A 72,089-nucleotide genomic window follows, 5' to 3' on the forward strand; every position below is an offset into this window, starting at 1 on the left:
AAACGTGAAAAAAAAGATTATCTACAGGTAGGTGGTTGGGGAATCTTAAGGAAGAGACTCCAAAATGTTAGAAATGGTTGTGTTCAGTTTATGGATTCGGGATGTGTATGTGATTTTTCTCACTTTATTTCCCAAACTGTCAGATTGCTTTGTTATTTTTTAATTTATAATTTAAAATATTATTTGTAATAGTATGTATTTGGTAAATTACTCCAGGAATAAAATGACTTCACCAATCAGTTTATTACTTTTAAGTACTTAAAATAACCTAAAACTGTGTTATCTATACAATATTTATAAATATACAGATAATATCAACTCACAACATTGCTATTTTGTTTTAAAAAATGATATGACTATTCTGCTTGTTCTCACACTTCCCTTTTCTATCCATTCTTCAATTTCCATGTATTTCTTTAAGTCCATCTTCAATTCAATAAAGATATGAATGGGTCAAAATCTGGCAAATGGAAACAATCTGACCTAGCCCTAGATTTTTCTCTCCATGCATGGATATGCTAGTTAAAAAAAAAAAAAATCTTCGGGATGCATTTACATGTGTTTCAGGCATAGCAACAAACATTTAAATTTATTCTTCTCCAAGCAAACCTATGATATGGTTTTTTTGCCCTTATCCATGAGAAAACTGAGACCAAAACAATGAAGAAATAACTATATTTTGACTTGAGTAACTAGAAAAGTATGCTGGAGAGTATCAGACAAGTGGTAAAATCCCTGTGGAGCAAGAACGCCCAGGATAGCACCACAGAGAGAAGAATCAGGCATCCTGCCTCTGTCACAGTCTCCCTTGCCCAGTCAAGAGAGACTTCTTATAAGTAAAAGGTAAACTGGAGACCCCCAGTGATCCTCATTACCACCACAGATGCCAGAAGTCCTCGCTACAGAGAGTCCCCTAGTCCTCGCAGACCACAAATCCAGTTTGCAGAGTTACCAGGAGTTTGCATGGCTAAATGGCATCAGAGCAGAAGCCCAAATTAAACACCCCTATACCCCTGACCTAAGCTGCTATAGCATACTGCCATACTGAAACTGAACCCATTGTAAGAGTGTGTCCTGCATTGGAGGCCAGTAGCCACTGGCTGCATTCATTCCTGAATGCCAGCCATTATTTCATCACTTTCACATGGGTACCTACAGCACCATGAACCCCCCTGCCTGGAGCCTAGGTCCAAATGAATGACCAAGAGCCTGGTATGTGAAACCATGCAGCACCCAGCCCCCTTGGGAAAAAGGTGAACCTGCACAGTGGGGAAGCCACTACACATCTAGCCAGTTCACAATGTCAGCTCATGCCAGCATCTGTGCCTTTCTTGACATCCAGTTCAACAGGCCTGCCTCCCTGTAAAGATCACCATACAGTTGCTCATCTTGCCATGCATGGGCCTATATGTGCCCAGCCTGACAAACACCCCAGCAACCCCACCTTCAGCAAAATCACACCGTCATTGTCACAAATTCTTGCAGTCTAAGCTACTGAGGCAATCACAGACATTGCTGGTGATTATTAATGCTGAAGAAACTGTACAAGGACCATGCTACTGAGTCCATCCAGTACAAGAGTCAATGTACCATACCCAACCAATATTCTCCATTTACATAAAGAAGTCTGTAATTACATACATTATCATCCTTTCTTTACAGTTGTATTACAGCATTAAGCATTTCTTGTAAGGCTGATGTAGTGATGACCAGTTCCCTCTGCTTTTGTTTGTCTGGGAATGTCGTTATGTCTGCATTATTTCTGAAATATTACTTTGCTGGTTAAGGTGTTCTTGGCTGAACTACTCCATTAAATTGGAAAAAGTGACAGTTTCACTAGATGTGCATATATCAATGTAGAGACACAAGAAATATGAAAAAGCAAGAAAATGAACCCTCCAAAGGAACACAATAAGTCTCCAGTAACAGATCCCAAAGAAAAAGTTATTTACAAAGTGACTAAAAAATTCAAAATAATGATCTTAAGGAAACTCAGAGAGATACAAGTATATATAGACAAACAATTCAATAAAAGGAGGAAAACTATCATGAGCTGAATGAGAAATGCAACAAAGAGATAGATATCATAAAAAGAATCTAACAGAAATCTTGGAGCTGAAAAATTTAATGAGAAAAATAAAATAATACAACTGAAATATTCAATAACAGACTAGATCAAAAAGAAGAAAGAATTTCTGAATGTGAGCTAATAAAAGAAAGAAGAATGAAGAAAGCCTACAGGGCTTATGGAATACCATTAAATGAAAAAACATTGACATTAAAGGAGTGGCAAAAAGAGAAAATATGGAGAAATGCATGGAAAACCTATTTAACAAACTAATAACTGAAAACTTTGCAAGTCTGGAAAGATATAGGAACATCTAGATCCAGGAAATTCAAAAGTCTGCAACTGGATTCAACCAAAAAAGATTATCTCCAAGGCACATTATAAGCAAACTGTAAAGACTCAAAGACAGAGACAATTCTAAAAACTACAAGATAGAAGCATCAAGCCATATATAATAAAATCTCCATTAGACTATCAGAAATTTCTCAGCAGAAAATTTGCCGGCCAGAAAAGAATGGGTTGAAATATTCAGTGTGGAAAGAACAAAAAACTGTCAGCCAAGAACACTTTATCCAGCAAAGTAATATTCCAGAAATAATGCAGACATAACGACATTCCCAGACAAACAAAAGCAGAGGGAACTCATCATCACTACACCAGCCTTACAAGGAATGCTTAACGCTGTAATACAACTGTAATGAAAAGATGAGAATTACTATAATGAAAACATGTGAAAGTGTAAAACTTACCAGTATAGGTAAATTCATAATGAATCTCAGAATACCCCAGGGATATAATGGTGCTATGTAAGTGTTTCAATTATTTAGTATGAAGGTTTAAAGTCAAAATGGTTCAAAACAAAAAAAAAGGAAGAAAGAAAAAAGCATAGCACCACAGAAAACCACAAATGTAAAAAACAACAGAGGAAGAAAGGAACGAAGGATCTACCAAACAACTAAAAAATAATTAACAAAATGGTAGAAATGAGTTCTTATCTATCAGTAATACTTTGAAGGTAAATGGATTAAATTCTCCAATTAAAAGATAAATAAAGATGGCTGAATAAGAACAGCTCCAGTCTGCAGCTCCCAGCATGATCAATGGAGAAGATGGGTGATTTCTGCATTTCCAAATTGAGGCACTTGGTTCATCTTACTGGGATAGGTTGGACAGTGGATGCAGCCCATGGAGAGCAAGCTGAAGAAGGGCAGGGCGTCACCTCACGCAGGAAGTGCAAGGGGTCGGGGGATTTCCCTTTCCTAGCCAAGGGAAGCCGTGACAGGCTGTACCTGGAAAAACGGGACACTTCCGCCCAAATACTGTGCTTTTCTTATGGTCTTAGCAACCAACAGACCAAGAGATTCTCTCCCGTGCCTGGCTGCGCAGGTCCTATGCCCACAGAGCCTTGCTCACTGCTAGTGCAGCAGTCTGAGATCAAACTGTGAGGCTGTAGGCGGGCTGGGGGAGGGGCGTCTGACATTGCTGAGGCTTGAGTAGGTAAACAAAGTGACCAGGAAGCTCAAACTGGATGGAGCCCACTGCAGCTCAGCAAGGCTACTGCCTCTATAGACTCCACCTCTGTGGGCAGGGCATAGCTGAACAAAAGGCAGCAGAAATTTCTGCAGACTTAAACGTCCCCGTCTGACAGCTCTGAAGAGAGCAGTGGTTCTAACAGCATGGCATTTGAGCTCTGAGAATGGACGAACTGCCTCCTCAAATGGGTCCCTGACCCCTCTGTAGCCTAACTGGGAGACACCTCCCAGCAGGGGCCAACAGACACCTTATACAGGTGGGTGCCCCCCTGGGACGAAGCTCCCAGAGAAAGGATCAGGCAGCAATATTTTCTGTTCTGCAATATTTGCTGTTCTGTAGCCTCTGCTGGTGATACCAAGGCCAACAGGGTCTGGAGTGGACCTCCAGCAAACTCCAACAGACCTGCAGCTGAGGGACCTGACTGCTAGAAGGAAAACTAACAAACTGAAAGGAATAGCATCAACATCAACAAAAAGGACATCCACACCACAACCCTATCTGTAGGTCACCAACATCAAAGACCAAAGGTAGATAAAAACCACAAAGATGGGGAGAAACCAGAGCAGAAAAGCTGAAAATTCTGAAAATGAGAGTGCCTCTTCTCCTCCAAAGGATTGCAATTCCTCACCAGCAAGGGAACAAAGCTGGATGGAGAATGAGTTTGACGAGTTGACAGAAGTAGGCTTCAGAAAGTTGGTAATAACAAACTTCTCCAAGCTAAAGGAGCACGTTCTAACCCATCACAAGGAAGCTAAAAACCTTGAAAAAAGGTTAGACAAATGGCTAACTAGAATAAACAGTGTAGGGACGACCTTAAATGACCTGATGGAGCTGAAAACCATGGCATGAGAATTTCGTGAAGCATGCACAAGCTTCAATAGCCAATTCGATCAAGTGGAAGAAAGGATATCAGTAATTGAAGATCAAATTCATGAAATAAAACGAGAAGACAAGTTCAGAGAAAAAAGAGTAAAAAGAAACAAAGACTCCAAGAAATATGGGACTATGTGAAAAGACCAAATCTACGTTTGATTGGCATACCTGTAAGTGATGGGGAGAATGGAACCAAGTTGGAAAACACTCTTCAGGGTATTATCCAGGAGAACTTCCCCAACATATCAAGGCAGGCCAACATTCAAATTCAGGAAATATGGAGAACACCGCAAAGATACTCCTCGAGAAGCGCAATCCTAAGACACATAATTGTCAGATTCACCAAGGTTGAAATGAAGAAAAAAATGTTAAGGGCAGCCAGAGAGAAAGGTCAGGTTACCCACAAAGGAAAGCCTATCAGACTAACAGTGGATCTCTTGGCAGAAACCTTACAAGCCAGAAGAGCGTGGGGGCCAATATTCAACATTCTTAAAGAAAAGAATTTTCAACCCAGAATTTCATATCCAGCCAAATTAAGCTTCCTAAGTGAAGGAGAAATAAAATCCTTTACAGACAAGCAAATGCTGAGAGATTTTGTCACCACCAGGCCTGCCTTACAAGAGCTCCTGAAGGAAGCACTAAACATGGAAAGGAACAACTGGTACCAACCACTGCAAAAACATGCCCAATTGTAAAGACCATCAATGCTATGAAGAAACTGCATCAACTAAGGGGCAAAATACCCAGCTAACATCATAATAACGGGATCAAATTCACACATAACAATATTAACCTTAAATGTAAATGGGCTAAATGCCCCAATTAAAAGACACAGACTGGCAAATTGGATAAAGAGCCAAGTCCCATCAGTGTGCTGTATTCAGGAGACCCATCTCACGTGCAGAGACACACATAGGCTCAAAATAAAGGGATGGAGGAAGATGTACCAAGCAAATGGAAAGCAAAAAAAAAAAAAAGCAGGGGTTGCAATCCTAGTCTCCGATAAAACAGACTATAAACCAACAAAGATCAAGAGAAACAAAGAAGGCCATTACATAATGTAAAGGGATCAATTCAACAAGAAAAGCTAACTATCCTAAATATGTTTGCACCCAATACAGGAGCACCCAGATTCATAAAGCAAGTTCTTAGAGACCTACAAAGAGACTTAAACTCCCACACAATAATAATGGGAGACTGTTACCCCACTGTCAATATTAGACAGATCAATGAGACAAAAGGTTAACAAGGATATCCAGGACTTGAACTCAGCTCTGCACCAAGCGGACCTAATAGACATCTACAGAACTCTTCACCCCAAAACAAGAGAATATACATTCTTCTCAGCACCACATCTCACTTATTCTAAAATTGACCATATAATTGGAACTAAAGCACTCCTCAGCAAATGTAAAAGAACAGAAATCACAATAAACTGTCTCTCAGACCACAGTGCAATCAAATTAGAACTCAGGGTTAAGAACCTCACTCAAAACCGCACAAATACATGGAAACTAAAGAACCTGCACCTGAATGACTACTAGGTTAATAATGAAATGAAGGCAGAAATAAAGATGTTCTTTGAAACCAATGAGAACAAAGACACAACGTACAAGAATCTCTGGGACACATTTAAAGCAGCGTGTAGAGGGAAATTTCCAGCACTAAATGCCCACAAGAGAAAGCAGGAAAGATCTAAAAGAGACCTAAAATCACAATTAAAAGACCTAGAGAAGTAAGAGCAAACACATTCAAAAGCTAGCAGAAGGCAAGAAATAACTAAGATCAGAGCAGAACTGAAGGAGATAGAGACACAAAAATCCCTTCAAAAAATCAATGAATCCAGGAGCTGGTTTTCTGAAAAGATCAACAAAATTGATAGACCGCTAGCAAGACTAACAAAGAAGTAAAGAAAGAAGAATCAAATAGACATAATAAAAAATAATAAAGGGGATATCACCACTGAGCTCACAGAAATACAAACTACCATCAGAGAGTACTGTAAACACTTCTACGCAAATAAACTAGAAAATCTAGAAGAAATGGATAAATTCCTGGACACATATACCCTCCCAATACTAAACCAGGAAGAAGTTGAATCTTTGAATAGACCAATAACAGGCTTTGAAATTAAGGCAATAATTAATAGCCTACCAACCAAAAAAAGTCCAGGACCAGACAGATTCAGAGCGGAATTCTACCAGAGGTACAAAGAGGAGCTGGTACCATTCCTTCTGAAACTATTCCAATCAATAGAAAAAGAGGGAATGCTCCCTAACTCATTTTATGAGGCCAGCATTATCCTGATACCAAAGCCCAGAAGAGACACAACAAAGAAAAGAGAATCTTAGACCAATATCCCTGATGAACATCAATGCAAATATCCTCAATAAAACACTGGCAAACCGAATCCAGCAGCACATCAAAAAGCTTATCCACCACCATCAAATCGGCTTCACCCCTGAGATGCAAGGCTGGTTCAACATACGCAAATCAATAAATATAATCCATCGCATAAACGTAACCATTGACAGAAACCACATGATTACCTCAATAGATGCAGAAAAGGCCTTCAAGGAAATTCAATAGTGCTTCATGCTAAAAACTCTCAATAAACTAGGTATTGATGGAACATATCCCAAAATAATAAGAGCTATTTAGGAGAAACCCACAGCCAATATCATACTAAATGGGCAAAAACTGGAAGCATTCCCTTTGAAAACCAGCACAAGACAAGGATGCCCTCTCTCCCTACTCCTATTCAACATAGTGTTGGAAGTTGTGGTCAGAGAAATCAGGCAAGAGAAAGAAATAAAGGTATTCAATTAGGAAAAGAGGAAGTCAAATTGTCCCTGTTTGCAGATGACATGATCGTATATTTAGAAAACCCCATCGTCTCAGCCCCAAATCTCTTTAAGCTGATAAGCAACTTCAGCAAAGTCTCAGGATACAAAATCAATGTGCAAAAATCACAAGCATTCCTATACACCAATAACAGACAGAGAGCCAAATCATGAGTGAACTCCCATTCACAATTGCTACAAAGAGAATAAAATACCTAGGAATACAACTTACAAAGGATGTCAAGCAACTCTTCAAGGAGAACTACAAATCACTGCTCAACGAAATAAAAGAAGACACAAACAAATGAAAGAACATGCATACTCATGGATAGAAAGAATCAATATTGTGAAAATGGCCATACTGCCCAAAGTAATTTATAGATTCAATGCCATCCCCATCAAGCCACCAATGACTTTCTTTACAGAATTGGAAAGAAAACTAAAGTTCATATGGAACCAAAAAGAGCCCACATTGCCAAGACGATCCTAAGAAAAAGAACAAAGCTGGAGGCATCACGCTACCTGACTTCAAGCTATTTTACAAGGCTACAGTAACCAAAACAGCATGATACTGGTACCAAAACAGATATACAGACCAATGGAACAGAACAGAGGCCTCAGAAATAAAACCACACATCTACAACCATCTGATCTTTGACAAACCTGACAAAAACAAGAAATGAGGAAAGGATTCCCTATTTAATAAATAGTGCTCAGAAAACTGGCTAGCCATATGTAGAAAGCTGAAACTGGATCCCTTCCTTACACCTTATACAAAAATTAATTCAAGATGGATTAAAATTTAGATGTTAGACCTAAAACCATAAAAACCCTAAAAGAAAACCTAGGCAATACCATTCAGGACATAGACATGGGCAAGGACTTCGTAACTAAAATATCAAAAGCAATGGCAACAAAAGCCAAAATAGACAAATGAGATCTAATTAAATTAAATATAATAAAAGAGCTTCTGCACAGCAAAAGAAACTACCATCACAGTGAACAGGCAACCTACAGAATGGGAGAAAATTTTTGCAATCTATCCATCTGACAAAGGGCCAATATCCAGAATCTGCAAAGAACTTAAACAAATTTACAAGAAAAAAAAAAACCATCAAAAATTGGGCAAAGGATATGAACAGATACTTCTCAAAAGAACAGATTTATGCAGCTAACAGACACATGAAATAATGCTCATCACCACTGGTCATCAAAGAAATGCAAATCAAAACCACAATGAGATATCATCTCATGCCAGTTAGAATGGTGATCATTAAAAAGTCAGGAAACAATAGATGCTGGAGAGGATGTGGAGAAATAGGAACACTTTTACACTGTTGGTGGGAGTGTAAATTAGTTCAACCACTGTGGAAGACCGTGTGGCAATTCCTCAAGGATCTAGAACTAGAAATACCCTTTGACCCAGTGATCCCATTACTGGGTATTTACCCAAAGGATTATAAATCATTCTACTATAAAGATACATGCACATGTATGTTTATTGCGGCACTATTCACAATAGCAAAGACTTGGAACCAACCCAAATGTCCATCAATGATAGACTGGATGAAGAAAATGTGTCACATATACACCATGGAATACTATGCAGCCATAAAAAAGGATGAGTTAATGTCATTTGCAGGGACATGGATGAAGCTGGAAACCATCATTCTCAGCAAACTATCACAAGGACTGAAAACCAAACACCGCATGTTCTCCCTCATAGGTGGTGATTGAACAATGAGAACACTTGGACACAGGGCGGGGAACATCACACACTGGGGCCTGTCGGGGGCTGTGGGGCTGGGGGAGGGATAGCATTAGGAGAAATACCTAATGTAAATGATGAGTTGATGGGTGCAGCAAACCAACATGGCACATGTATACCTGTGTAACAAACCTGCACGTTGTGCACATGTACCGTAGAACTTAAAGTATAATAATAAAAACAAAAAGATAAAGAATGGCTGGGCCGGGCGCGGTGGCTCACGCTTGTAATCCCAGCACTTTGGGAGGCCGAGGCGGGTGGATCACGAGGTCAGGAGATCGAGACCACGGTGAAACCCCGTCTCTACTAAAAATACAAAAAATTAGCCGGGCGTGGTGGCGGGCGCCTGTAGTCCCAGCTACTCGGAGAGGCTGAGGCAGGAGAATGGCGTGAACTCAGGAGGCGGAGCTTGCAGTGAGCCGAGATCGCGCCACTGCACTCCAGCCTGGGCGACAGAGCGAGACTCCGTCTCAAAAAAAAAAAAAAAAAAAGAATGGCTGAATGGATTAAACACACACACACACACACACACACACCCCTACGCACAACCCAACTATATGTTTCCTATAAGAGAGTCACCTCACCATTAAAGACAAACAGCGTGAAAGTGAAGGAATGGAAAAAGATATTTCATGCAAATGAAAACCAAAAGCAAGCAGGCATAGCCATACTTACATAAGATAAAGTAGACTTTAAGTCAAAAACTGTAAAAATGACAAAGAAGACTATTATATAATTTTAAAAGAATTAATTCAACAACAGTATATTACAATTATAAATATATCTGTACCTTATGCCAGAGCAGACAAATATATAAAGCAAATATTATTAAATCTAAAAGGAGAGATAGATTGCAATACAATAATGGCAATAATAACAACACCCCCACTTTCAACAATGGATAGGCCAACTGGCAGAAAATCAACAAAGAAACATTGAACTTAAAGTTCACCATAGATCAAATGCACCTAACAGACATTTAGAGAACATTCTATTCAATAGCTGAAGAATGTACATTTTTCTCAAAAGCACATGGAATATTCTCCAGGATAGATCATATATTAGGCCATGAAACAACTCTTTAATAATATAGAAATCCTATCCAGTATTTTTTCTCACAACAATGATATAAAACTAGAAATCAAAAACAAGAAAAATCTTGAAACCTTTCTACATACATGGAAATTAACGATATACGTTTAAATTACCACTGGGTCAATAACAAAATTAAAAGAGAAATTTTATAACTTTTTGAGACAAAGAAGAAGAATGGAAACACATCATATGAAAGCCTATTATACATGGCAAAACTGGTTCTAAGAGGGAAGTTTATAGCAATAAATGCTTATGTCACAAAAGAATAAAAAAATTCTTATAAACAACACATTAGTGCACCTCAAGGAATTAGAAAAACAAGAACTAATTAAACACAAAAAAGTTGGATAGCCTAGAAGAAATAGATAAATTCCATATCTTTTAAGTGGAGAACTTAAACCATTTGCATTCAAGGTTGTTATTGATATCTGTGGTTTTGTTCCTGTCATATTAATTATTTTCTGGTTGTTATATATATGTATAGAGAGAGAGATAAAAAGATATAGATATAGATATATATTGATATATAAAAGATATAGAAATATATCTTTTCTTTTTCTCTTATTGATTGTTATTGTGGTTTGGTGGATTGCTGTAGTAGTACCACTTAAGTCTGTTCTTCTCCTCTGTGTGATTGCTTCATCATTGAGTTTTACAGTTTTGTATGTTTTCATGGTGGTAAATATCCTTTGTTTCCAGGTTTAGGACTCCGTTGAGCATTTCCTAAAGGGCCCATCTAGTGATAACAAATTTTCTCAGCATTTGCTTATCTGAGAAAGACTTTATTTCTCCTTCATTTATGAGGATAATTTTGCTGAATGTATTATTCTTGGCTAATAGTATTTTTCTTTCAGCACTTTGACGGTATCACCCCATTCTCTTCTGGTCTGTAAGGCTTCTGCTGAGAAATCTGCTGTTGGTCTGACGGGATTTCCTTTATAGGCGACTAGATGCTTTTCTTTTGCCATTTTTAAGATTTTCTCTTTACTTTGACTTTATACAGATTGACTATAATGTGCCATACAGAAGATCTTTTTGCACTGTATCTTCCTGGGAAATCACTGAGCATTCTATATCTGAGTGTATAAATCTCTTATTAGACTTGTGAAGTTTTCATTTATTATTTCATTAAATGGATTGTCTAATCCTTTCTTTGTCTCTTTGCACCCAGGGATACCAATAATTTGAATATTTGACCACTTTATGTTGTCCCAAATGTGGCAATGGCTTTGCTTGGTCTTTTTTATTCTTTATTTTTCTCTGAATGGATTATTTCAAAAGACTGTCTTCAAGTTCTGAGATTCTTTCTACTACCAGATCTAGATTATTTTTGAATATTTCAAATGTATTTTGTATTTCCCTCAATTAATTTTTTAGCTCCAGAATTTTCATTGGGTTATTTTAAAAAATATATGGCCAGGTGTGGTGGCTCATGCTTGTAATCCAGCACTTTGGGAGGCCAAGGTGGGCGTATCACTTGAGGTCAGGAGCTTGAGACCAGCCTCGCCAGAATGACAAAACCCCATCTCTACTAAAAATACTAATAAATTTGAATATATGACCACTTTCTGTTGTCCCAAATGTGGCAATGGCTTTGCTTGGTCTTTTTTATTCTTTTTTTCTTTATTTTTCTCTGAATGGATTATTTCAGAAAACTTGTCTTCAAGTTCTGAGAGTCTTTCTTCTGCCTGATCTAGATTATTTCTGAAGATTTCAAATGTATTTTGTATTTCCTTCAATGAATTTTTTTAGTTCCAGAATTTTCATTGGGTTATTTTAAAAAATATATGACTGGGTGTGGTGGCTCATGCTTGTAATCCTAACACTTTGGGAGGCCAAGGCAGGTGAATCACTTGAGGTCAGGAGTTTGAGACCAGCCTGGCCAGCATGATGAAACCCTATCTCTACTAAAAATTTAAAAAATTATCCAGGAGTGGTGGCACGTGCCTGTAGTCCCAGCTACTCGGGAGGCTGAAACAGGAGAATCACTTGAATCCTGGAGGCAGAGGTTGCAATAAGCCAAGATTGCACCATTGCACTCCAGCCTGGGCAACAGACAACAGACTGAGACTCTGTCTAAAATATATATATATATCTTTTATACAATTTTTATTCAGTTCCTGAAATATTTTTCTGATGTATTTGGATTGTTTTTCAGAATTCTCTTGTATCTCACTGAGTTTCTTTAAAATCAGTATTTTGAATTCTTTATCTGGGATTTCAAACATTTCTTTTTGATTAAGATGTGTCTATTCCCTAAGGATTATTGTGTTTCTTTAGAGGTGTCATATTTCCTTGCTTTTTTTTTTTTTTTTTTGAGACAGAGTCTCGCTCTGTTGCCTAGGCTGGAGTGCAGTGGCGCAATCTCGGCTCAATGCAAGCTCTGCCTCCTGGGTTCATGCCATTCCCTGCCTCAGCCTCCCGAGTAGCTGGGACTACAGGTGCCCACCACCATGCCCGGCTATTTTTTTGCATTTTTCGTAGAGACAGGGTTTCACCATGTTAGCCAGGATGGTCTCAATCTCCTGACCTTGTGATCCGCCCACCTCGGCCTCCCAAAGTGCTGGGATTACAGGCGTGAGCCACCGTGCCCAGCCTTTCCTTGCTTTTAAAATTTCCTGGGTCATTATGTTGATATCTGTGCATCTGGTGTAACAGTCACTTCTTCCTAATTTTGAGTTAACTCCTGTAAAAGAGGATTTTTCCTGAAGACGTATCTATGGTGTTGGTTGGGTAGGGTACTTTGCCTTTGATTCTGTGTGTGTGTGTGTGTAGAAGTGTAGTCTCTGTATGATTTCTTTGGCTGTAAACAGCATTAATGGCATCTGTGATTTCCTCAGTGTGCTAAAGTACAGTTATTAGAAGATGCTGTGGTGAAGTTGTGCTGGGGGCTGAGATGCCAGGTGGGCCAGTTTTCAGGCCCCAGTGGTGGCATCGGTGGCTGAGCATGCCTATTTTTGTGCCCCAGGGTGGTGTACACTGGTATTTCTGTTGGCAGTTGGCAGTGAGCAAATTCTTGGGACTCCAGGTGGCTTGTTCTGATGCTGGTAGTGGCAGCAGTGGACGAGGTGAATGAGTGAGTGGATTCTTAGGCCCCTGGGCAACTAGTGTGGTTTAGGCAATGACAATAACAGTGGGAGAATAATTCTCTGGGTCAAGCAGTGTGCCTTGATATTGGTAGTGGCTGCGATGGACTAGACAGGCCAATATCCAAGCCTAAAGATGGCACTTGTAGGTAGGTGTCAACTGAAGTGGTAGCAGCTGGGAGTTTAGGTCCAACCACAGGCTCCACAAGGAGTGCTGAGATGACCAAAGTGGTAGCTTGGATTGGGCAATCTCCAGGACCCCAAGCTACGCTCTCTGTCCTGAAGGGAGGGCTGAAACCAGGGTAGATAGGCTTGTGCTCTGGCCACCCAATGGTGACAGCAGGCACTAGCTGTGGTGGGCAGGGGCATAACAATCTTCAGGTCCCAGGTGGAGTGCTAGGATGACAGGCAGTAACAGCTATGCTGAGGAACGCCACTAGAGAGAGTGTGGCTATCGTTGGTGGCCACAGCCTGAACCAGCATGTGGGGAACATACATCACTCTTACACTTGGTGCTTTCCCCCAGCCCTGGTAGCAGTAGTCCATGCCTAGCTCACTCTTCCATCCCAGCTGCAGGAGCCCCCACCCAGCACGTGACAACGTCCCAGCAGCAATTCATGCCCCACTTGTGTCCCAGTCTCAATCCTGGTAGTGCTTATTTCCTGGCATCAGGAGCTGCAGCCCACACTTTTCTTGCTTCTTAGCTCCAGCCCCAGGAGCACACTCAGCTCATTCTCTAGTTTTAGCAGCAGTAGCCTGAGTTTCCATAACATCACAATTCTGGCACCACTGGGCCACAGGGCAGTGTGCAGTCTGCCAAAGGCTAGGTTTGATAACGGCACCTTGCTGTAACCACTTAAGTCTCAGATAGGGTGTGGAACCCAGTGCAAGCTCTCTCCCTAGTACAGTTCCATCCCACAGTCTCCTGGCAGCTACCTATGTTAATTTCAGGGGTTGGGAGGGTCAAAGGGTTCTCCCGTGACCAGTATTACATGATTCCACCGTGGGAACGTTAGCTGCCAGAAGTCTCTCACTCATCCTTTCCTCATGCTGGGAAATCACTTTTAGCACCCAGGCAATCCCTGCCAAGCAGGCTGCCTCTCTGTTTTTTCCTTTCTTGCTTTCAATGTCACCTCTCTGTTGAATTCAAGTTCTCTCTGGGATAACATATTCTGATATAGTTCAGATGCTTGTCCCCTCCAAATCTCATATTGAAATGTGATCCCCAGTGTTGGAGGTGGGATCTGGAGGGAAGTGTTTGGGTCATGGCAGCAGATCCCTCATGAATGGCTTAGTGCCCTCCTTCTGGTAATGAGTGAGTTCTTCCTCTGAGTTCACAAAAGATCTGGTTGTTTAAAAGAGTCTGAGAACTTCTCCTCTCTTTCTTGCGCCCTCTCTTGCCATGTGATATGCTGGCTCCCCTCTGCCTTGTGCCATGATTGTAAGCTTCCTGAGGCCTCACTAGAAGCAGATGCCAGCACCATGCTTCCTGTACAGCCTGCAGAACTGTAAGTCAAAATAAACTTCTTCTCTTTATAAATTATCCAGCCTCAGATATTCCTTTATGGCAGCACAGACTAACGCACTGTCCATGTACTATTTTGGTTCTTCTAAGTGGAGGAGGTGGCATGAAATGCTGCTAGTCAGCCATCTTGAAGCCCCCTCTTTGAAATTTAATTTTAGCCTTTTATTTTTACTTTTTCCTTGGCATTGGGGGAAATATTTTATAACAGACTTGAATTCCTTTTTTACTTACTTAACTCTATGTAATGATATTCACATGCATTATTGAATGCCTGCAAAACATCACTAAACATTATTTGCAATATCCCATTGTTGGGATATGACCTAACTTATAAAACCATTTATCTATTTTTTAAGATATTTATTTCCTTAAGAGAGATTACTAGAATTAGCAATATTGATTTAAGTAATATAAACATTTCTCATGGTCCTGAAGTGTAGCAATAAATAGCCTCCTTGAAATCGCTGGTGCCTTCCAGCTGTGATTTTAAAATAATCCTGGAAAATGACCAAAAATCACCTATTAACTTTGTTACTAGGGAAGCCCTGATGAAATAACTGGGAAAGTTCTTTTCCTTACTGTTTTTATTTAGTCTCTTATTTATAGGCACAGCTGCTTGAAGAAACCACATGGACTGGGATGGCACCAGAGCTGTATGACCTATGACCAGATACCAGAGGGAGATAAGACCCCCAAACTGGTACAAACTGAAACGGATTACCTTTAGCTGGCATAAGTCATTAATATATTATTATAATGCTAACATTACCTCCCCCAAAAAGAAAGTCTCTGCTATTTTGTATTTTGTGTGTATGAGTTTTAGGAAGACATATGTTTGTGAGTTGAGCCTGCACGTCTGGAGTCCCACCCTGCACATACTAACATTTCTCTCCCACCTCTCACACAGTCCTTAAAAACCCCATTCCTTCTATGGTTTGAGAAAAAGGGATCTTTAGAGTGAGAGTGCAGCCCTTCTTGATTTCTCGCCAGTGGCTTGCTGGTCTTTCCAAATGGGTGTTCTTTCTTTGCAACCAACATGAAGTAGAGAAACAACTCAGTTTACCGGTGACACTTTCTGATAATCCAGTTATATTAGCAGCTCTACAACTTCTTTTATTTCTTCCACTTCCCATATAATTTTTCTTTTTCTCTTTTCTTCCTTGCATCTATCCAGCATACTGATGGATGCCAATAACATAACCAGTATGAGAAAAACAAAAAAAATACTCTTTTTTAGATGATCAAGACTTACTCTTAGCTAATGCAATGGAGAAAAAACTGTCAGATTAATGTATGAATGGGCTGGACAATTAATGTTTACTTTAAGCTAATCAAATATTAATATTAGGTAAAAGCACTGAATCTAGAAAAACAGCATTTTCCCAAATTAAACAAATTCTTCCTGTCTTTTAGCAATGCTATTTGTCTTTGCTTTCCTAAATTTCATTTTAACTTAATTTTGACTATATAGCAAATGTTAAAACATATATTCAGAATTAGTTTTAAACAATCTATAGTGTTCAAACTTTCAGACTTGCAATATTATGAAAAGTCTGAAGATGGCTAAGAAACATAGCAAGGCCTGGTGGCAAGAGCTATGATCTCTGAGTCAGAAGCTGAACTTACTACCAAAAGCTGAATGACCTCAAAAAGGTCATTTAAGTCCACAGTGTTATAGTTTTACAAACTATAAAATGGGCATAATATTTATCCTGTATATCTAACATTAATATAATGAATATAATCTTTCAATTAGATTCACAAATATTTATTTTGTTTTTTCTTTTTTTTTTTTTTTGGACAGGGTCTCACTCTGTTGTTCAGGCTGGAGTGCAGTGGTGTGATCTCAGCTCACTGCAATCTCTGCTTCCCAGGCTCAAGTGATCCTCCTACCTTAGCTTCCTGAGTAGCTAGGACTTCAGGTACATGCCACCACATTCGGCTAATTTTTGTATTTTTTTAAAGACGGGGTTTCACCAAGTTGGCCAGGCTCGTCTCGAACTCCTGAGCTCAGGTGATCCACATGTCTCAGCCTCCCAAAGTGCTGGGATTACAGGCATCAGCCACTGTGCCCAGCCTAATACCCTTTTATATCCCAAGCATTCGTCTAGATATAATTTTTAAAAAGATGTGCACAGTCTCTAACTTCACGGAATTTATAAGAGATTAATGACAATGATGACTCACAAAAGTATGATGAATGTTACAAAAGGAAATATAAAGGTAGCTGTGAGAGCTTTATATCAAGGGGATTTAAATCTGTGGGGGAATCTCCTGAGAAGATGAAGGGCTAAGGCCTAGGAAGAGGCGTATAACGGAGAAGATTAATATCTTAAGTTTTCAACTTGGTTGCATATAGGAATAAAAATAGCAGCAGAACATGCTTTACTGACTTTTAGTGTGGTTAAGAAATTAGTTGCCGATATTGAAAAACTTTGAGATTACAGAAAAAAATCAAATTTCTAGTTTTCTTGAAAAATTAGAGGATCTAAGACATGGCAGCAATCAGTTGAACCAAGTAGCAGCTGCTTTTATGAGAGTAGGTGTTCTCCATTTTGCCACAGGTACCAGCGATCCTGACTGTATTACACCTGATCTGCTTCACTTTAATCTGCCTCTGCTACATTTGGATTTTTAATATCTGATCTAAAAGGAAGGTTGTACTATACACTGAAGAAGGGAAGTAAATCCTGTGTGTCTTGAGCAAGAGACAAAGAAGAATCAGAGTGGGAGCTGAAGCTGAAGTGATATGTAGGTATCTGATAGAGACAGGGAAAAAAAACAGTGTTTTTCCTTCTCTAACACTCATTCAATACAGCACAGAATGCTTCTGTGACCAGATGTGAGGGAGGGGTTCCCCACACATCAAGCAAATCTCCAGCAGACACCAGAGGGGTGTCCTGGAATTCTATTCAATTCTCACATTATTTACCTGGAGATAACTTAGGGTAAGGGCTCAGTCCCACAAGACTGACGCTCACTTCAGATGCCAATCACAAGCCACAGATTGTTGCCTTTTCTTCCCACTGACTGGCTATAAAGCAGGGGTTCCCATGACCTCTTCTTTTAATTTGCTAGAGGAGCTCACAGAACTCAGGAAAACACTTCACTTATATTTACCCATGTATTATTAAGAATACTTCAAAGGATACAGATGAACAGCCAGATGGAAAAGATGCACAGAGCAAGAGATGTGAGAGCTTCCCTTCCTTGTTTGGGTGCCACCCTCCAGGAACCTTCACAAGTTTAGCTCCACAGAAGCTCTTCAAATGCAGTCCTTTCAGGTTTTTATGGAAGATTCATTGCATAGGCATGACTGACTAAATCATTAGCCACTTGTGATCGACCCAGCTTTCACTCACCCTGGTTGGAGGGTGAAGCTAAAAGTTCCAAATCTTTAATTGCAGGGTTGGTTCCCTTGGCAACAGTTCTCCATTCTGAGGCTATCTAGTAGCCCCCAGTTTTCCAGGAGTCCCCAGCCATTAGTCATCTTATTAGCTTAAAAAAGACATATCACTTAAGAGGGTCCAAGAGTTTTAAGAGCTGTATGCCAGGAAAAGGGAAGGAAAACCAAATATATTCAATATTTCACAATATCACAGTGCCAGATGTGGCAGGCCTGGTAAGCCTTAGGTCAATGGATGCCACTGAAGAGACTAAAACCGGGAAATTACATGCTCATATTTTAGTTTTAAAAATGCATTTCTAAGTGCAGTGTGGAAAGTGAATTTCAAAAAGCTGAAGATGAAAAAGTATTAATTTGCATTATATTGCAAAGCTTCAGATGAAAACCAAGGATACATTTTAAATTTTGTGTACAGTAGGTTCTATTGTGATAAAAGAAAGGTATTGTGACTCTTAGACTTTCTCTAAAGATGATAAAATAAAAATTAGTCATATCTTGAGAAAACATTGACCAAAATTATTCTAACATGAAGGGGAAAAAATTTGCATAAAAAGTGAAAAACCAGACGATAAAACCTGAGTGATAAAAGTTTCCCGTATGTTGCAGAAGAGTCTTTCCCTTGCTCAATACATTACATCTTACTATTATTCAAATAAACTTAAACTAAAACAGACTCACTAAAAAGGACATAACTCAGAATGACCCATGGGGCTTATTTCCTGTTAGATTCTATCCCTGGTTCTGCTCTATAATTCTATTTGAATACATTTCAGCAATGATTCATCTTGTCAGTCTGCCAACAGTCTTTCCTACTGAGCAAGTGGCATGTACTTCACGTACTTTAGCAGAAACACAATTGAGGACTTCGCTTAGATTGCCCCCAATTATCTTATTTACTTCTCAAAAATAAGTCATATTATTTCTATCAGTAATATGGCTCTCTAAATCTAAATATTATATGACAAACAGTGAAAGTTCATTTAAAACACCAAGGAAATACTATCAAGGGGTGACTGACCTGCATTTTGGGGACCTAGCCTCCTTTAGCAAGGCTCACTGCCTGGGATCTGTGTGGACACTGTGTCTGATGTCCAGGGTAAGTCTCTGCCTTCCAGGCCCAGCCTGGAGCAGTGGGCACCATGGCACATCTGATAGCATTGCACACTTTTTTTTTTTTGATGATTCTTCTGCCCTAATATATTAGCAAGATTTTCGTCAAGAATATTAGTTCATTATTATAGTCTCACTTTATTCCCTACTATCCTCATCTCCACCTCAAGATTGAGATCTGGAGTTCATGAAGAGCTGAGCTAAAGTAATAATACTTTGTCATTTTAAATGGCTAATATTAGATAGTTAATATTTATTGAGTCATTATGTATCAGAGATTATTAAAAGTGCTTTGTATGTATTAGTTCCTTTTATTTTCACAATAACCCTATCAAATAATTAGGGAAGTTATCATTTTTAAAAATAAGAATACCCAGCCATACAGTGATTAAGTTAACAGCCCATGGCCAAATACAGCAGGTGGTGAAGGTGGAATTTAAAACCTTGCTATTAACCGTCACTCTATAGCTCTAGAGCCCACACTTTGAGGCTCTACATGATAAACATTCTGCTGTACTGGGAGTCACATTCTTTTCTGTAATATTTGACTTCATTAAATGTGCTGTTTTCTAGGTGACCTCTGGTCAGCCAAGAAATTAGGCCCCTGGTGGATACATCCTATCAGTCACGAGTATGAGCAGACATAACTGGATATCAGTAACTGACCTAAGTTCAAGCTGGGACCCCTATTTTTCTCAACTCCTGGAAACAGTGACCTCAGAGTTCCCTCTTGTTTTTTTTCCTTCATCTTCATCAAGTCAGACTGAAACCTTGACTTTTTGCTTCTCCTATTTAATGCCTTTATTGTAGACAACATTATTTCCTCAACTGGGAGTGAGTAATAGCAGAGAGCAAATAAGTAATCCTCTCTCTCTTTTTGGGTCAGAAACAAAAAAGGGGGCAGGAAGCCTACTTCAAGCAAATATGTTATGGAGGTTTTGCTGGCAGCAAGGATTTTCTGTGTTCCTAAGATTCCAAATTTCCTAGCTGCAACTCAAGATCTAATTTCCCCCAACAGAGAAGTGATTGAGCCAAATCAGTCATAGAGTCACCTCTTGAACCGTTCTCCTGAACTCTCATTTCCTTACAAGCAATACATCCTACCTTTAAATTGTTGAATCCATCAATTTCCCTCCATTGTTGTCCCCAGTAACCTTGCAAAGATCACCATCATCACTTACCTAAATTACTGAAAACACATCCTACCTCGTTTCCCAGGCTCCTATCCACCCCCATTCTCATTTCATTTTTCACACTGTAGCCAAGAATCTTTGAAAAATGCATATCTAGTCAAATTACCCCATATACAAAATTCCTCAATGACTCTCCATTGTTCTTAGAAAAATCAAAATGTTTCAATATTGCTTTCAATGACCGCACTCTCATTTATATTTCCAGATTCATCATTCATCATCCTTCCCAAAAGTGGCTCTTCAGTCTTTTCCATTCTATCTCCCATAACTCCTCTTTATTTCACTAAGGTAATATATATTTTTTCTTACCTATGGATATTTGCATGTCTTTTCTCCCAACCTCTCATTGTCCCTTCTCCTTTTCCAGGCTAACCCTTTCACATTTTGTATGCATCCATATCACCCTATTTTCCCATTGTTTTCATGGAAGGTTGCATTTTAATTGTTATTATTTGTATAGTTTGTACCTCAAGCTAAACTGTAAGCTACACAGGAACAGGAACTACTTTATTTTGATTACAATTGTATCTCCAGCACCTATTTCAGTGTTTGGCAAATAACAGGCATTCAGTAATAATTTATTGAATGAATACATGAGTAATCTGCCGCATTATGAGTTCAATAAGTTCCCATGGGTCTATTTTAAAGCTAAACTTTCAAATGAACTTCTGGAATAGTCTGTTAATAATTTGGGATTTTGCTCCACTTTGCCCATTTGTTTATTTAGAAATGGAATGTATTTTTACACAATCATCTTTTCCTTTCCTCCTTAAAGGCTGCTTCTAGATTTCTTATATTTGTTATTTAATCAAACAGGAATATAGAATAAAACCATGATCAGAGGTAGAGATGTTAGAAATAGCATTAGGAGAACTAGAAACAATAGAAAATAGAAAAAATAAATGTTATAAAGTGTTGACATATTACCTGGTGTTTATTGAGTGTTTAACAACTAGCACTTGGTAGGTACCCCCCAAAAATGTTAATTTTCTTTGTGAATGCAGCAATTTTTCAGAGTAGTCTTATCTGAATGTCCCCGATAGAAGATGTTGATAGCAGTACAGATGCCTCTCTGTCTATAGAATCAAGTTTAATCATTGACTTTAAAATTTTAGTGTCTAGCACTGTAGTATAATAAGTTTATTGTGAGATCTTCCCCCTATAGAATTACGCATTGTGAATAGAATGGAGTCTTTGAGGCACTGTAAGTCTTACAAAAGGTTTGGAAGTTATTTTAGTATCTTTCTGAGTAGAGGAGTGGTGGTGATAGGTTTAACTGTGACCAGTGCTGGCAGCTGGAAGCAGTAGGCTGCCCAGAGGAGTTGGATTGCCCTGAGGCAGATACTAGTAGTATAACACTATTGGGATTCTGAGCCTTAGACTAGCACTGAGGTGTCAATTTGAGCCTTCACTTTCAGCTGATTTAAGATACTTACAGAGAATTTAAGTGGTCCTTGGCTATTAGAACCCCTTAGATCTCAGCACAAGCAATGCCTCTCTGTTGAAATTATTGCCTAATTTAGACCCACTTGAATGCCACATAGTAAAGTAAGATTAGCTCACAATAAAAGCTTAAAAAGAAAAGGCAAAGTTAACATTAGCTAAAGCTAGCAAAACCAATAAACAACAGATCTAGACGCCCTAGACTTTATGTATGGAGTCATAAGAAAGAATGCTGGAAGATGGCTGATTAGAAGCAGATGCTGTCTGTGGCTCTCATGGAGAGAAATGAAAGGGGCGAGTGAATTCAATACCTTCAACTGAAATATCTGAGTTCTCGCATTGGTAGTGACTAGGCAAACAACTCAACTCATGGAGAACAAAGAAAATAAGGGTGGGGTGATGGTCCATCCTGGAGTGGCATGGAGCCAAAGGAACCCCTACCCCCAGCCAAGGAAAGCAGTGAGTGATGTACGACCCCTCCAAGGAAACCATGCTTTTCCCACAGATCTTTGCAACCCACAAGTCAGGAGCTCCTCTTGTGAGCCCATGCCACCATGGTCTTGGGTCCAATACACAGAGCTGTGTGGAGTCTCAGTAGAGTAGCTGCTCAGCACACACAGAGACCTGGGAGTTTTACATACTTCAGCCCCAAGATCCCTAGCAAGGTGAGAGATCCATCTGCACATATTCCTAGGAAGAGGGCTGAATTCAGGGAGCCAAGCAGCATCATTCTATGGACTCCACTTCCATGGCACCTCACAACCTGAGACCCACTGGCTTGGAATGCCAGCCAGCCAATGACAACAGTCTGGAGTCTGTCTGAGATGGGACCAAGTTCCCAGGGGAAGAGGCAGACACCACCTCTGTGGTTTGGTTGACTCAGCCATTCCAGCCTGCCAGCTTTGGAAAGTCCAAACAGTTTGAATGAGGAAGGAACCCCCACAACACAGCACAGCTGTTTTGCCAGATAGTGGCTAGAATGCTTCTTTACGTGGGACCCCAATACATTCCTCCTCACTGGGCAGGACCTGCCTGTCAGGGCTTCAGCCACTCCAACCAGAGTTATGTGAACAGAGCTCCATCCCAGGGAGAGATCAGTTGACTCAGATGTTCCAGCCTGCCTGCTTAGGAGAATCCAAATGGTCTGGATGAGGAAGTGTTTCCTCCCACAATTCAGCACACCTTCTTTACCAAAAAGCAGACTGACTAATTCCTTAAGCAGTTCCCTGATCCCATTCCTTCTGAATGATTGAGACCTTCCAACAGGGGCCTACAGCCATCTCCTACAGGTGCATTTGGGCTGGCAATAGGTCAGTGCCCCTCTGGGATGGAGCTCCCAGAGGAAGGAGCAGGCTGCCATCTTTCCTGTTTTGCAACCTTCACTGGTGATACCTCCAGGTACAGGAAAAAGTGAGGCAACTAGGGTCTGGAGCAGACCCTGAGCAAACTTCAGCAGCCCTACAGAAGAGTGGCCTGACTGTTAAAAAAATAAAAAGCAAACAAATGGAAAACTACTACAACAACATCAACAAAAAAGACCCCACAAAAACCCCATTCAAAGGTCAGCAACCTCAAACATCAAAGGTAGATAAGCTCACTAAGATGAGAAAAAAATCAATGTAAAAACACTGAAAACTCAAAAAGCCAGAGTGTCTCTTTCCCTCCAAATAACTGCAACATCAGTCCAGCAAGGGCACAGAACTGGGCTGAGGTTGAGATGGCCAAATTGACAGAGGTAGGCTTCAGAAGGTAGATAATAATGAACTTCACTGAGCTAAAGGAGCATGTTGTAACCCAATGCAAAGAAGCTAAAAATCATGATAAAACAATACAGGAACTGAGAGCCAGAATAGCCAGTTTAGAGAGGAACATAACTGACCTGATGGAGTTGAAAAACACAGTATGAGAACTTTACGATGTAATAACGTGTATCAATAGCAGAATAGACCAAGCAGAGGAAAGAATCTCAGAGCTTGAAGACTATCTTTCTGAAATAAGACAGGTGGACAAGAACAGAGAAAAAAGAATGAAAAGGAGCAAACAAAACCTCCAGGAAATATGGGATTATGTAAAGAGACCAAACCTGCGACTGATTGGAGTACCTGAAAGAGATGGGGACAATGGAACCAAGCTAGGAAACATGTCAGGATATCATCCAGGAGAACTTCCCCAACATAGCAAAACAGGTCAACATTCAAATTCAGAAAATGCAGAGAATCCTGGTAAGACACTCTGCAAAGATACCAACCCAAAGACACATAATCCTCAGATTTTCCAAGGTTGAAAGAAAAAAATGTTAAGCGCAGCCAAAGAGAAAGGTCAGGTCACCTACAAAGAGAAGCCCTTCAGACTAATAGCAGAACTCTCAGCAGAAACCCTACAAACCAGGAGAGATTGGGGGCTGTTATTCAACATTTTTAAAGAAAAGAATTTCCAACCCCAAATTTCATATCCGGCCAAACTAAATTTTATGAGCATAGTAAAAATAAGATCCTTTTCACACAAGCAAATGCTTAGGGAATTTGTCACCACCAGGCCTGTCTTGCAAGAGCTCCTGAAGGAAACACTAAATATGGAAAGGAAAACCCATTACTAGCTACTACAAAAACACGCTGAAGTACACAGACCAGTGACACTATGAAGCAATCACATAAATAAGTCTACAAAATAACCAGCTAGCATTATGAAAACAGGATCAAATTCACAATATTAAACTTAAATGTAAACAGGCTAAATGTCCCAATTAAAAGACACAGAATGGCAAACTGGATAAAGAATCAAGACCCATCAGTATGCTGTATTCAAGAGACCCATCTCACCTGCAAAGACACACCTGCAAAAACACTCAAAATAAAGGGATGGAGGAAAAGTGACCAAGCAAATAATAAACTGAAAAAAGCAGGGTTGCAATCCTACTTTCTGACAAAACAAACATTAAACCAATAAAGATTTTTTAAAAAGACAAAGAGGGGCATTACATAATGGTAAAGAGTTCAATTCAACGAGAAGAGCTAACTAACCTAAATATATGTGTGCAGGAGCACCCAGATTCATAAAGGAAGTCCTTGGAGACCTAGAAAGAGACTTAGACTCCCACACAATAATAGTGGAAGACTTTAACACCCCACTGACAATAGTAGACAGATTATTGAGACAGAAAATTAACAAAGATATTCAGGACCTGAACTCAGCTCTGGATCCAGTGGACCTGATAGATATCTACAGAACTCTCCATCCAAAAAAGAAAAAAAAAAAACAGAATACACATTCTTCTCATCACCACATGGCACTTACTCTAAAATGAATCACATAATCAGAAGTAAGACACTCCTCAGCAAACGCAAAGGAGCTGAAATCAGAATGAAAAGTCTGTTAGACCACAGTGCAATCAAATGAGAACTCAAGACTAAGGGATTCACTCAGAACCATACAACTACATGGAAACGAACAACCTGCTCCTGAATGACTCTTGGGTAAACAACTAAATTAAGGCAGAAATCAAGAACTTCTTGGAAACTAATAAGAACAAAGAGGCCATGTACCAGAATCTCTGGAACATAGCTAAAGCAGTGTTAAGTGGGAAATTTATAGCACTAAATGCCCACATCAAAAATCTAGAAAGATCTCAAGTTAACAACCTAATATCACAACTAAAAGAATTACAGTACCAAGAACAAACAAGCCCCAAATCTAGCAGAAGACAAGAAATAACCAAGATCAGAGCTGAACTGAAGGAGATAGAAACATGAAAAACTCTTCAAGAAATCAACAAATCCAGGAGCTGGTTTTTTTAAAATATTAATAAAATAGATAGACTGCTAGCTAGACTAATAAAGAATAAAAGGGAGAAGAATCAAATAAACACAATCAGAAATTATAATGGGGGTATCACCACTGACCCCACAGAAATACAAACAACCATCAGACAATAGTATAAATACCTAAGTGTAAATAAACCGGAAAATCTAGAAGAAATGGATAAATTCCTGGACACATACACTCTCCCTAGATTGAACCAGGAAGAAATTGAATCCCTGAATAGACTGATAACCAGGTCTGAAATTGAGGCAGTATAGCCTATCAACCAAAAAAGCTCAGGACCAGATGGATTCACAGCTGAATTCTACCAGAGATACAAAGAGCTGGTACCATTTCTACTGAAACTATTCCAAACAATTGAAAATGAGGCACTCTTCATTCTATGACACCAGCAATATTCTGATACCAAAACCGGACAGAGATAAAACAAAAAAAGAAAACTTCAGGTCAATATCCTTGATGAACATCAATGCCAAAAATCCTCAATAAAATACCAACAACCCAAATCCAGCAGCACATCAAAAAGCTTATCCATCACAATCAAGCTGGCTTCATCCCTGGGATGCAAGGTTAGTTCAACATATACAAACCAATAAGTGTAATTCATCACAAAAACAGAACTAAAGACAAAAATCACATGATTATCTCAATAGACGCAGAAAAGACCTTTGATAAAATTCAACATTCCTTTATGTTAAAAACTCTCAATAAAGTAGATATTGAAGGAACCAACCTCAAAATAATAAGACATATATTACAAACCCACAGCTAATATACTGAATGGGCAAAAGCTGTAAGCATTCCCCTTGAAAACTGGCACAAGAGAAGGATACCCTCTCTCACCACTCCTATTCAACATAGTATTGGAAGTTCTGGCCAGGGCAATCAGGCAAGAGAAAGAAATAAAGTGTATTAAAGTAAGAAAAGAGGAAGTCAAATTATTTTTGTTTGCAGATGACTTGATCCTATATCTAGAAAACCCCATCATCTCAGCCCAAAAGATTCTTAAGCTAATTAAAAACTTCAGCAAAGTCTTGGGATACCAAATCAATGTGAAAAATCACTAGCATTCCTATACACCATCAACAGGCAAGCAGAGAGCAAAATCATGAATGAACTCCCATTCAAATTGCTACAAAAAGAATAAAATGCCTGGGAATACAGCTGTATTAGTCCATTCCCACACTGCTAATAAAGACATACTTGAGACTGGGTAATTTATACAGAAAAAGAGGTTTAATGAACTCACAGTTCCACCTGGCTGGGGATCACCTGGCTCACAATCATGGCAGAAGGAACATCTTATATAGCAGCAGGCAAGAGAGCATATGCAGGGGAACTTCCCTTTATAAAACCATCAGATATCTTGAAACTTATTCACTATCATGAGAACAGCAAGGGAAAGACCTGCCCCCATGATTCAATTACTTCCCAACAGGTTCCTCCCATGATGCATGGGAATTATGGTAGTTATAATTGAAAATAAGATTTGGGTGGGACACAACCAAACCATATCAACAGCTAACAAGTGAAGGACCTCTTCAAGAAGAACTATAAACCACTGCTCAAAGAAATCAGAGAGGACACAAATGGAAAAACAATTTCATGATCATGGATAGGAAGAATCAATACTGTGAAAATGGCTATACTGCCCAAAGTAATTTACAGATTCAATGCTATTCCCATTAAACTACCATTGACATTCTTCATAAAATTAGAAAAAACTATTTTAAAATTCATATGGAACCAAAAAAGAGCCCAAATAACCAAGACAATCCTAAGTAAAAAGAACAAAGTTGGAGCCATCACATTACCTTACTACAAGGCTATAGTAACCAAAACAGCATGGTACTGGTACAAGAACAGACATACAGACCAACAGAACAGAATTGAGAACTCAGAAATAAGACTGCACACCAGCAACCATCTGATCTTCAACAAACCTGACAAAAACAAGCAATGGGGGAATTATTTTCTGTTTAATAAATGGTGCTGGGAGAACTGGCTAGCCATATACAGAAAATTGAAACTGGGCCCCTTCCTTACATAATATACAAAAATCAACTCAAGATGGATTAATGACTTAAATGTAAAAACCAAAACTATAAAAACCTTAGCAGAAAATCTAGGCAATACCGTTCAAGACATAGGCATTGGTAAATATTTCATGACAAAAATGCCAAAAGCAATGGCAAAAAAGCAAAAATTGACACATGGGATCTAATTAAATTAAAGAGCTTCTGCACAGCAAAAGAAACTACCATCAGAATGAACAGACAATCTACAGAATGGGAGAAAATTTTTGCAATCCATTCATCTGACAAAGGTCTAATATCCAGATCTACATGGAACTTAAACAAATTTACAAGAAAAAAACAAATGACCCCATTGAAAAGTGGGCAAACGACATAAACAGACACTTCTCAAAAGAAGACATACATGCAGCCAACAAACATAGGAAAAAGAGCTCAACATCACTGATCATTAGAGAAATGCAAATCAAAACCACAATGAGATACCATCTCATGCCAGTCAGAATGGCTATTATTAAAAAGTCAAGAAACAACAGATGCTGGTGAGGTTGCAGAGAAAAAGGAATGCTTTCACACTGTTAATGAGGGTGTAAATCAGTTCAACCATTGTGGAAGACAGTGTGGTGATTTCTCACAAAAACCTAGAAGCAGAAATACCATTTGACCAGCCATCTCATTACAGAGTGTATACCCAAATGAATATAAATCATTCTTTAATAAAGATACATGCATGCCTATGTTGATTGCAGCACTATTCAAAATAGTAAAGACATGGAATCAACCCAAATGCCCATCAATGATAGACTGGATAAAGAAAATGAAGTACATATACATCATGGAATACTATGCAGCCATAAAAAGGAATGAGATATGTCCATTGCAGGGACATGGATGGAGCTGGACGCCATTATCCTCAGCAAACTAACACAGGAACAGAAAAACAAACACTGCATGTTCTCATGTATAAGTGGGAGCTGAACAATTAGAACACATGGACACATGTGGGGGAACAACACACACTGGGCCTGTGGGAGGAGCAGGGGAAGGGAGAGCATCAGGAAGAATAGCTAATGGATGCTGGGCTTAATACCTAGGTGATGGGTTGATCTGTGCAGCAAACCAACATGGCACTTATCTACCTACGTATCAAACCTATACATCCTGCACATGTACCCCGAAACTTAAAATAGAAGTTGAAAAAAATAAAAGAAAAAAATAAAAATATGCTGCTTTTTTATTAAAATAAAACTAGGAAAGAAAATAGGTTAAAAAAGAAAAAATCCTGAGCAAATGTTTGAAGAAATAAAGGATTCTATTACAAAGATAGCAATTAAATCTATGAAACCATAGATTTGAGAAGGAAAATGAAACATCTAAAAATGAAAATATAAGAGTTGAAATTAAAAACTCAACCAATAGGCTAACTAATAAATACATCTAAAGGAAGAATTAATGATAATAGGTCTTGAGGAATTACACAGAATGCATTACAAAGAGATAAGAAAATTGAAAATTTTAAAGAGGTATAGAGGACAGAAAGAGGTTAACACAGATTTTGCCAGAGTTCTAGAATAGTAGAATGACAGAAAGGTGAAGAGGCATAATTTAAATACATATGTCACAATTTTTGAGATCCAATAAAAGCAGGAATCTTCACAGACAGAGAAATCAATATATTCCAAGTAGGTTAAATTGAAAAGAAAATCCAATCCTGGAAACATGAAGTTACAAAAAAAAAAAAAAAAAAAAAACAGTTGGAATGACAACAGTAAAAATGAAAGTTATGAGAAAGTGGGAAAATCTCTTCAAATTGTTGAGAGAAAAAAACTGTCCACCTAGAATAATGTATTCAGCCAAGCTGCCTTTCAAGAGTGTGCAAAGTAAAGATGTTTAGACAAACCCAAACTGAGAAGCTGTATCAATATATGCTCAGTATACTGATAGATAGGAAGAAGAGAAATTACACCCAGAAGCATGATCTGAAATACAAGAATAAATGATGAGCTATGAGCAAATAAAGTGATAAATGTTTTTGTGAATAGAAGCAAACATTGACTAAATAATAATTTTTAAATATGAATGCATTAGTCTGTTTGTACACTGCTATAAAAAACTGCCTGAGGCTGGGTAATTTATAAAGGAAAGAGGTTTAATTGACTCACAGTTCAGCATGGCTGTGGAGGCCTCAGGAAACTTACAATCATGGCAGAAGGCAAAGGGGAAGTAAGGCAACTCCTTCACAAGGCAGCAGGAAAGAGAATGCCAAACAAAGGGGAAGAGCCCCTTATAAAATCATCAGATCTAATGAGAACTCACTCAGTATCCTGAGAACAGCATGAGGGAAACTGTCTCCATAATCCAATTACCTCACCTGGTCTCTCACTTGATACATGGGGATTATGGACAGTGTAATTCAAGATGGAGATTTGGGTGGGGACAGAAAGCCTAACCATATTACTCTACCCTTAACCTCTCCAAAATCTCACGTCCCTGTCACATTTTAAAACCAATCATGCATTCCCAACAGCTCCCAAAGTCTGAATTCATTCCAGCATTAACTGCTTTGGGTTAATGGACTTTCAAGTCCAAAGTCTCATTTGAGACAAGGCAAGTCCCTTTTGCCTATGAGCCTGTAAAATCAAAAGCAAGCTAGTTACTTCCTAGATACAATGGGGGTACAGGCATTGGGCAAATACAACCATTCCAAATGGGAGAAACTGGCCAAAATAAAGGAGCTACAGGCCCCATGCAAGTCCGAAATCCAGAAGGGCAGTCAAATGTTAAAGCTCTGAAATGATCTCCTTTGACTCCATGTCTCACATACAGGTTACACTGATGCCAGAGGTGGGTTCCCATAGCCTTGAGCAGCTCTGCCATAATGGCTTTCCAGGGTACAGCTCTCCTCCTGGCTGTCTTCAAAGGCTGACGTTGAGTGTCTGCAGCTTTTCCAGGCACATAGTGCAAGCTATTGGTGGATCTACCATTTTGGGGTCTGGAAAATGGTGGCCCTCTTCTCACAGCTCCACTAGGCAGTGCCCCAGTGGGGACTCTGTGTGGGTGCCCGGACCCCACATTTCCCTTCCACACCACCCTAGCAGAGGTCCTCCATGAGGGCTTCACCCATGCAGCAAACTTCTACCTGGACATATAGGTATTTTTATACATCCTCTGAAATCCAGGTGGAGGTTCCCAAACCTCAATTCTTAACTTCTGTGCACTCATAGGCCCAACACCACGTGTAAGCTGCCAAGGCTTGGGGCTTGCACCCTCTGAAGCAATGGCCTGAGCTGCATGGTGGCCTATTTTAGCCAAGGCTGGGACCCAGGGCACCAAGTCCCAAGACTGCACAAAAGCAGCAAGGCCCTGGGCCTGGTCCATGAAACCATTTTTTTTCCTAGGCCTCTGGGCCTGTAATGGGAAGGGCTGTTTAGAAGACCTCTGACATGTCCTGGAGACATTTTCCCTATCGTGTTGGCAATTAAATTTGGCCCCTCATTAGTTATGCAAATTTCTGCAGCTGGCTTTAATTTCTCCCCACAAAATGGGTTTTTCCTTTCTATTGCATTGTCAGGCTACAAATTTCCAAATTTTCCAAATTTTATGTTGTTCTTCCCTTTTAAACATAAGTTCCAATTTCAAACAATCTCTTTGTGGATGCATAAAACTGAATGCTTTTAAGAGCACCCAAGTCACTTCTTGAATGCTTTGCTGTTTAGAAATTTCTTCCTCCAGATACCCTAAATCATTTCTCTCAAATTCAAAGTTCCACAGATCTCTAGGGCAGGGGCAAAAATGCTGCCAGTCTCTTTGCTAAGGCATAGCAAGGGTCACCTTTATTCCAGTTCCCAGCAAGTTTCGCATCTCCATCTGAGACCACCTCAGCCTGGACTTCATTGTCCATATCACTATCAGCATTTTTGTCAAAGCCAGTCAACAAGTGTCTAGGAAGTTCCAAACTTTCCTGCATTTTCCTGTCTTCTTCTGAGCCCTCCAAACTTTTCCAACCTCTTCCTGTTACCCACTTCCAAAGTCACTTCTACATTTTTGGGCATCTTTATAGCTGTATCCCACTCTCTACAATACCAGTTTACTGTATTAGTCCCTTTTCACACTGCTATAAAGAACTGCCGAGACTGGGTAATTTATAATGGAAGGAGGTTTAATTGGCTCACAGTTCAGCATGGCTGGGGAGGCCTCAGGAAACTTACAATCATGGAGGAAAGTGAAGGGGAAGCAAGGCACTTTTTCCACAAGGCAGCAGGAGGGAAAATGACAAAGGGAGAAGAGCTTCTTATAAGACCATCATATCTCATGAGAACTCACTCACTATCCTGAGAAACCACCACCATGAGCCAATCACCTCCACCTGGTCTCTCCCTTGACATGTGGGGATTATGGGGATTATAATTTAAGATGAGATTTCATTGGAGATATAAAGCCTAACTATACTAAGTAATGTCAAAATTATGGAATTGAATAAAAGGATAGGATTAAAATTCTGGACAAAATTAGCACATGTTTAGAGAGGATTAAAGTATCATGAAGTCTTTGTCTTTTTTTTTAGGAGAGGGCTAAGATAATGATAATTCTTAGAGTTAAAGTATTGCAAAGTCTTTGTATATTTTTTTTTATTATACTTTAGGGTTTTAGGGTACATGTGCACAATGTGCAGGTTTGTTACATATGTATCCATGTGCCATGTTGATTTCCTGCACCCACTTTGTATATTTTTTAGGAGAGGGCTAAAATAATGATAATTCTGACTCCTGGTAATGGTTTGCTAGGTTATTCTGATAATATTTGTTAACCTTAAAAAGGAAGAATGAACAGGTTAGAGGCAAATAAACATTTATTCAGGAACAGGGATTACAACCCAGTTAGCAGCCAGAGACTCCACCACCTGAAAGAGGAAAGAGGGCTTACACTGAGAAAAACTTATTTAGTTTACATATGTTGTTTGTCAGATTATTCCATTAGGTGATTAAACATGAAGAAATTACATGAGTTAGTCAGAAAAGCTATATACATAAAGTTCTTAAAGATAGTGACCAGTTTCTTTGTAGTGTGTACTGTTGAGAGTACAAATATTTGTGAAGGAAGTGTTACTTTGTAGATCTCAAAGTTCATCGGCAGTATTAATGTGAAGTCAGTAGACAAAGATGAAATTACTGATGTCAAGCATGGAACATTGATAAGCTCACATTTCCCTCATTTGATCAAGATACTTCTCCCAGGAGAGAATATCTGTGATCACCATAGGTCCCTAGACACTGACAAAAACAATGCTGTCTGAGTTCCATCTTGTCCTGCAAAAGCCAGGGTGAAGTGAGCCTATCTGTTCTGGATCCCTGGCTCACAGCGAAGTGAATTTATAAGCTATTTCATAGACTCAGTCAAGCTTATAATTCTAGGTGCTGTAAGTTCCTTCTGGATGTTCAGAACAGGCTACAGGAATCTGGGCCAACATCAAATCAGTGGGCAGCATTAGTGCTTGTTCTAAGCATTGAGACAAACACAGATGAACAAAATTATCAGAAACAATAATGTTTTCCAAGAACTTAGTGAACAGTTTTAAGAAAAAAAAAGTAATGTTATAATGATACTAAGTTGTAACAGGGATCTAGTCCAGGAATGTATCCTTTCTGGTAACAACTACATAAGTCAAAGGATGGCTTACCAATAGATGGCACTTGTCTTAGCCAACCTGCCTAAACTTTAATTTTATTGAGCTCCAGTTCAACTACTTCAGAGGCATTTTCCCAAGTATAATATAAGTTGTTAACTATCCCACAAACATTTCCCTGTACTGCCAACAGATAACCTAGAGTAATTCTGTTATTTAATACAGTTGCTGCTAATGAATTTAAAGATGGTTGCTGAGTGGCAATAGCTTTGACAGTTGAATCAGCTAGTGTATTATTACGTTTTCACACTGCTATAAAGAACTTCTGAAGACTGTGTAATTTATAAAGGAAGAAGGTTTAATTGACTCACAGTTCCATATGTCTGGAGAAGCCTCAGGAAACTTCCAATCATGGTGGAAGGTGAAGGGGAAGGAAGGACCTGCTTCACATGGTGGCAGGAGAGAGAAGTGAGAACACAGGAAAAAAATACCATTTATAAAACCATCAGATCTTAAGAGAATTCACTCACTATCACAAGAACAGCATGGGGGAAACAGCCCCCATAATCCAATCACTCCCCTCCCTCAACACGTGGAGAATTTAAGATGAGATTTGGGTGGGGACACAGAGATAAACCATATCAGCTAGGTTGCCTAGGATTTGAGAGAAATTAGTAATCATGATCATATTTCTCCATGTTCTACTCCAGGCAAAAAAAAAAAAAAAAACACTAATTGGGCAGAAGATGACATATTTATGCCTCAGGTCCTCTAGGAGTTTCCCTTTTGAAATAGGGTAAATATAATCCTTTTGGCCAGAATAAGGTGTTATTGGAGGGATAAATGAGATATTTTAGTGACATGAGCACCCAAAGTACACTGACTTGCTAATGACCAAGGGTCAAGGAATTTTCTTCCCCAGCATATGAAAGGATTTGGTCCCCATTCACAGACAAATATACAAACATAAGCACTCAGTCAGTTTTAAGAGTGGGAAAAATTGCATAAAGACCAACTTTGATTAGCATTTGCAAAACCAAAAATGACAAATAAACTGGTTTTCTTTTTGCATTTTCTCCTGAGAAACAAGAGTTTTAGTTGTTGAGTTATAGCAACAAGTATTCTTTTTCCATGCTTAAGAGAACAAGATCAAATTGAAACAGGGTAGGTTTTTGTCCTAGTTTCCCTTTATGTGCACCCTGATAATAAATAATGTTTGCATATACTAGTTCCACTGTGGCATTGGGAATTCCCAAGCAGTTTGTTATTGAAGTTACTCATGAGTCATAGTGTAAGGACAAAGTTTTATAGCAATCATGGCAGATCCACTTAGAAAAAGTAACACATGTGATATTATTGACTAACTACCTTAAGGCATTTTCATTCCAAGCATTTATAACTGATATAACAGTTAAAAAATTAATAACACAATCAGTTTATTATAATTTTGTTGAGCCTTTCCTAACAAATATGCAGCAAAAATCTCACATAAATGTCAACAGTTAACACAACCTCCACAGCAAATTTTCTGCTTGCCATACTATACAACTAGTCAGTTTGAAGATTTGGTAAGTTGAAGGGTCAGCTTTCCTGTTGAAGTTGAGGTCCTTGGGGGTTGGAGTGCTTTCTTAATGTGTGAAATATGGATCAAGGAGTTTATTCTCTGTAATTTGGAAGTACAAAGATTAGTTAACAACACTGGATAAACTTCATCTCATCAAGTTTCCAGAGAAGGTTTGGATATAAAATACTTCTTATAAACAAAGTCTCCTGATTGGATATGATATAGTGTGTCATTATCTCCTAGAAACTCTTTCATAAAGCATCATTTACAAGTTGATAGTTACAATTCACTTGGGTGATTAGTCCTTTGCAGTACTGAAGTATTGGTTCTTTAATAAGGATGGAGTCCGAACGAACTACGGGCGATGGCATAAGTATGCCTATAACTATCTCACAAGAGGCTAGGTGATGTTTTTTTAAGGGGGTAGCTCTCAGATTCATCAATACTAATGGTAAATAGTTTGGCAAGGCAATTTAATCATACATATATTTTCCCAATTGGGTTTTTATTATTCCATTAGTTCTTTAAATGAACCCTGAAGATTGTATGCACAATGAAAGTACTAAAATATAGCTTATGCCTTGCCTATAGTTGGAATTGGAGACTCTGTTTCATGAAATGTGTACGCTGGTTTCTGTGTAACTCTTTAGAAGCACCTCAAAGAGGTGTTATTTTTTCTAGTAACACTTTCACTACTGCCATGGCAGTTGTTTGATGACAAGAGAAGGCTTCTGCCCAATTTGAATACATGCAGACCATAACCAAAACGTATTTGTAATCTCAAAAGGGAGGTAACTGGATAAAACACAATGGAAATACTTCAAAGAGGGCTTCTAGTAGGTCAAATTTTCCCCTTGAAACTTTTATGGGTTTTCCCAGGTTAAACTTTGGACAGGTTGTACATGTGTTATTTACTTGTTCTGCCTCAGAACAGAATTTTACCCACCAATATTGTTTTGTTTATTCAAACATTTTATCATCTGTCCAGTGAGCTAAATCATGGAGTTTTTCTAACAAACACTTTGCTAACGTTTTAGGTAATATAGGTTTTTTCATTGAGACCTTTCCAGAGATCCTTTTGTGTATTTAAATAGTAGTCTTGTTCTTTCATTTATTAATCTAATTGACAAATGCATGTTGTTGTGTATGTCTTGTTATAGTTTCCATGGATTCCTTAGGGGGCATAATGAGAGAGGATGCCAGGGAGGTCATGGGGCATACATTTACACTTAGTTTATAACAAAACCAGGAGTCATAGCTGCTCCTATGATCAGCTAATGCATTTCATTTTGCCTCTTTAGTATCTTTAGTGCAGTAGGCTGGTACCTTATTAATAGCCATTTCCTTAGGTAATTGAATGGCATTTAGTAATTCATTAACTAGAGCACCATTTTTTTTTTTTTTTTTTGAGATGGAGTCTCACACTGTTGCCCAGGCTGGAGTGCAGTGGCGCAATCTCTGCTCACTGCAAGCTCTGCCTCCCGGGTTCACACCATTCTCCTGCCTCAGCCTCCCGAGTAGCTGGGACCACAGGCACCCGCCACCATGCCAGGCTAATTTTTTTTTGTGTGTGTATTTTTAGTAGAGATGGGGTTTCACCGTGTTAGCCAGGATGGTCTCGATCTCCTGACCTCGTGATCCGCCCGCCTTGGCCTCCCAAAGTGCTGGGATTACAGGCGTGAGCCACTGCGCCTGGCTAGAGCACCATTTTTTATGTGATGTCTGGATGAAGTTAAAAACCTCTCTATTCAGACAAGACCATAAGAGACAAAGAGAGTGAGAGAGAGAGAGAGAGACCTCTCTGTTTCCAAAGCATTCCAAAATTATGGTCAACACCAAAAGTCTGTGAACTATCTGTATGTATGTGTATATATATATATCCAGCTTTAGATATATATATATATATATATATATATATATATATATATATATATATATAAAATAGTGCAGGCCCAAATTATTGCATATAATTTAGCTTGCTAAACACTCATATATGAAGGAAGAGTCCCACCCTCAACTTCATGTTCTTTTGAGGCTATAGCATACCACCTGGTTTGTAAATCTCCATCCTTGTTTTTTAAGTCAGAAGCCATTTGTAAACCATCCAAAATCAGCATTTTTTAAATTGTAATTATTTTAAATCAGGTCTTGATATGGTTATGTGATGGTTAATATTGAGTGTCAACTTGATTGGATTGAAGGATGTAAAGTATTCTTCCTGGGTGTGTCTGTGAGGGTGTTGCCAAAGGAGATTAACATTTGAGTCAGTGGACTGGGAGAGGCAAACCCACCCTCAATCTGGGTGGGCACCATCTAATCAGCTGCCAGCATGGTCAGAATAAAAGCAGGCAGAATAATGTGAAAAGACTAGGCTGGCTTAGTCTCCCAGCCTACATCTTTCTCCCATGCTGGATGCTTCCTACCCTCGAACATAGGACTTCAGCTTTGGAATTCAGACTGGCTTCCTTTTCCTCAGCTTGCAGATAGCTTATTATGGGACATTACCTTGTGATCATGTGAGTCAATACTCCTTAATAAACTTCCCATTATATATGAATCTATCCCATTAGTTCTGTCCCTCTAGAGAACCCTAATACAGGTTATGTGATGGGTATAGGCTGCACAATCACGTTCTAAGAGGCCTTGTAATCCCAATGGTTAAACATCAGCAGTATTAAGATTGGTGGTTTTAAAGAATTTTATATTATGTGATGAGAGAAAAGTGAACTCATTGTGTGAGGGGGCTTGTAGATAGATTATGAGTATGTTGGGAATTTAAGAGAGTCTCAACAGCATGTGGAACATAAAGGTTTAAGACTTATCCAAAATGCTCTCTGATACTGCCTTGACCATAAGATAAGTGGCAGAGATAGTATCAGAGAGAGGATAGAAAGGACTGAGCAACTGAATCAAGTTTCTAATAGAAATAGTCAAGAGGTCTCTGGCTATTGCCATGTTTCTAGGTGTGAATACCCAAAGCATGCCCCTACTTTTTATACACATATTAATTAAATTCTAAACCATAGTCAGGATATCCCAAAGTATGGGGAAAGTAGAGTGATGTTTTTAAAATTTTTTTAAAAACTTCCTCTATCTCTGTTATTCATTTTATTTATCAGGACTTCCCTTTAATGTAGGGATTTAGCTAAAACAGAAAACTCGGGTATCCATTACCAGTAATATCCAACCAATCCCAATAAATCTTGTAACAATTGAGGAGTTTTAGGTTTGGGGAATTGCTGGACCCCTTTTATTCTTTCTGGGTCTAATCACTTTCCTTTAGCAGATATTAAATCTCCTAGAAACTTAAATGATGGTGGTGTTATTTCTAGTATTTTCTTACTCACTTTATGTCCATGTTCAGCTAAAAAGATTGCTAATATAAAGGAGAACACACTAAAAGGTCATCTACATATTTTAGCAAGGAAAACCCATGTTTAAAAGATAGATCTCTAAGATCTTTGCTAAGGGGGTCTGAGAAAAGTATGTAGGACTGTCAGTATATCCCTGAGGCATTACAGTCCAGGTATATTGTTGATTTTTCCATGTAAAGACAAACAAAAATTCTCTGTCTTTATATACTGGCATGCTAAACAACGCACTACACAGATTCACAACACAAAAGAAAATACTATCCTGAGGAATGAAAGAGAAAAGGGTATGGGGATTTGGCACAAGAGGGTGATGGGGAATTGCCCTATTATTGATGCTCTAAGATCTTGGACAAAATACCAAAATACCACCTTCTATTTCCAGGCTTCTTTTTCTTTTTTGAGACATTGTCTCACTCTGCTGCCCAGGCTGGAGTGCAGTGGCACAATCTCAGCTCACTACAACATCTGCCTCCTAGGTTCAAGTGATTCTCCTGCCTCAGCCTCCCATGTAGTTGGGATTATAGGTGTGCATCACCATGCCCGGCTAATTTTTGTATTTTTAATAGAGATGGAGTTTCACTATGTTGGCCAGGCTGGTCTCAAACTCCTGACCTCAAGTGATCCACCCACCTCAGCCTCCCAAAGTGCTGGGATTACAGGCATCCAGGCTTTTGGAGTAGAATAATTGGGGTATTACAGGGATTAGTACAGGGTCTAATCAATCCTCATTTTAAATGCCCTTTGATGATAAAGGTTATACCCTCTATGGCATGCTGTAGAAGAGGATGTTGAGAAAGCCATTTGTAAACCAACCAAAATCAGCATTTTTTAAACTGTAATTAAATGCCCAGGCTCCAGGCTTTTTGAGTAGAATAACTGGGGTATTACAGGGATTAGTACAGGGTCTAATCAATCCTCATTTTAAATGCCCTTTGATGATAAAGGTTATACCTTCTATGGCATGTTGTGGAAGAGGATGTTGGGAAAGAGAGGGAAAAGGCTTGTTAAGATCTAACTGGACACCTATGGGCTCATCTGATTTAGTCAATATAATGTCTGCATTATCTGTTGCCCAGGGGACATCTGGGACTGAAAATAAGTACAGGGTCCAGTAGCTAACTTAGAAAGTTATGTAGTAATCATTTTATAGAAAGCTTCTGGTTCTTCCGGTAAGATTGAGAATTCTGAGTAAGACAGACTAAGTTCCTCCTCTTGAGAAGAGGATAGCAGCTTTTATTTTAATTAGAAGTTCCCTACTCATCAGGTATGCTGGTGCATGGCGTACTAGTAAAAATGAATAATCAAGACATAAATTTTGTAGTTTCATGGGCCAAGGAATAGATAATGGTGTTTAACTCGTAGTATATGAGACTTCTGCCATGGGAAGTTATTGCAGTCCAAGACAACAGACAATTAATTGTGGTGGGATTTAAGACTGATACGGTTGCTCTAGTGTCAATAAGCATGAAAACTTTTTTATTATTTGCTAGTGGTGACACTTAGACTTCGGAGCTCAAAGGTATTACAGGGAAAGACTTTTTTTTTTTTTCTTTGGATCCCTGTCATTCCTAATCTTCTTCATTCCTAATTCCCCTAATGGGGAATCTAAGGATTTGGAAGTAATTTTAGATGTCAGTTTGGCTTTTAATATTTTGCAATCTTTAACCTAATGTCCAGGCTTTTTGCAATAGCTTTAGACTCCTTTAGAAGAATTCTGAGAGCCTGTATTACTGGTTAATTATTGCAGCTATAAATTCATTATCCATTTAGCTTTTGATTGATGGGCCCTATTTAAGGTTTGAGATAATTGATTAGCCAAACTTACCAAGTATTTATGGTTTCTCAATTTAGCTATGCTCTTTTAGCCAATATGGCTAAATCTTCATCAACACTATTGACAAACATGGAGCTTACTTTAGTGGCATCACTCTTTTTTGTGAGACAAGAATTTTCTTTGAATATACTTCTAGTCTATTATAATAATCATGAGCTCATTCGCCTTCTCTCTGAGTGCCACCCTGAATTATATTCTAAACCACTGGCTTTAGTAAAGCTGTGGGAATAGCTTTAATTATTTTGTCAGCAAATTTTTAAGTTTTTTTTGTATCTTGGGGAAGATTTAAATTTAAATCATCAGAAGGATTTTTTCATCTTGCCATTTTTGCCTAATAGCTTGCTCATTGTAGCCCTACAAGCAAAGCTATTAGCCAGTATAAATCAGAAAATCCAGCGACGTAAGTTGTGCGCACCATTGTGAATTCCTCAGCAAATCTTAGGGTTTCCTCAATTACCCTGGGAAATTATTTGGCTATCACGCCTAACTCGAAATAAAACTAGAAGGTGTAAGATGCCACCAGTAAATTCCCTTTGTTCTTTGAGCAGTATTTGAAAAGATATGTGAGAATTAGAGCAGGAGTAGGAAAGGCCACTGTGGGGGATTGTCAATTTAGGGGTTTGTAGAACAAGTTTAGGTTCAGCTGCTTAGGTAGCTGCAGAGGAGAGGGGAGAAATTTTTGAGTCTGCAAACAGGAGTCCTGCCAAAGAGGGCCATAAGAAGGATGTTGAAGGTGGACTTTCTTCTGAAGATTTTAATTTTAAATCTTTGTTTTCCTTTACCAATTTAAACAGTGTCTTGGAGAGAATGTGTTCATGATTTTTTCTTTGGTAGGTTCTGAATACCAATTAAAGTATATCTCACTTACTCTGGGAGGTGAGACCTTTTTTATTTTCAAGATGCTGTCTTTTAAAAAAATGTTTGAATAGCGACCAGCCTGGCCAACATGGTGAAACCCCATTTATACTAAAAATACAAAAATTAGCTGGGCATGGTGGCAGGCACCTGTAATCTCAGCTACTCGGGAGGCTGAGGTAGGAGAATTTCTTGAACCTGGGAGGCGGAGGTTTCAGTGAGCCAAGATCACACCACTGAACTCCAGCCTGGGTGCCAGAGTGGGACGCTGTCTGAAAAAAAAAAAAAAAAAAAAAAAAGTTTGAATAGCAAGACAGCAAAATAGAAGGTAATCCACTTACATCCCCCAACAACAACAAGAATTCTGCACCAATCTATGGTCAAAAATGTCTCTGCAGGAATCTTAGGCTTCGAGTAGGAGTCTATGAAACCCTGGTGGAGCCCAAAACTTAGGAGAGTGGTTTAGAGAATGCACACCAACACCCAGGTAGCTAATCTGGCAATCTTGCTCCAAAGTTCAAGCCTGGAATTGGTCCAGTCCTTTAAGGAGCTTAGCTATAGCCCCATTTGGCCTTAAGCCTGGAACCAAAACCAATCTGTTAAGGAGTCCAGAACAAATCTTGCACATTGGTGCCTTGACGTCTTGTCTGTCCTCTGACAGAGGTCTCAGCAGTGAACCTGAAAGTTAGCTCATGGCTCTGCTCTAGCCCCACTAAGGTGAGATCCCAGCTCAGAGCTGCTCACACAAGGACCCAGAGGGAGCCTGACAATGTCACCAACCTCCAACCCACAGCTGATCCTGAAGTGGCCCTGTCCTGCTGCAGTTGAGGAACTATCTGGCCTCGTCAGTGTCCTCCTGGGAGATGTGTGTGCCCCTCTGAGCCAAGGAGACTGAGCTCTCCAGCCTCCATCTCACAACAAATCTGAAGAAGGCCCAGCCTCAGTTACAGCCCGTCTTACTGCAGTCTGGCAACTCTCCTGTCTGTGCAGGGACCTGCTGAGAGGCACAGACTTGTCTAAGACAATGTGATAGCCAAGGCAGCCTCCATTCCACAATAGATCCCAAAGGGCCCAGTCTCAGCTCCAGCCCTTCCTATTGCAGTCAAGAAACCACCCTGCTTGTGGAGGTATCTGCTGGGTGATGCACACTCATCTAAGCCAGTAAGACAGGCCAACTAGGCTCCTCCCCACAGCAGATTCTGAAGGGACCAATCTCAACTCCAGCCCCTCTAGCTACAGCCTGAGACCCATCCTGCCAGTGCAGACACCTGCTGAGAGGCATGCCTGCTGGGCCATTGGTATAGTTTTTGAGACTCAGGTCCCTGAACGGTATTCCCTTACAGGCCCAGTACATTCCTTGAGTCTTCCCCGGTCCATCTGTGCTGGAAAGCCATATCAACCACAGAGTCCTTGTGAGACTTGTGGCAAGCTAAGAGTGTTTCCTTTTGCTGAGACAGCTGCATTGGTCACAGGCTCAGGGAACACAACCATCAGTCTGCTTAGAACCATGGAAGGCCCTCTGAAAAAAAAGCAGACTCAAAGCTGGATGGTGAAGACTAAAATAAATACCTAATCCCTCAATGTACAGACATTGTCACACATCCATAAGCATCAAAAACATTGAGGGAAAACACCCTCCCCTAGCCAATGGAAGCCGTGAAGGACTGTGCCACGAGGAACAGTGCACCCAGGCCCAAATACTATGCTTTTCCCATGGTCTTTGCAAACTGCAGACCAGAAGATTCCCTCAGGTGCCTATGCCAACAGGTCCCTGGGTTTCAAGCACAAAACCGGGCAGCCATTTGGGCAGACACAGAGCTAGTTTCAGGAGTTATTTTCATACCCCAGTGGTGCTGGAACACCAGCGAGACAGAAGCGACACTCCCCTGGAAAGGAGGCTGAAGCCAAGGAGCCCAGTGGCCTAGCTCAGCGGATCACACCCCCACAGAGCCCAGCAAGAAACGATCTACTAGCTTGAAATTCTCGCTGCCAGCACCGGAATCTGAAGTCTACATGGGACGCTAGAGCTTGGTGGGGGAAGGGTGTCGCCATTACTGAGGCTTGAGTAAGTAGTTTTCCCCTCACAATGTAAACAAACCCATGGGGAAGTTAAAACTGGCTGGAGCCCTCTGCAGCTAAGCAAAGCCGCTATAGCCAGACTGCCTCTCTAGATTCCTCCTCTCTAGACAGGGCGTCTTTGAAAAAAAGGCAGCAGCCCCAGTCAGGGGCTTGCAGATAAAATTCCCATCTCCCTGGGACAGAGCACCCTGGGGGAAAGGGTGGCTGTGGGCAGAGCTTCAGCAGACTTAAGCATTCCTGCCTGCTGGCTCTGTGCAGTGGATCTCCCAGCACAGCGTTTGAGCTCTGCTAAGGGTCAGACTGCCTCCTCAAGTGGGTCCATGACCACCTTATCTCTTGACTGGGAGACATCTCCCAGCAGGGGTCAACAGACACCTCATATAGGAGAGCTCTGGCTGGCATCTGGTGGGTGCCCCTCTGGGATAAAGCTTCCAGAGGAAGGAACAGGCAGCAATCTTTGCTGTTCTGCAGCCTCCACTGGTGATACCCAGGGAAACAGGGCCTGGAGTGGACCTCGAGGAAACTCCAGCAGATCTGCAACACAGGGGCCTGACTGATAGAAGGAAAACTAACAAACAGAAAGGAATAGCATCAACATCAACATCAATAAAAAGGGCGTCCACTCAGAAACCACATCTGAAGGTCACCAATATCAAAGACCAAAGGTATATAAATCCATGATGATGGGGAGAAACCAGTGCAAAAAGGCTGAAGATTCCAAAAACCAGAATGCCTCTTCTTCAAAGGATCACAACTCCTCGCCAGCAAAGGAACAAAACTAGATGGAGAATGAGCTTGATGAATTGGCAGAAGTAGGCTTCAGAATGTGAGTAAACGCAAACTCGTCCAAGCTAAAAGTGCATGTTCTAAACCAATTCAAGGAAGCTAAGAACCTTGAATAAAGGTTAAACAAATTGCTAAATAGAATAACCAGTTTAGAGAAGAATAAAAATGACCTGATGGAACTGAAAAATACAGCATGAGAACTTCATGAAGCATACAGAAGTATTAATAGCCAAATCAATCAAGTGGAAGAAAGACTATCAGAGATTGAAGATCAACTTAATGAAATAAAGTGTGAAGAGAGATTGGAGAAAAATGAATGAAAAGGAACAAATGAAGCCTCCAAGAGATATGGGACTATGTGAGAAGACCAAACCTACATTTGATTGGTGCACCTGAAAGTGACGGGAAGAATAGAACCAAGTTGGAAAACACTCTTCAGGATATTTTCCAGGAGAACTTCTCTGACCTACCAAGACAGGCCAATACTCAAATTCAGGAAATAGAGAACACCACAAAGATACTCCTCGAGAAGAGCAACCCCAAGACACATAATCATCAGATTCACCAAGGTTGAAATGAAGGAAAAAATGTTAAGGACAGCCAGAGAGAAAGGTCAGGTTACCCACAAAGGAAAGCCTATCAGACTAACAGTGGATCTCTTGGCAGAAACCTTACAAGCCAGAAGAGCATGGGGGCCAATATTCAACATTCTTAAAGAAAAGAATTTTCAACCCAGAATTTCATATCCAGCCAAATTAAGCTTCCTAAGTGAAGGAGAAATAAAATCCTTTACAGACAAGCAAATGCTGAGAGATTTTGTCACCACCAGGCCTGCCTTACAAGAGCTCCTGAAGGAAGCACTAAACATGGAAAGGAACAACTGGTACCAACCACTGCAAAAACATGCCCAATTGTAAAGACCATCAATGCTATGAAGAAACTGCATCAACTAAGGGGCAAAATACCCAGCTAACATCATAATAACGGGATCAAATTCACACATAACAATATTAACCTTAAATGTAAATGGGCTAAATGCCCCAATTAAAAGACACAGACTGGCAAATTGGATAAAGAGCCAAGTCCCATCAGTGTGCTTTATTCAGGAGACCCATCTCAATGCAAAAACACACATAGGCTCAAAATAAAGGGATGGAGGAATATTTACCAAGCAAATGGAAAGCAAAAAAAAAAAAAAAAAGCAGGGGTTGCAATCCTAGTCTATGATAAAAAAGACACTAAACCAACAAAGATCAAAAGAGACAAAGAAGGGCATTACATAATGGTAAAGGGATCAATGCAACAAGAAGAGCTAACTATCCTAATTATATATTCACCCAATACAGGAGAACCCAGATTCATAAAGCAAGTTCTTAGAGACTTACAAAGAGACTTAAACTCCCACACAATAATAGTGGGAGATATTAACACCCCACTGTCCATATTAGACAATTAATGAGACAGAATATAAACAAGGCTATTCAGAACTTGAACCCAGCTCTGAACCAAGCAGACCTAAGAGACATCTACAGAACCCTCTGCCCCAAATCAATATAAGATACATTCTTCTCAGCACCACATCACACTACTTCTAAAATTGACCACATAATTGGAAGTAAAAAACTCCTCAGCAAATGCAAAAGAACAGAAATCATAACAAACAGTCTCTCAGACCACAGTGCAATCAAATTAGGACTCAAGATTAAGAAATTCTCTCAAAACTGAACAATTACATGGAAACTGAACAACCTGCCCCTGAATGACTACTGGGTAAATAACTAAATTAAGGCAGAAATAAATAAGTTCTTTGAAACCAATAAAGACAAAGACACAACATACCAGAATCTCTGAGACACAGCTAAAGTAGTGTTTAGGGGGAAACTTCTAGTGCTAAATGCCCACAAGAGAAAGCAAAAAAGATCTAAAGTCAACACCCTAACATCACAATTAAAAGAACTAGAGAAGCAAGAGCACACAAATTCAAAGGTTAGCAAAAGACAAGAAATAACTAAGATCAGAGCAGAACTGAAGGAAATAAAGACACAAAAAACCCTTCAAAAATCAAGAAATCCAGGAGCTGGTTCTTTGAAAAGATCCACAAAATAGATAGACCGCTAGACAGACTAAAAAAGAAGAGAAAAGAATCAAATAGATGCAATAAAAAATGATAAAGGGGACATCATCACTGATCCCACAGAAATACAAACTACCATCAGAGAATAATATAAACACCTCTATGCAAATAAAACCTGAAAATGTAGAAGAAATGGATAAATTCCTGGACACATACACCCTCTCAAGTCTAAACCAGGAAGAAGTCAAATCTCTCAAAAGACCAATAACAAGTTCTGAAATTGAGGCACTAATTAATAGCCTACTGACCAAAGAAAGTCCAGGACCTGACAGATTCACAGTTGAATTCTACCAGAGGTACAAAGAGGAGCTGGTACCATTCCTTCTGAAACTATTCCAAACAATAGAAAAAGAGGGAATCCCCCATAATTCATTTTATGAGGCCAGTATCATCGTGATATGAAAACCTAGCAGAAACACACACACACAAAAAATTTCAGGCCAATATCCCTGCTGAACAATGATGCAAAAATCCTCAATAAAATGCTGGCAAACCACATGCAACAGCACATCAAAAAGCTTATCCACCATGATCAAGTCAGCTTCATCCCTGGGAGGCAAGGCTGGTTCAACATATGCAAATCAATAAAGGTAATCCATCACGTAAACATAACCAATGACCAAAACCACATATTATCTCAATAGATGTGGAGAAGGCCTTCAATAAAATTCAACACCCCTTCATGCTAAAAACTCTCAGTAAACCCCGTCATGCTAAAAACTCTCAGTAAACTGATGGGATGTATCTCAAAATAATAAAAGCTATTTATGAGAAACCCACAGCCAATATTATACTGAATGGGCAAAAACTGGAGGCATTCCCTTTGAAAACCAGCACAAGACAAGGATGCCCTCTCTCACTACTCCTATTCAACATAGTGTTGGAAGTTCTGGCCAGGGCAGTCAGGCAAGAGAAAGAAATAAAGGGTATTCAAATAAGAAGAAGGGAAGTCAAATTGTCTCTGCAGATGACATGATTGTATATTTAAAAAACCCCATCATCTCAGCCCAAAATCTCCTTAAGCTGATAAGCAACTTTAGCACAGTCTCAGGATACAAAATCAATGGGCAAAAATCACAAGCATTGCTATACACCAATAATAGACAAACAGAGAGCCAAATCATGAGTGAACTCCCATTCACAATTGCTACAAAGAGAATTAAATACCTAGGACTACAACTTTCAAGGGATGTGAAGGACCTCTTCAAGAAGAGCTACAAACCACTGCTCAATGAAATAAGAGAGGACACAAACAAATGGAAGAACATTCCATGCTCATGGATAGGAAGAATCAATATCGTGAAATGGTCATACTGCCCAAAGTAATGTATAGATTCAATGCTATCCCCATCAAGCTACCATTAACTTTCTTCACAGAATTAGGAAAAACTACTTTAAATTTCATATGGAACAAAAAAAGACCCTGCATAGCCAAGACAATCCTAAGCAAAAAGAACAAAACTAGAAGCATCATGCTACCTGACTTCAAAGTATACTACAAGGCTACAGTAACCAAAACAGCATGGTACTGGTACCAAAACAGAGAGAGACCAATGGAACAGAACAGAGGCCTCACAAATAAAACCACACATCTACAACCATCTGATCTTTGACAAACCTGACAAAAACAAGAAATGAGGAAAGGATTCCCTATTTAATAAATGGTGTTGGGAAAACTGGCTAGCCATATGCAGAAAACTGAAACTGGACCCCTTCCTTACACCTTATACAAAAATTAATTCAAGATGGATTAAAGACTTAAATGTAAGACCTAAAATCATAAAAACCCTATAAGAAAACTTAGGCAATATCATTCAGGACATAGGCATGGGCAAAGACTTCATGACTAAAACACCAAAAGCAATGGCAACAAAAGCCAAAATAGACAAATGGGATCTAATTAAACTAAAGAGCTTCTGCACAGCAAAAGAAACTATCATCAGAGTGAACAGGCAACCTACAGAATGGGAGAATATTTTTGCAATCTATCCATCTGACAAAGGGCTAATATCCAGAATCTACAAAGAACTCAAACAAATTTACAAGAAAAAAACAAACAACCTCATCAAAAAGTGGCCAAAGGATATGAACAGACACTTCTCAAAAGGAGAGATTATGCAGCCAACAAACATATGAAAAAAAGCTCATCATCACTGGTCATTAGGGAAATGCAAATCAAAATCACAATGAGATACCATCTCATGCCAGTTAGAATGGTGATCATTAAAAAGTCAGGAAACAACAGATGCTGGAGAGGATGTGGAGAAATAACGTTTTTACACTGTTGGTGGGAGTGTAAATTAGTTCAACCATTGTGGAAGACAATGTGGCAATTCCTCAAAGATCTAGAACTATAAATACCATTTGACCCAGTGATCCCATTACTGGATATATATACCCAAAGGATTATAAATCATTCTACTATAAAGAAACATGCACATGTATGTTTATTGTGGCACTGTTCACAATAGCAAAGACTTGAAACCAACCCAAATGCCCACCAATGATAGGCTGGATAAAGAAAATGTGGCACATATACACCATGGAATATTATGTAGCCATAAAAAAGTCAGGTCCTGGACTTTCTTTGGTCAGTAGGCTATTAATTAGTGCCTCAATTTCAGAACTTGTTATTGGTCTATTGAGAGATTTGACTTCTTCCTGGTTTAGACTTGAGAGGGTGTATGTAAACATAAAAAAGTTCCTTTGCAGGAACATGGATGAAGCTGGAAACCATCACTCTCAGCAAACTAACACAGGATCAGAAAACCAAACACTGCATCCCGGTTCCCTGTTCTCACTCATAAGTGGGAGTTGAACAATGAGAACACATGGACACAGGGAGTGGAATGTCACACACTGGGGCATGTCGGGGGGTGGGGGCCTAGGAGAGGGATAGCATTAGGAGACATACCTAATGTAGATGATGGATTGATGGGTGCAGCAAAACACCATGGCACATATATACCTATGTATGAAACCTGCATGTTCTGCACGTGTACCCCAGAACTTAAAGTATAATTATAATAAAAAAATACAAAAAGTAGCCAGCAATGGTGCCTCATACCTCTAATCTCAGTTACTTGGGATGCTGAGGCATGGGAATCACTTGAACCCAGGAGGCAGAGGTTGCAGTAACCTGATATCTCGTCACTGCACTCCAGCCTGGGCAACAGAGTGAGATCCTGTCTCAAAAAAAAAAAAAGAAAAGAAATAGGGTGAGATGGAAGGATCACTTGAGCCCAGGAGTTCAAGGTTGCAGTGAGTTGTGATCACACTGTTGAATTCTAGCCTGGATGACAGAGCACAATCCTGTCTCTAAAAATAATAGTAATAATAATAGTAATTTTCCAAACCTAGAAAAAGATATAAATATTTAACTACAGGAAGGTCAAAGGTCATCAGTCAGACTACCCAATAAGAATACCCAAAGGTATATTGTAATCAAACTCACACATCAAAGACAAAGAGGATTCTGAAAGCAGCAAGAAAAAATAAGCAAATTAACGTATAGGGAGATCCAATACACCTGACAGCAGACTATGCAGAAAAACCTGAAAAGCCAGGAGTGGGTGGGACAATATATTCAGAGTGCTGAAGGAAAAAAAAAACAAAAACAAAAAAAGACAACCCTGCAAACCAAGAATACTATAGCCAACAAAACCATCCATCAGGAATAAAAGTGAGATAAGGACTTTCCCAAAAAAAGCTAAGGGAATTTATTACTACCAGACTTGTTCTAAAATAAACAATAAAGGGAATTCTTCAAACCAAAATAAAAGGATGCTACCATGATTGTTACACTGATACTGTAATCATGATGTGTAAACCACTAATATTTTTACTAAGACCAAAAGATAAAACTATTAAAAATACTAATGACTATAATGATTTGTTAAGAGATTGGCAATATAAAATGTAAATTATGACATCAAAAATTCAAAGTGTGAGGGGAGAAGGGAGTTATTGTGTAAAGGAATTTTTATTGTAGTTAGTTTGTAAAAGTAAACAGACGAAGATGTACTAGGCAAATGCTAATCACAAGAAAACTGAGTCATATTGATAAAATATAAAACAGGCTTATAAGAAATATTGGTAGGGATAGATAACAAGAGTAGCAATGGAACTTAAACTTAAGCTAAATGGCCTCTTTCTTCTGCTAGTCTATGTAATAGTCCCAATATTTTCAGACTTTCTTCCCCTTTCTCAGTGCCCCCAATGAAAAAGCCATTGAATTTCTACGTCCTTTCCTCCTGTTTTGCTTGTGTACTCTCTTCACTAGTCTCATGGTAGTTTTTAATCCTTCTTTCACTAAAAATTTCATGAGTTTTTCATGATTATGATTCATCAGTCCAGAAATAAGTTACAGGAATCAATATTTTCATAAAGATTCTGAAGGAATTCTAATGTGCATCCAAGATTGAGAACTGCTGGCCTAGAGTAACTGAAGGGGAAGCACTGAAGTCTTCTGCTCTTGTGGGTCTCACCAAATGTACTTCCTAACTAAAAAATAATAGTCATAATAATAGTAACAGAAAGATATAAATATTTAAGCATGGGAAGGTCAATCAATCAGAATCAACCCAAATAAGAATAACTGAAAGTATATTATAATCAAACTCACAAAGGTCAAAGACAAAGGAAGGATCCTGAAAGCAGCAAGAGAAAATAAGCAAACAACATAGAGGGAGATCCTATTTGAAGCACTGTGTTTTGCTGCCGCCCAGTTCCTCATGACCCATCCTCACCCTCAATTCTGCCACTCTGAACTTGGAGAAATTTATAGGGCTCTGCAAGGGACTCCAACCTTTCCCAGGTGAGCTTTGCCTTGAAATTAAGTGGATTTAAGTTTGGTCAGTCTAAATGTTCTCCAAGCCTGTTCTACATATTGTAGCCAGAGCCTTCTTTCTGACCTCAATCTAGTATCCTTCTGCCCCACTACCTAACGTGTACCCTTCAATGGTCTTTCATAGCCTTTAAATAAGGTGCAAATTCTTTGACTTGGCTTATAAAGCCCTCCTTGATCTGGACCTTGCCTTCCTATCCAGACTCAGCTCCTACCACTAGTTCCCTCAAATGTGATGTGCCAGTAATATGGATCTTCATTCTTTCTTTACACTGATTGTGCTTTCTAGTCTTATGTCTTACATATGTTTCCTCTCCTTAAAACTCAATTGGCCCTCCTCCCTCCACTGCCCTTGACTACCCCTCCCCTTCTACTCTTTACCTGCCTAAGTCTAACTCCCCATTCAGCTCTTAATATATATTTTACTCCCTGCAGATGGTCCTGAACTTCTAGGATAGATTCCACTGTTTCCAAGCAACCCAACATCTGTATTTTTGAACATTAATCTGACTTACAATTAAATCATTGTAAAGTACTATTTGTCTGTCTTCTCTCCCAGACTCTAACTTCCAGGAGGGCAGAGATGAGTGTGGCTTGTTCATTTCTGGCTGTCCAGCAATGAGCACCACACTGGAAATGAGGGGAATGCTCAACAAATATTGAATGAATGAATGAATGGTTATCTGATGGGTAAAGTTTCTAGCTTGGCCTACCTAGTTCCCTTTCCCCATTCTCAGACCCTGCAAATACTGAAGCTTAGGTGAGTTAAAAGGCAGAGAATTTACGATGTGAGTCAAATTTGAGTAGACAAACTTTTCTGAATAAAATGGCATGAGAAATGCTAACAAGAGGTTAATCTTCAGTGAGAAATCGTTGGTTGTCTTAGATGCTCTGACGTGAAGCCAGTTCATACTGAAGGCTTCTGTTCCTCCCCCTTTCATCCTGAGGATACAAATCCCTGTGCTTTGCTTACAGTCGTTGTTTACAAAGTCCATCTAGATATATTTTTACTTTTTAAAATTATATAAATCCTTCTCTCTTGTGCCTTCCATAGCATCTTATGTATTGCAAGTAAACCTTTGCTAATGACAGTATACGATCTGCTGTCCACTTCATATGGCAAACCTGGTCATTTGTCTGGAATGAAAGTTTTGTCTCTACAAACTTATATGCCAAGCATGTCAATTACCCTTGATTCATTCCACACTCATTCATTGCCCTTCTCAAAATAGCTCTTAGAAGCTCACTCTTCTCATAAGTAAATAGAAGAATTCCAAGAAGTGGAATGAAACAGGGAAGAGAATTCAAGTGAAGCATGATCATAAAACACCCACACATCAACAACATGCTATTACTCCCTCAGATACACATGATCATTGTCTCTTAAAAGCAAAACAAACAAAAACAAAAAGTCCAGGTTAACTGTCCTTAAAATAATGTCTCAGAAATCCTACCGTTTTTTCCCAGAAATATTTCTGTCATAGAGTCTGATAAATTCCACATTACTTTTCATTGTAAATATGAATAAAATATCACTGCTATATATTGAGACAAAAAATCTTTGTTAATTCTATTTTAATTAAAACATCATGAATGTTTAATAAGAAAAATTATATATGCTACTTACATATCCTATATACCCTAAATAACAGGATAACCCATATAACTTTTTTAAATGTTAAAGGGAATAATTCAATGCAAAAAAAAAAAAAAAAACATTGTGACCAAAAAAGAGAACGGACATGAATGCCTAATGAGCCAAAAGTATATCCTATGGCTCAGAAAGTAACTAGAAAAACCCTAAATTGACAATGATACATCAGAAAAATACAAATAAACTCAGTAAAATCTCAAATATAGCTAAAACAGTAACTAAACTGAACAGTTAAGAATTGTGAAACATTAAGCTAAAGGCATTTCTATGTGCACCACACTAGTGATCTATACTGAGACTGTAATATCCCAAGATAAAGGAATTTTTGTACCTGAAAATTCACACTTAGTAACAGAATTTACTAGCTGGAAACGACTAGATGATGAGCTAAAACTTATATGAAAGTTACATGGAATTGTGGGACTATCGAAAAGTTCAAACCACTATATTCAGCCTCTCCTTTTAATGGACATTTCTATTTCAGAGTAGACAAATGGCTCTAATTCTCCATTCATCACAAAAAAATTCAGGAATTAAGGTCATTATTTTTATGAACTCCCAATTTAGAGAACACGTGCTTCCAATCTTCCAGTATAGGGAGATTTCTGCCAGTGTTTCCAGAAAAAAATTATATGCACATGTAATTGTTTATACTGTCTTACACTGTTTATATCCCACTCATTTCCTCCTTTCACTCTTAGCTCTGTTCTAGCCATGAGCATACGTTACTAATAGCTCAGTACCATGTTATGCTTTTTTTGGCTAGGGCATCTTCTCTTGCCATGGGCCTGAATCAAAACCGGAAGTCTTTCCAGTCACCTGGCAAATGGCAAAAGCACGATACACAGGTGGGTATAATCTCATTCCAAGGAATATCAAGTGATGGGACTCTTTCTCAGTGGTACAAGGCCCAAAATACTGTAAATTGTTTTTCCCCTTGGTGGGGATACCTTGACATCTTCCAGATGTTCTTTTAGTGTTACAGCAGAATCTAGCATCAAGGTTGTCTGGCCTTCCTTTCATTCAAGGGAATCTGATCCTGTAAACAAGTAATTTTAGGAATTGGCTAAGGGATCTGATCACGACTTTTTTCTTTTCATGGCTTACGGCTTGTTTGTTAGACCGGGAGTTTTTGTTTCTTTTATGTTATGTGGTTGCTCTACTCCCAATTTTTTCCTAGGGAACTCATCCACAATCAATTAGAAGGAGCCAGATAGTTTTTCCAGGCAGGCCAGTCTGGTGATCATGCCAAACCACTGCCTGTGAAGGTCTTGCCTGCTCTGTCCCACTCCCATGGTACTGCTCACTGTAAATTAAGTATTTCATAACAGAATTTCTGGACTAGAGAGAATAGTATTTTAAACAGATGTTTTCAAACAGTTGTTTTAAAGATACTTGTGTTTCCTTCAATATGCATTTCAGGTGTTTGCTGAATAGGCTATCCTCTAGACCCTTTAGATTTGACTATGTCTATAATTTCTAAAGTTAAACATTTCTATTATTCTAACATCTCAACTTTCTTTGACACCTGAATGCATTTTCATGTTTCAATTTGTGTGTGTGTGTTAACTAAGACAAAAATAACTGTTACAATCCACTTAGCTAGTCTATTTTATACAGAATCTCTGGTATATTAACCACATTGACAAATTCAGTAAAACTAAAATCATGCTGCACTCTCCTTGGCCAAGCCTCCATAAAATCTATTCCCACATATATTTTCCACTTTAGGATTAACATACATTGGCGTTTTCCTGCTTGCCATTCTTTTGTTGTGCAAAATTTCATTTTCCAAGATTGATTTTGGACTCTGAGGCGTGTCAGGGTATAATTCTAATTAATGATTTATGGATGAAAATATGTGGGGCATGAGCAAGACTGTTGACTTTTTTCTCAATGTGAACTCCCTCAGATGAAGCTACATGGGCATGTACCAGCATGAAAACAAACTAGCTTTCTGAATAACAAAGAAGTGTTACTTTTCTGTCAAGAAAGGCTCAGTGGGGACTTAGAGGGGTTTGGGGATTTTAATTACTCTGATGCCTTGGGTTTACTTTTTCCTAATTGATGCACTAACTTTCATGTAAGAAATATAGCAAATTTTGATAGTAGTCATTTTTGCTGTGCACGAAAAATTTTCAGTTCTTATACTGGATGGAATTGTACATTCTTGCCCCCTTGAAATTACTAAAGTACATATGACTTGCTTTAGCCAAAGATAGATGAGCAAATGTGACCTCTCTCACTTCCTTTAGATGCTTTAAGAGCCAGTGCACAATTCCTCACACTTCCTTTCTTTCCCTTTGCCACAATGACCAGCAATGCCTCAGATAGTCACTGCTGCATCAGGCTGGGTCCTGCAGTAAGGATGATGCAGAGCAGAACTGCCAACCAACCTGCAATGGATACGCAGTACAAGTGAGAAATAAATTCTTAATGTTTTAAGCCACTGACATTACGGAGTTATTTTGTTACCACAGTGTAACCCAGCTCATCCTGACTGATATGACTGTGAATTCAACTGGTGATTAAACACTGAGTTTAAATCTTGGCTCTCTCAGTTCAATATGTACAAGATGTAGGAGATATTTTCAACAACTTTACATAAAGTCCCTAGGTTTACATCCATTTTTAAAAATGGTATTTTAATATCTTGGGCTTATCATTTTTTTGCTTTTATTCTTCCAATGCCGTCAGAAGGAGCCTCCTTACACTGCTGTTTTTGAATTCCTCACAACCATTATGTTATTTCATGGTAGAACTAGTCTAAGCCTTCAAACTTTATCTTTTAGATATTTTTTCCCAAGTGACTGTAGGTGATAACTCACCTAGCCTCATTATCACAGGGCGTCATACTTGATATCTCACCCTTCCATCAGGATCTTTGTCCTAAGATTCCTCATCACGACGTCCCTTGCTTAAAAGCAGCAGAAACTGACTTTACCGTAAACAAAAGGGAGTCTATTAGAAGGATATGGGCCTCTCAGAGAAGACAGGAAGGTAGGGGACCAGAATTGATATGGGAAAGAAACCAAGGGAACTCTGGAAGACAATGGACAAAGAAGCAGGAGATAATAACTATCTTAGAGCTGCAATAGCGGTTGCTTTCATGAAAGACTTTTGGCTGTTCTCTCTGTCCTTGTTTCACTTGCTCAGACCTCAAAGCCTTGGCGAAAACTTTCCAATTAGTGGAGCTTAAATCACAAGCTTACCCACTAGCATTTTGAAGAAGTGGGAAAGAATCGTTCTGACCCATTAAAGTTACAGGCAGAGGTGGGCCTGAAATTCCCTCCTAACACAATTATACACAATGAGAGAAAGGTAAATCCTCAGCTAAATCAGAGTTCTACTAGAAAGAAGAATAGATGCTAATCAACACCACCACCACAAAAAAATAGTTGTCAGCTAGAAAGTGAGAAAAGGAGAGAGTAATATGGTCCTTAATAAAAGAGAGTTTTATAGCTTCATTATGTTATTAGGTTATTGTAAGAACTCAGGAACTATTCACTTATCAAATGCATTTCTTTCATGCAGGATCATGTAGTTGAAGGCACTTGAGAATAATACAAACCTTAATTCAAACCAGGGTCTATCATCAAGTGGATGCTTTGGGGCAAGTTCCTTAACCTTTTTGCATCTCTGTTACCCCCGAGAGTTGTCTAGGGATTCTGAGTTAATATGTATAGAATGCCTGACACATATCCTGCACTAAATAAACATTAGTTTTCATCCCCTGTGTATTAGTCAGGGTTTGTCAGAGGAACAGAACTAATAGAATGTGTGTGTGTGTGTGTGTGTGTGTGTGTGTGTGTGTGTGTGTGTGTGTATATACCATAGACAGATAGACAGATAGATTTATTTCATATATAAAGAGATTTATTTTTAAGGAATTGGCTCACATGAGAATAGAGGCTAAAAAGCCCAAAATCTACAGGGCGGGCCAGTAGAGACCCAGAGAAGGGCCAGTGCTACAATTCAAGTCCAAAGGCCATCAGGCTAAAGACTCAGGAGGGAGCCAGTATTGTAGTTCAAATATAAAAGTAGCCACCTGCAGAATGCCATCTTGCTCAGGGGAAGTGAGTCATTTGTTCTATTCAGGCCAACAACTGATTAGATATGGGCCACCTTTATCATGGAGGACAATCTGCTTTACTCAAAGTTCACCAATTTAAACATTAATCTCATCCCAAAACACCCTTATAGAAATATCCAGAATAATTTGTGACTACATATCTGAGTACTGTGGCCCAGCAAGTTGACATATAAAGTAAGCCATCTCACCCTAAGAGATGTTATTATTCCACAAAATAGTCTATCTTTTTCTGGATTCAGCAAAGCACTTCATATTCTGTTAAAACTAGTTGGAAAAAGGTGCCTGAGATTGGACCTATTGTAGTGATAGGGGTGGCAGGCGTGAGATATGAAATAGCAGTTCCCAGAGGTCAAGTACTCAAGTTTTAGAAAAGGCTGACTCTCAAGGAGTTCTTTGCTATAGCAAGAAAAAGGTAAGGCTAGACTCCAAAGAAAATGGTAATATCACCAACACCAACTTCTATCAGCAAATCTTTAACCGATTTAAAAAAAAAAAATGAGCTCATTATCTGCAAGCTTGTGACTGAAGAAGACAAATGGCTTTAGGTAACATGGCACATACCAAGAGATGAACAAATATTCACAAACGAGATTCTCATGAAACATTCCCCAGGCTGAAAAAGCAGGTAGGGTTCACAAGAGGCTCCTGGATGATCACTGTAGTTGGACTGTGTCTCTCAAATTTCACGTGTTGGAAACTTAATCCCCAATGTGACGTATTGAAAGATAGGACCTGTAAGAGTTACTGGATCATGAGAGCTCCTTCCTCATGAATAGATTAATGCATTCATGGATTAAGGAATTAGTGATTTATCATGGTGGATGAACTGGAGGCTTTCAAAGAAAAGGAAGAGAGATCAGAGCAAGCGCATTAGCACATGCCTCCCTATTGACATGTGATGCTTGGGATTCTTCATGGTACCCACCAGAAAGAAGGCCCTCAACAGATGCACTCTCTCAACCTTGGACTTCCCAGGTTTCATAACTGTCAGAAATACATTTCTTTTCTTTATAAATTACCCAGTTTCAAGTCTGTTATAAAAAACAGAAAATGGTCTCATAAAATGACTATGCTGAGGCCACTAGTGCTTTGAGAAGCAGCTATAGGCCAAGAAGGAAAAGATTATCCAGACCTTGTCCAAAAAGATAGAGATTAAGAAATATATCTCCTCCTCTTTTATCTGTACCTAGTGGCTTCATCAACAATAGATGATATATATATATATAAAAAAAAACCCAAGCTTTTATCGGGGGGAAATGGTTAAGGCAAAGAAACAAAATATCTAAGAAATTTAATAATATAAGTGATCAAAATAATACCACTAAATGAAAATTAATGTAATATTTGAATTTAACCATATGAAATTGCTATTTCTTTTTTTTACCACTTTTAACCTATGAAAATGGCAATTTCTTATGCTTCTGTTTAATATTATGAGGCCAGGTGCCATGGCTCGTACCTGTAATCCCAGCACTTTGGGAGGCCTAGGCAAGTGGATCACCTGAGGTCAGGAGTTCAAGACCAGCCCGGCCAATGTGGCAAAACCCTGTCTCTAATAAAAATACAAAAATTAGCCAGTGTGGTGGCAGGCGCCTGTAATCCCAGCTACTCAGGAGCCTGAGGCATGAGAACCGCTTGAAACCCGGAGGCAGAGGTTGCAGTGAGCTGAGATCCTGCCACTGCATTCCAGCCTAGGCGATAGAGTGAGACTCTGCCTCAAATAAATAAATAAACAAATAAGAGTCAACGCCGACGCAGTAGCTCACTCCTGTAATCCCAGCACTTTGGGAGGCCGAAGCGGGCAGATCACTTGAGCCCAGGAGTTAGAGACCAGCCTGGCCAACACAGCCAACATGGCAAAACCCTGTCTCTACTGAAAATACAAAAATTAGCTGGGCATGGTGGCACACACCTGTAATCTCAGGCACTCGGGAGGCTGAGGCAACAAAAATCACTTGAACTTTGGAGGCGCGGGTTGCAGTGAGCTGAGATTGCACCACTGCACTCTAACCTGGGTGACAGAGTGAGACTCTGTCATAAAAAAAAAAAAAAAAAAAAAAAAAAAAAAAAAAAAAAAAAAAAAAACAAAGAAAAGGGATAAGAGTCAAGGTGAAGCAAACAGGCAAATACTGTCTTGTAAGTTATATCATCATTGCAAGTCCAAGGGAATATAGTCGATAATTGTGAAAGGGAAGCAGAATTAAATAGTTTAAATGCTGACAATTCAATAATATAATATCACGGCCTTGAAATCTACTAGAGCTAGTAGAACAACTAAATATGATGCTGATGCAGAATGTAATGTGTATCAGACACATTTCTACAATAGAAAGAACTGCTCTCCTTTCTCTTATAAGCAGGGAAAGTGGTTTGGCATGGCAAGAACAAGATTCTTTGTGGGCTTGGGGATTGGGGATTAGAGGAGAATAACATATGTTTGTGTATGTATATGTAGGTGTAAATGTGTGTGCATTTGTACATATAGATATAGGAGTATGTATATTTATGTGCATAGATGTGTATGTGTGTAGATGTGTGTGAAGTAAAATTTTCCAGTCATAATGTGAACAAGATTCTAAAGAAGTGAAAGCTTATGCCTCATTACCTCATTCCTGGAGTTCTACGTGATGTCCTAAGTTCTCCTAAGGACATAAAAGGCAGTTGCAGAATTTAATTTCTTTCTTCTGAATAGGAAATAGCATGAAGTCTGAACCAAGTCCATTTTCCTCCTTTCACCTTCTCCTTGCCAGTTCTTCCCTCCTTCTTTTCCTATCTCCCTTTCAAGAAATAAGGGAGCAGGTAAAACCTCACATAAGGGAGGTTCTGGCTGCCCTGTTGCTCCTGATCCAGTCAATTAATGATTTTTGCATGTTCTCCTTTGGCCTGTGACTTCTTCTAAAAAGTGATGCACTGGTTTCCCATAGTTCATGGAACCAATTTAACTGTTTTGCTTGTCTAGCTTTGCTTTTAGTTTTTCTCAGTTAAATAAGGAGGCTTACTATGTAAATTGTTATATTAATCAAGTGGATAAAATAATAATTAATTTACAAAGCCTAAAAGTTTGAATCTAAGGAACTCTTAAATGCCACATCTGTTTTATGATAGTAGAAGATTAAAAAAAATTTTAAAGAAAAAAAAACACATCATGTTTCCCCAAAGCACTTATTATCTAGGCTTATACTTCATAAAGATCTTTTAAGCTTTGCAGGTATCATTCACATACCTAAAGACTAGATTTGGGAAAGTAAAGGATGACCAAAGTCCAAGAAAAAATCCTTGATCTGGATAATTCTACAATGTTTTGGAAGCAGTACAAAGAAAAATGCAAAATCCTGCTGTTGGACTACAATGCCCAGGAAATGAGCCTGATGACAGCCTTCATCACCTCATTTTTAATTCATGTTATTAGAGAATATTTTACAAAAATAATTTTGAATTAATTCAAAGTATAATAAATTCAAAAGAGGCAAATTTATATTTATTTCAACAAGTATTTAGCATCTACTAAATGTCAACTACTATCAGAAAAAGAAAATTATAAGAGAGTAAAGCTTTAAGGAGTTAAAATGTTTTCTGGGAAGTAGAAACTCCAATTTTGGTAGCAGCCCTATAAAACCTTGGTTCACAAAGTTCCACCAAAGCTAGACATTCCAACATACTTAACTCATGGCTTTTGAGACTGCTTTAAAAATACCTATGCTAGAAACATGAACACACCTACAAAAGTAAGGAGGAAGTACCCATCAAAGAAATGTGGGTACTTGTGGACCCTTACTTAGGTTTCACAAATATTGGAAAAAACAACCACCTGAAGTTCAGGGAGGACAGAAATGAGTGTTCTCTGAACTAGTTTGTCTCAACAAGCATGCATTTCAACCCCCAACTTGTGGGGGTTCCTGTGGTCATCATGACCCTGGATCCTAGATCAGGATCCTGAGATCACTCAGCCAACACTGCCTCCCCAGAAATCAGTCCCCTTTGGCATAACTACACTGGCAGTACTTGATTCTACTACTACTGCTACTGGTTTCAGAACATGATGAGTTGTCCAGTAGATTCTTTTCCCCTCTCATTTCACAGATTTCTAACACAGCACACCATTCTATTCTAATGGGCATGCATTGTTGGAAGTTTGACACTGGAGGCTAGGTGCTCCAGTTCATGCCTGTAATCCCAGCACTTTGGGAGGCCAAGGTGGGTGGATCACCTGAGCTGAGGAGTTTGAGACCAGCCTGGGCAACATGTCGAGACCCCATCTCTACAAAAAATACAAAAAATTAGCTGGGGGTGGCGGCATGTACCTGTGGTGCCAGCTACTTGGGAGGCTGAGGTGGGAGGATTGCTTGAGCCAGGGAGGTGGAGGTTGCAGTGAGCTGAGATCACACCACTGCACTCCGACCTGGGTGAAAGAGTGAGACCCTGTCTCAAAAATAAGAAAAAAGAAGAAAAAGAAAATTTGACACTGGATGTAAAGAAATAGAAATGGCTTGCTTCTCTTATCAGCGAAACCATGTTTTTATTCCCTGAATAAATAGAACAAATGAAACCAAAGATTTGGCTTTTATCCTTGGCAGCACTACGTATAAAGGAGAATATATGCATGTGTGTGTATTTATATACATTTATATGCATATTTATATACATATAAATACAAATATATATTTCATAGATATTTGTTTCATACACATACACACACACAAACACACACACACACACACACACACACATAAATAACAACTCAAGGAAAATCAGAGGACCAAAAAATAATAACATCGTGTTGAATAAAAAGTCCTATGGGAAACAAGGTAAAAGAATGACCAAAATTGTATGAAATGAATATAAGAAGCCTTCCTGGAGGAAGGGAAGTACATTCAAGATAGAGAACATGGGATGTGCAAGAAGGCATGGAAATAGCATTTATTAAGTTTTAGGTCATCTTAATTTTTACATTCTTAAGAATATAGCAGTTCCATAATAATATAATATAATAAATTCTGGGAAAGGGTATTTATTTACCTACATTTTATTATGATTTGATAGAGAAGGAAAATAGGTATCATACAGATATGGAAAAAAATTTCTGTAGTAGTTTGGATTATGAAATCTAGATTTTAAATGAAATCAATATTGGCAACATGTAAATCTAAACTCGCATAAATGTCACTTAAACTTATAGCATTGGCACAACCTTAATTTGAGAAAAATGTTTGGAGTTTCCCTTTTGACTTAAAAGTAATATTTCACTCCTCTTCCTTCCTTCTTAATACTTTAAAAATCTAGAAACAGTTATGTTTTATGCTTTAGAAAAAAATAGATGATTGTGAGACACAAATTTGATCTTACTATATGGATGAACATTGTAATGGTTAGAACAGTCCAAAGTGAGGTTGGACAGCCATAGGATAGACTAAACCTCCATTACTAGAAATGTTAAAAAATAAACTAGCCAACAATTTAGAAGGGTCAAGTGGATTTTTAAGGACCCTTCTAACTTCGATCCCACGGTTCAATGACTTTCGGGGAAAGCTTTCCATATTTATGCAGCATCTTCAGTAGAGGTAAAATTTTCACTTTCTTTCAGCAATGAATTTTGTCCTTCCCAAGACCACAGCCAGGGCTTCATTCACTTGCTTAGTATTTTGCAAAGTTTGGCTCTGGAAGCATCCACATCACAAGCTCTGCAATGTTTACTAAACTTTCAGATTCCTGGGAACTACAAAAAAAAAAAAAAGAATCTTTATGGGTGAGCCCGGAAATCTGCATATTTAACAAGCTTTCCAAGTGACTGATGTACTCACTGCAATTTGTGAGCCATTGCTCTAATCCTTGACATTCCTACTGAAAAGATAGACCAGTAAGAATTACTTGGAGTTATGATTGCTGTTATATAGTTATTTGTTCCTTAAGGAGTGAGTTAAGCTCACAAGCGTTTCGAACACTATTTAAGCATCTGACCACCTTTGGAGAATAAACTTGCAGCACGTAAAATCTTCTTTCACCTTTTCATTGCAACAATTTTCTGTTTTCATGAGCATTCCAATTACTAAAAATAATCTTTCCCAAATCCTTTGTCTCACCAAAGAACATCAAGTGAACAAAGCCTCACTTATCAGCAATGTTTGCTTAAGATATGAATCTATGAGTACTTTAGCTGCTTTAGTTTCTATTTGATATTTAAAAAGAACACAGTATTCAGATCACATTGGCAACCTAAACCACAGAACGCAAGTTAAGAAATCCAAGGGAATCATCTGAATTTTACTGTAAAAAGAATAACTATTTGGTTGTATACCAACCCATAACTATTCTACCATTTGTCCTATGGTGTAAAATCACATAAGCAAATTTGAAGATTTAAAAATCTCACCTTCCATTTCTTCCATCACAATGTTCTTTAAAAGATCATGAAAAGGATTTAATTGTAGCATATTAAAAATACAGAATTAATTAATAGTAAAACTCTGGCCAAATTGTGCTAATTCAGGGAAAGGTAGTTCAAATTTTATAAAAGGAATGGATGGTTAATAAGGCTTTAAAAAATATTATTTTCTGTGAGATATCTGCACTCCCACATTTATTGCTGCACTATTCACAACAGCCAAGATTTGGGATTAATTTACAAGTACATTAATGGATGAATGGATAAAGAAAATGTGGTGCAAATGCACAATGGAATATTATTCAGCCATAAAAAAGAATAAAATCCTGTCATTTGTAACAACATGGATAGAAGTGGAGGACACTATGTTAAGTAAAATAAGCCAGGCACACACACACAAAACAAATTTTGCATGTTCTCACTCATATGTGAGAATTAAAAATTAAAACAATTGAACTTATTGAGATAGAGAGTAGAACGATGGTTACCAAAGACTGGGAAGGGTAGCAGGAATGGTGGCATAAAGTGGAATGGTTACTGGTATGAACCATTAGTTAGAATGAATAAGATCTAGTACGTGGTAGCATTTGGTAGCACAACAGAGTGACTACAGTCAGCAATAATTTATTTTATATTTTAAAATAACTATAAAAGTGGAATCAAAATATTTCAATGTTTTTTCTTTATGTTTTGTTTATTGTGTTTTTTTTTTTTTTGAGATGGAGTCTCACTCTTGCCCAGGCTAGAGTGCAGTGGCGCAGTGGCGCAATCTTGGCTCACTGCAACCTCCATCTCCTGGGTTCAAGCAATTCTCCTGCCTCAGCCTCCCAAGTAGCTGGGATTCCACGCCTAGCTAATTTTTTTGTATTTTTAGTAAAGACTGGGTTTCACCATGTTGCCCAGGCTGGTCTGGAACTCCTGACCTTAAATGATCTCCCTGCCTTGGGCTCCCAAAGTGCTAGGATTACAGGCATGAGGAATTGAAATGGAATTCCACTGCCCCTGGCCCTGGAATTGGAATGTTTCTAACACATACAAAAAAGATAAATATTTGAAATGATAGATATACCAATTACTCCAATGTAATCATTATACGTTGTGTGCCTGTATTAAAACATCACATGTACTCCATAAATATATATACATCTATTATCTACCCATAACAATTAAAAATTAAAAAGTCTTAAATATTTTCAAAAATATATAGGATACCAAATTTCAAATGTGAAACGATGGTAATGAGCATATGTAACCTTTTTAAGAGCAAAAAAGCAAAGAAAAATAATTAATATTACTCAATTAAGTTTTTGCAATTTGTTCTATAAATAGACCAGGTCCAAATCCTGCCTGAATTATCAAAAATTCCAAATCAAGGGATTTTGAACTTTACTATTTATCTGTCATTTGGATTTGAATAGTCAAATTATCACATAGATTAGTTATCTTTCATGCCTGCCTTAGTTTATATTCTAAGGGCATTGTTTTAATTGGGATAAGAGTAACAAAATACTCTCAGCCAAGTGGTGGCCCAGGCCTGTAATCTCAGCACTTTGGGAGGCCAAGGCAGGAGGATTGCTTGAGCCCAGGAGTTCGAGACCAGCCTAAGCAGCATAGTGAGACCCCTCGTCTCCATTTAATTTTTTAGAAAGTAAAAAAAAAAAAAATCTAGGAAGAAAATGTAATTTCATTTTTATAATTCCCCTTAGGTACCAATTAAACATAAAGAAAATGTTAACATTATAAAGTTACAAAAACTTCTAACAGGAATATTTGAAAAGGTTACTTCAATTCATGACAACACATTTTGTCTTAAGTTAGGAACCTCTTAAAATTTATAGATTTTATATTTTACTTGGCTTGGTGAGTTTCGCTTATTTTAGAAAAGAAGTTTTGCTTTGTGGCCCTAAACAAGTTCAGAAGAGAAAATAATTATTCCTATAATATGCCCTATTAGAACCCCATTTTAGAGAGAACAGAGAAGTAAAACATTCTGCAAATAGTGTATGTTTTAAGAATAATGTGTTACAATATATCGTAAGTAAACAAGTAGTGTGTCTTTAGTTATAAACCTTGATTTAATTCTTCAGATAACCACAGAACTGATACAGGGACAGAGTTAGTAAGGTGGTGGAGTAGACCATGCCAGACAAAGTGCAAACCCTAGCGGCAGAAAGTCCTTGTTTGTAACACCACTCTGAATCACCCTGAATAATTTACATTATCTTTCTAAGCCTCAGTTTCTTCCTTTGTACATGGGAATGGATGATATCTACTTTCTAGGGTTTTATGGAGACTAAAGGAAATAATAACTGTTATGCATTTAGCATCATATCTACCGTATATAAAGCCTCCAAAACATATTAACCATTATATACATACCTATAGATATATGTACATGTGCATATATAGACACATATACAGATGTTTGTATCTACGTACCTATATACATATAGGTACATATATGTGTATATGCTTATAAAAATATATATACATATGTATATATGTATGTGTGTAAATATACACGTATACATATATTTACACATATACATATATCTATACATATATATTTACACATATACACATATATGTGTGTAAATATACACATATACATATATTTACACATATACATATATCTATACACATATATTTACACATATACATATATCTATACATATATATTTACACATATACATATATCTAAACACATATACATATATGTATATAAACATATATTTTAATATTTATATTCAAAAATATTCAATAATGTTTTCAATATTTATGTATATGTACATACATATATATGTGTATTCATGTTCCTGTGCATGAAAACTCCAGAAAATTTTAAAAGTACACACAATAAATTGTTAGTAAGTTCTAAGAAATAAAAAGTGGATCCTAAATAACCCACGTAATAGAACATGTCATTAAAAATCATATTTTCAAAGAATAAATGGTGAAATAGTAATGATATGATGTCAAGTAAAAATAAGGACATAAAACCATAGTTTCTATGGAAAAAAAATGAATGCACAGAAAAGAAGCTGTAAGTACTAGAAGAAAATTCCTCAAAATGTACGCAGTGGTGCTTTCTGTTTGGGGGCATTACAGATGGTATTGCACATGGTCTGATATCTACCATCATGGTCCCTCTCCTATACTCCCGTTCATTAATGTCCTTTTAAATATACAGATATTGGAGCTGCTAAATAAGCATACTCTTCCACATGTGTTCTAATACAATAGGATGATCACTGTCATTTGAATGCTTTTTATACGACCAAGGATGCATATATTTATTGAGCATTTACTCTGTGCCAAGCACTGAGTACACAAAGACATTGATGCTGCGTTAAGGATCGTACAGTCTAGAAAAGAAAATAGAAAAGGTAAATAAGAGAAAAAGTATGCCGAATAGTCTGTGAGTATACAGAGACACAATGAGGGCAGTCCATTTTCTTCTTAGGTTTGGGGTACTTTAGCTGAATCTTAAAATATGAATAAGAATTGCTTTGATTTCACTCCTAAGTGTCATGCATGTGAGATATTCTTGTGGAATTGTTCAGTAATCAGTGGAACACATGAGTGTAGAAATCAAGAAAGAGTTCCAAGATGAAATGAGGATTCGAGAGCCTCCAACACATAGATGGACAGTTTAAGCCAGAATGGATAAAGTTGGTAAAAGTAACCATGAAAAAGGAAACAGGAATATGATCTAGAATCAGAAAAAGGACAAGGCCCTCAAAAACACCATTAGTTAAGGGATATACATAGCAAGAGAATCCACAAATGAAGGCTGAGAAGAAATGATCAGAGACATAAAATAAGAACCAAAACAGAGCTGGTGAGGAAGCACTGGATTGAGAATTTTTAAACAAGGGAGCAGACTGATAGTACTAGAAGATGCCTAGTTAAGTGAGATATGAAACTAATTCATTAAATTTAGCATTCAGGTTCTTTTGGAAACATTTACCAGAGCTAAAGTGTGTGTCTATGTGCGTGTGCACATGGATGTATGTACACACTCATACACAGGATGGGAAGATAGGGGCTAAAGCCATTAAATGGGATGAGAAGGTAGGAGGCAAGGATGCACACTCATACAGGGATGGAAAGGTAGGGGGTGAGGGCATTAAATATTAAAATGATGAGGCTAAAGGGTATAAACAGACAATTCACAAAGAAGGAAATACAAATGGAAAATAAATACGTATTTTAAAATTGACATCTCTAGCTCATAAATGCAAACTAAAACTAGCTACCAATTTTATTTTAAATGATAACACTTCATGCTGGCCAGGGTACAGTGAGACAGCACACACTGCCGATAGAAGTATGACATAATTCCACATTTTTCCTAGTATCTACCTGGTGTAACTAATCCCCTCTTTCTCTGTGGCTCCACTGTATACTATTTACAACATTTAATTGTACTTATATTCTTCGTATATAGCTCTTCCTCTGTTTTGCTTATGAGGTTTGACTACTCTCTATTCTCATTAGTTTCTAGCATCTATCACAGTGTCTGACTCACAGTAATTACTTAAGTAAGTACTTAAGAGGTGTTTGTTAAATGAATTCATAAAGTCCAGAGTTCCTGTTTTGAGATATGTTATTCTAGCTAAAATGCAAAATTCATCCCCAGTTCATGTTATAATTTAAAGAAATTAAGCCAGAAAAAATGATTTCCTGTATTAAATTCTGATAGCGTCTGTGAAATCAGTGACAAAGGTAAGGACATATCTTATCATTTCATGCATATCCACAAGTATTTATGCTGTCCTGATCCACCTCCCATTTTGTTATTTTATTTCTCCCAAGGTAAGTATTTTCTTTTGTTGAAGTCTCCATTTATCACCTCATAATTCTTTGAATATAAACTTTAAAAGCTATGCAAAGCTGCCTAGTCGATCAAGACAGTCATACCCCCTGCCGTTCAGCTGGGCATATGACTAAACCTATGCCTAACAAGTTTATTTAAATCAATGAAAATGGAAAATGTATAAATTCACTTGGTATTTGAGGTGGGAAAGTAAAACATGAGTAGCCTTTAAAATATATTTTATGTGCTTCATATTACTAAGCTGTAATTTTAATGAATCATCAGAAATTATTGCGTCTGTATATATCATTCAGGGAATCTCAGGAGAAGTAGTCATCACTGAGCCCTCAGGAATATGGATGTAACATTTTGATACCTCTTCTATGGGAGCCAAAGTCCCCCACCATCAGCATTACCTAGTGTTATTCTTCTAGGATTTATCAACACCACCTGGAGTGTGAGCCAAGTCAGCTCCTTAAAAGAACTTGGCAATTTTCTTTAACCATGCCAAAACTGAACTACTATTCCTTTGCTTGCTTGTGAAGACGCTGAAATAATGACAGTTTCTCTAACTATACATTACTATCCCTTTGTGCTAAATCAGTGTTACTCAACCAGGGACAATTTTGCCCCTAGGGGACTTAGACAATGTCTACAGACAATTTTGGTTGTCACAACTGGGGGTGAGGAGGGGGTTTGCTACTGGCATCTAGTTGATAAAGGCCAGGGATGCTGCTAAATATCTCACAATGCACAGGAAAGAACCCACAACAAACATCATCCTCTTCAAAATGTCAATAGTGCCAAGATTGAAAACCCTGTGCTAAATCATAGACTAAATGCAGCTTTCAGGGAATCATACCCATCTTTTGAGGTCCAACTAAGGCTATGATCTTTTTCATGAGGTTTTTCTGAGATCAACCAATGATGGCATCTTCACAAGTTGGACTTTTTATGTATAATTTAGATTTGATGGTAACTCATCTTAGAGATGTGTTGAAGAATCAAATGTTCATATTCATATTCACTGCTGACACTGCTGTCTTCCCTTTTTGTAATTTGTGTTTTATGATAAAACTATTAGATAACTTTATATTCAGAAACTAACTATATATATTACTTTCTCTTTCTAAATTTTTTTAACTTCTCCAGAGTCTTATCTACTATAACACTGGTTTCATAGAAAATAAGTTTTGAAGTGGGAAAGAATAACAAACTATTCTATTATTTTTCCAGCTAAAATGTTTGGGCAATATTTCTAGTAATTCACATTGCCAATCTCCATTGTTTGGCCATTCTACTAAGAATAAAAACAAACAAAAAGGCTATGATTTTTGGCCTCTGATCAATTATGTAATTCTCCTTTTATTTAAAGTTTAAAGATTCAGCCTGTTACTTTTAATGCCAGGAATTCATATGCCATTAAGCCAGTAGTGGTGGGAATGAGAGGCATGAAAAAAAAAAGTTAAGCTCCGAATTAAACTCAATAGTTGAATAGAGTTAATTAGCAACACTCTTATGAAACAAGTGGTTTTCTTGAATAAGAAAAGTCTTTTAATAAGTCACTGTCATATTGTTTGTGTTTCAGATTCTTGAGAGTTCTTCAATATATTGGTTATACACAAACATAGAGTCTACAAGTACATATGGAAGTTTGTCAAGAAATGAATTGTTATACAAAATGATTTGAAGGCTTATGAGAGCTATTCCCATATGAGCTACCCAATTAAAAAAAAAAAAAAAAAAAAAGTCCAGCTAGGCAGGTTTACTTGGTTGTACATTTCCGAAAAAGAAAGGGCCATTATGGAAAATCCTGAATTCTGCCTAAGATTGAAGGGCGTGATGAGGTGGTGGAAAAGTCACTGGCAGAGGTCAACTAGAAGAGTTAGTTTGGCATGTTAGTTCCCATGCCCAACTGAAACCTGCCTTCCTGTAACTTCCACACTCCTCTCATCTGAAGCAACACAAACCAAGTCCAATCTGTCTTCCACAGAAAATCCCTTCACATACTGAAGACAGATGCCCTATTCTCCCTCAGTCTTCCCTTTGAACTCCTTTTAAGATACATGACATAGCTAGCCTAACCAAAGATGAGAAAACAATATAATTCTGACACTTGAGTATAACTGAAGAATGAGCAGTCTATCTTTGGAGATTTAAATACAATTTGACTTAAACTCCAATCCCCAAAAGTTGGAGCATGCCCCCAGTTGTCTTCAGGGATTATTGGACGAGAAGAGTTGAGACCTCACTTTTCTCCTGGTTCCCCCAAGCTCAGAGCCTGTGTTTTCAGAGAATATTTCATCTTATTTGATTCTCACTTTCTGCAGATGTTCTCTTTTTTCTTCTGTCTTTAGTACTAACTCAAATATTAACACAATCCCTGTTCTAGATTTTCCCAAAACCAATCACACAAGGCATTTGTGTTTGTATCAAATTTACTGTAGTTTGGGGGCAATAGAGGAAACTTACATTGTAGGAATGAAAATGACTTAAAATTATATAGTAGGCATCATTGTAAAATTATATAGTAGGCAACCCTGTTCTTAGAAGTCCTTTAGCAATCCTGTTTGATCTTTTGCACTTTTTAAAACTCTCCCATAGATTCCATTCATTCTCTTAGCTCCAGCATCAACATGGAATTCTTAGCCATGAACTCCAGCCTGTCTGACCTAAGTATTCTTCTTCTTGCAGCTTCTCTCCAAATCGTAATCAATATTGAAGGGCACATTTAAATCCTACTTTGAATTATACCTCCTAATCATTCTACCTTGCCTTTCCTTCTTCTTCCTGTAAACTGTATCCCATTCACTTTGGCACTTGATAGCTTCACCTTCCTGGGTGCAGGTCTTCTAGCTCCAGAAAGTTTAAGCTCTTTTAAGCACTCTAGGTTCTTGCTAACTGCTTTACCGCATATGAACTAAAAGCTGAACAAGACTGAGTCCAACTTCCAGTTTCAGGTCTGGCATGTGAAAAACCTGAAGTCATCACTCTGTCCTAACAAGTAAAAACCTGAACAAACTGAAAACAGATGATTTTCCTAAACCTGAATTTCCTCCTTTTAAAAATATCTCTTCAGGGTCTTATTTACCATGATATTGCTTTCCTGAGTAATAATTAAATTCCTAAGTAGGAAAGAATCATCACCCCATTACCAACTAAAAAGTAAAGGTTCAAGTCTTTAAGAAGAAAAAATTCTTTCATAAAAGCACATGTGAGGCCGGGTATGGTAGCTCACACCTGTAATCCCAGCACTTTGGGAGGCCAAGGTGGGTGGATCACCTGAGGTCAGGAGTTCAAGACCAGTCTGGCCAACATGGTGAAACACCATCTCTACTAACAATATAAAAACTAGCTGGTCGTGGCGGTGGGCGCCTGTAATCCCAGCTACTTGGGAGGCTGAGGCAGGAGAATTGCTTGAACCCAGGAGATGGGAGTTGCAGTGAGCCAACACGGTGCCACTGCACTCCAACCTCAGTGACAGAGTGAGACTCCGTCTCAAAAAAACAAACAAAAACAAAAAAAAGCATATGTGAAATCTCTTCTCTAATTTGCACTAAATCTTAAGCTTTCCCCCTCCTCATCTCCTCAGTAGCTCCTTCAAACATATTTTTTTCCAGAATATTTGTGACAAAATACTGGAAAATATAGTCTAAGAATCTTACTCAATTCTGTCTTGTGCATTGGTCTCTGATAGTTTCCTAGTTCCACATGGAAGAAGGTGTTTTTCAAAATCTATACTTTGAAAATTCAGTATTTGAATATTCATGTGTCCCTTAACAATGAAGATGTGTTCTGGGAAATGTGTCATTAGGCAATTTTGTCACTGTGCCAACATCAAACGGTGGATTTACCACAAACCTAGATGTACATACTGTGCGGGTACTAGCCTACTACACATCTATGCTATATGGTATAGCCTACTGCCTCTAGGCAACAAACCTGTATAACATATTACCCTACTGAATACTGTAGAAAACTGTAACACAATAGAAAGTAGGTGTGTATCTAAACATATCTAAATATAGAAAAGGTAATGTGTTACACTAAGATGTTATGGTGGCTACAATGCCACTGTGTGATAGGCGTTTTCACCTCCATTACAATCTTAGGGGACTATTGTTATATTTGCAATCTGTTGTTGACTGAACCATTATTATGCAGTGTATGACAACATAATACAAACTATTTATAGTGCACTTATGTGTAGAGTATATTTAAATTGGTCTACCTGCATTATCTCATTTAATCCTT

This window comes from Hylobates moloch, unplaced genomic scaffold, assembly GCF_009828535.3.
Source record: "Hylobates moloch isolate HMO894 unplaced genomic scaffold, HMol_V3 SCAFFOLD_18, whole genome shotgun sequence".
Lineage (NCBI taxonomy): Eukaryota > Metazoa > Chordata > Mammalia > Primates > Hylobatidae > Hylobates > Hylobates moloch.